We start from the raw sequence: 72,089 nt of genomic DNA, 5'->3' as shown, positions 1-72,089 counted from the left end.
AGATCAGGTCCGAAAACGAAACCTTGCTTTCGTGAAAAGGATTGATCAAATCAAGGGGAGGATTATGGGTAACCAAATTGGGGTTAATTGTTAGGTTTCGTATCACCCTTGGTTGTGGGAGTGTTAGGTTTGAAATTCGGACTGTGATCATCCAAAAATCGGATCGAAATCGAATGATCAGAACTAGTGGCGGTCGCTCAACCTAAGCGACCAGCTGGTTCCAGTGAACAAGTAACTTTTGGATTTTGTCCGATTTGATTCATTCGACTTACATATTATTGTAACCTTGTTTATAGGTGTCCTCTGTTTCCAATAAAAGTCTAATAAATTGTTTCTGGTTTGCAATATAGAGGATTTCTACTTATTTACAGGTAAGGACATACAACCTCATCTTTATGAAATGACTTGAACATGCTAGTCCAGTGTCTTTCAATACTGTTCTTTCATTTTATATACTGCTGTAACCATGAATACCTTGCTGTTTGTATTGTCTTTACATATGCTTTATCAATTATGACTGTGGTATGATGATGATGATGATGGTTTGTGGTTCTGATGGATAGGGCATTCCATTGGGATATCTTGGCTTGAGATATCAGAGGGCTGTGGTATGGGACACATGCTTGCTGATGTTTCCAGCACTGTCATAACTATTGGATGACATACCTAGGTAGAGTCTAGAGTTCCATGGCTAAGTACCCCACATACTACTACCCTTTCGGTAGGGGAATTGAAGCCGGATGACCCGTGACCATAGTGATATGACTTTGTTTCATCCTACAGCGGTAACCAGTCCGTGCGGAGACTCAGTTGTCCATTGTTGGTCATATAATGGTAGGTTTGCATATGTTAGGGTTGGGCTCATGGACGTCTAAGGAGCGGACTGGGTGTCGTGAGGAGTCATGAGAGCTTTCTGCCCCAACAATATGTGGATAACCATAGGGTTATGGAATGGAGTCCAATAGCGGTAACTAGTCCGTGAGGGTTTTCATACCTAGGTCGCGAAGGATACTGAACCGAGTTGGTTGGTGCCATAGGGGATGTATCTGGACTTCATGTAGTATGTTATCATTATGACCTGCATTGGATTAGAAACCCCGACATGCTCCAGTACTCATGCCAATGGTCGTGGTGAGAGAGTGTTGACTTAACCCCAGCCATGGTTTGAAAGCTAGGTGTGGACTTACCCTTTTTCCCAGGATCCCTACAGAGGTAGCCAGTCCTTGCCAGAGCAAAGTGACTAGACCTACCCAAAGGAGGGCTGGTGTATATCTTAAAGCATGTCAACTGTTAGAGACTTACATAGTTAGATCTTAGCGGTATTCATACTTGCATTTCATACATATCATATATTCATTTATGATGGTGTTGACATATGGATGAGAATTATTATTGTTCTTATTGAGTTCGTCAGAACTCATTCCTTTATTTTTCTATGTTATATTAGCCTGTTCAGATGGAGGATATACGCTGGAAGTTGGATTGGTGTCCCATGAAGGAGCCTTCTCTTATGAAGAGGATGTGGCACCAGCAGTGGGAAATGGAGATAGCCTATGCGGGAGCTCTTGTGAGTGCATGGAATGCACTTATAGCACCCATTGATGGGCGGAGGAGACAAGTGGCCAAGCAGTTTGCCCATCGTATGGAGAAGAATTGGAGAACCCCTTTTCTTGAAAAACATGAGAAACATTTTCTAGCTTTAGAGAAAGAAACTGGAAAGAAGATCATTTAATTCTTTTTGATTGCTTCCGCTGAACTCATTATTCTTTTGATCATTTATTTCTTTCCTTGATTGTTTTATTGGAGTATTTGGACTCCTGTAATCCGTTTATTTAATTATTGAACTTATTCCTGCTCATGATTATCTTTACTTGCATTTATTATTATTGATGGGTAAGACCGTGGATCCTGTGACGGATCACTCCCACGGGTTGTCGGGTGGGTAACCAAGATCGGTGGGTGGGGTGTGACAACAGGAGTCCAAATACTCCAATAAAAGAATCAAACAAAGAATCAACGTTCAAAAGTAAAATCAAGTTCAGCGGAAGTAATCAAAATAAACTAATCTTCTTTCCAGTTTCTTTATTTAAAGCTAAATAGTGCTCTTCATGAATAACAAGAAAGGGGGTTCTCTAGTTCTTCTCCATACAATCCTCAAAATATCTGGCAATCTGCCACCTTTGGCCATCAATGGGTGCTATAAGCGCACTCCAAGCATCCACAGGAGGCTTCATGGAAGCTATCTCCATTTTCCACTGACGGTGCCACATCTTCTTCATACGAGAGGGTTCGGTCATACGAATTATCTCCAATTTTCGAGGATGTATAACCATTTGTACAGTTAATATAACATACAAAGAAAGGAATGAGTTCTAAATAATTCAATAAGGATAACACATTTCTCATACATATGTCAACACAATCAACAATGCATATATGTAGTCAATGATATGCAATATTATGAATGCTACTAAGATCTAACTATGCAAGTCTCTGAATAGTTGACATGCTTTAAGATATAACACCAGCCCTCCTCTGGGTAGGTCTAGTCACTCTGATCCCTCACGAATTGATTACCTCTATTGGGATCCTAGGTAAAGGGGTAAATTCCTCATTAGGCATCCATGGCTAGTGTTTAAGTCAACACTCTCTTACCACAACCATTGGCAATGAGTATTGGTGCATGTCGGGGTTTTTAATCCAATGCAAGGTCATACTGGTAACACACTATATGAAGTCCAGATACTTCCTCTATGGCACCAACCAAGTCGATTACGTATCCTTCGCAACCTAGGAATGAGAACCCTCACAGACTGACTACCGATGTTGGACTCCACTCCCTAACCCTATGGTCATCCACATATTAATGGGGCGGAATGCTCTGATACCTCCTCACGACACTCGGGCCACTCTTTGGACATCCATGAGCCCAACCCTAACATATGCAACCCTACCATTGCATGAGCAATAGTGGACCACTTGGTCTCCGCACGGATTGGTTACTGCTGTAGGATGAAACAGAGTCACGTCACCATTGTCACGGATCATTCGGCTTCAATTCCCCTTCTGAAAGGGTAATAGCATGTAGGGTACCTAGCCATGCAATGACTCCCTAGGTATGTCATCCAGCAGTCATGATAGTGCTAGAGGCATCAGTGAGCATGTCTCCCATACCACAACCCTTTGATACCTCAAGCAAAGATACCCAATTGGATACCCTTTCCATCAAAATTACACCACATCATTCACCATCATACAATAATCAGTTGTTCAATATCATAAAGTGATAAAGTATATCAAAACATCACAAACAACATGTATACAACCGTATTATAATGAATTATATAGCCACAGCAAGTTACATGATCGATACATAATGATAGAATAACTGATTCATCATATAGCATCTCATTACATATAAACAAGATAGTGTGTCCTTACCTATAACTAAGTAAAAGCTCAAAAGAATGCAACCAAACCACAACTACAAGACCTTCAGTAGACTCAGAGAACACCTAAACATAGGGTTACAAGAATACACAAGAGTCATGAGTCATGAGTCAAATCAAAGTAACACAAATCACACACAGCCACTGTGACCTAGCCGGTCGCTTGGGCAGGTCGGTTAGGTCAAGCGACCACCTCAAGTAGCTGCCCCTGTTACAAACAGTGTTACAACTCTGAAATTTAGACTTTATCTTAATCTGAATTTCAGTCTTAACAAATCTATAATAAAGGTACAAAATAGTAACCTAGAATTGACAAAGATCTATCACCCATTAGATCCATCCTTTATTCGAATGCAGGGATTCGTTTTCGGACAGGATCTCCTCAAGAACATTGATTAGGGAATAAAACTAATCACAACTAGGTTACCCCCACATAAAGGAGATAGATATACACCATTCCAAAGCTGAAGGAAGAGGAAGGAGTGAAGGGGATTCACTTACCTCAACTAGATTTGCAAACAGACGAGGGAAAAAGATCCATATCACAATCCACGCTTTCCTCACCTTCTAGCACGTGTCTTCTGCCTCCGTAACCGTTCTCCCTTGATATATGAATGATTATGATATTATGCTCCTAACTCTATCATGAAGTCTCTATGGTAGACATGCATTAAGTCATACACCAGTCTTCTTTGGGCGGTCTCAGTCACTCTTACCTCACGACACTCAAGCACGTCTGTTGGGTTCTCCGCGGTTTTTGGGTAAAGTCCTGCCAAGCCATGGTTGGGGATTAGGTCACCACTCTTTCACATCACCATTGGAATAAGATATGGCGCGTGCAAGGATAAACTTAAGCCCTGTGCAAAGTCATACGGTCTCATACTACATATGGTCTAGATATCTCCCCTAACGCCTAGTGCTCTGTTGGTTCAATACTTTCCCACCTATGAATGGAATCCACAATGGGAGGCATCTATTGGATCCCATTCTTTAACCCAATGGTCATCCACATATAATGGACATGATGATCTCCATGTCCTCTCATGGGTTGGTTACCGGTCTTGAGTGCCCATGAGCCCTTATCTATTATATGCAACCCTACCTCTCTATGATGATAGTGGGTCTGCTTACCACACATGACCCAACTACTAACATCACGGGTTAACCGGCTTCAATACCCCTGCCGAAAGGGTAATAGTACTCATGAGGTCACCTAACCAAACATTTCTAGACATGCCCTAGGTATGTCAACCAATAATCAGGGAAAGCGCCAAGGGCACCATAGGAATGCATCCCATACCACATCCACTGGTGTCCCAATAACATAAATACCAAAAGGGCATTCCCCATTCCCCAGTCACAACCTAAGTAATCATATAAGGTCACTAGGGCAATGGGTGAACCCACAACCCTAGTAAACAACATAAAATAAAAGGAGTAATTTAATTCAATATCATCCATATATTTTTCATATCAATAATTTAAGATTTAAAAAATAAAAAAAATAAAAATTCAATCCATCCAATCTCATCCATCTCATACATTCTCATATCAGTATTTTAAGGATATTGAAAAATAGAAGACATAATCACAAGATAATACCAAAGCAAGTCAAGATATCAACAATAAAAATTAACTAACATCATTATGCATATAATATAAGGTTAAGTGTCACATCCTCCCACCGACCCTATCCATACCGAGAGTGTGATCCACCCCAAATCGGTTCGGTAATCAACCTCCCACATAAACAATAACATAATCATGAACAATCATAATAAAGTGCGAAGATAAACCATAGATCCATAAGGAAAGAATGAATCATAAATAAATCGATACTATATATCGAGTGTCACGATAGTAAGTGAGGTAAATCCCCTCTACACCGCGGAAAGTAGCTCTAAAAGATAATAAACTGACAAATCTAATCCCGTGGTCATGGGTAACTATCGTTCTCCACTTTTCACATCCTTATAGTGTATCTCTTGGCACGCGCTTCCCTCTTCGGACTGCATCGTCCTCCACTCGCGTCTTCGTGTTTGTGTCCCTCACCTTCCGGGATTGCCTCTTCGCCTTGCGCTTCTTCTGGCCATCTGTATTCCTGATGTCTACCATTGTCTGTGTTTCAAGCTCGCTTTCCATTATCATTGCAAGATTTCGCGACATATGCAATATGATATGACAGCATGATATATCTAACTCTATGTTGCTGGTCTCTTTGGTGCTCTTTGCCATGCACCGTCTTCTTTAGAGGTCTCAATCACTCATCATCGGTTGGTTGGGTCCGGCATCCCTCGGCATTCCATGGCTGGGGTTAGTCACCACTCTCTCACATCACCATTGGTCTGTCCGGCGCATGTCGGGTAACCTGCCTGCAAGTCTTCTACTTAGTTACATCGTCGATCCGGATCGTCCATTCCTCGTCCCCGCGTCCTTTCCGGTATCCTTCACACTAGAGTCCTCATAGTCCCCGACTACGGACTCATCAACCCTATTGATCATCCACATATGGTAACGGGAAGCTCTCACGTCCTCTCACGGGTTGGTTACCGGTCTTAAGCGCCCGTGAGCCCAAGTCTAGCCATATGCAACCCTACCAATAGATGGCCCGCACAATGTGATTCCTGTCCTCTCACGGGTTGGTTACCGGTCTTGAGCGCCCATGAATCCCCATTGCTACCACGGGTCGTTCGGTCTCAATACCCCTCCGAATAGGGTCCACATAACAGGACATCCTAGCCAAACACTACTAGACAATCCTAGATATGTCATCCAACAGTTTAGGAAGGTGTCCATAGGGCATCTCCGGAAACATCCCATAATATTCCCGTAGTAGTCCAGGACGGTGTCAAGGACACCTCTCCTTTCCAAACCATACTTAAGCATACACAAGCATCAATTCATATCATCACATATATGGTAACTTCATATATGGAAAGAAATCAATAATTGCAATCAACTTGTATATAATTGGTAAGTAAATTATACATGAATCAATTTAAGCAATGCTACTGTAATCAGGTTATGCAACAGTAGTATATCATTGTAAGAATCTAATTAAGGAAACATATCAATGACATTCAAATATAGAAACTAGATTCATGCTATCTATGTAATTAAGGAAATAACCATCCTTACCTTTTATAACTCGCAAAGGAATCCTAAGAAATCAAGTAAGATCTTGGCAAACTTGAGAGAAGGTCCTAAACAAGTGTATACAACATATTAGGAAAGATCCCTAACGGAAAGATACCAAAACATCCAACACGCCATTCGGGTTCTGTACTCATTGGTCGGTGGATTGGTCGACTGGTCCATCGACCAATCATCACCAATGCGCGTAGCCTAAAAAACGGTTTTAAGATAGGAAATCCATTTGGTGGTTCGGGTACTAATCAAGGGGTAACTCATCGTAGTATTCTAACATATAGGGGATCTCAAAACATTAATCCAAACAAGACATCAAGATCCAAATTAGGAAACAAAGTTACCATAATTAGATCAACCATGGATCTTGATGATTGGAAATAGAAATCAAAGACAAGAACAATAGGAGGATGGATCATTGCTTCGTCGGTATCATGAAAACATACTTAGATCTTCAAGGTAATAGGCTTTTAGCATAAATCTAAATAAGGAAACAAAACCTACCATATATGTAACTATCATGATTCATGAAGAGAACATGGTATGGTAGAAGAGAAACAACTAGAGATTGATAAATCATGGATCATGAAAAGAAAACACAGCAATTGACTACTAACATGATCAATATAGAAGATCCAAGGAGATCGATTCAAATCGGTTTAACGTTAGATCTGGTTTGATCATGATTCCTTCAGCTTGCAATGATCTGGTTAAGATCATTGTTCTAGCCTCTAATCCTTAGGATGATCATAAGAGACAAGTCCGGTGTTTGCCGAGATGTAGCATCTCCTCTCGTCTCAACTCAAAGGAAGAAAATCGAGTGGAGGAGAAGAGGAGTATAGACATACCTTTTGATGCAAGGAGAGTTTCGCAGTCCGTCGAAAATCACCAGGATGCAAGGAGATGCTTGCGAGGTCTTGGTTCGTTCCGAGTTTGGAGGCGCGTCGGTGGACTCGAGATTGGACTTAATGAGCAAGAAAACCTAATTGCCAAGCCACTCTTGGTCGGTGGATTGTCGCTGGTCCCGCCATCGCGCCAATCCCAAATCCAAACGATTGAGACCCGTCAAATCCAATCCTAGGGTTTTGCCACATATCAGTGACTTACCTAATAGGTAGAAATCCTTCAAACCATGATAGAGAGCCTCCGTCCATCACTAATCCGTCTTCATCAAGATTCGTTTCCATAAATAAAACTTCATCATCAACTTTCATGGATTCAAAGCCGCCCGTCCTCTCCGGGTGGCCCAAGCTGACTTCTTACTTTACTCCGTCTCGACCTCATCGGTTCTCGTCTTTGCGTGTGGTTTGGTTAAGTATACTCCTCACATTCCAACTAGATTCTTTTCTCCAAAGATCAATAATTCCATCCCACAAGAAAGTAACAAAAGGATATAAACCTAATCATCATGCAAGAGAAATAATTATCACAAATTAGAGTTAATTTGGATTTCAAAGGATATTCCAAAATCTTCCCACGAAAACCCGAATCTGAAAACTAGGTTAAAAAGGGTAGTTTTCCACTTCACTAGTGAATGGTCTCTAATTCACCATCGATTCAAAGTCTAATCAAAACAAAAGTTTGGGAAAGTCTAATTGGTAGTAAAAGATCCAGTGGGTACCTTCAATTTGATCCAATTTGACCAAGATCAAAAACCCCCCAAATTGGCTCTCTTAAATTACCCATGAGCGACTCGGAGAGTTAAAATGCAAAATCTTTCGTAAGGGGATGAACCATTACTCTCATACAAAAGAATAACATCAACAAGAGAATTCAAAAATGAGCAATGAACCTAACATGCTTCCCTTTCAAGATCCTTCCAAAGAAGATAAGAGAAAATACTCACAAAACTGTCTAAGAGAAGGATTAGAGAAATCAAACATTTCCTAATGTTTTCGCGAAGATTCGAATCATAAAACACCTTCGGAAGGATGGGAACCACTCTTCTTCTTGGTTTCTCCTCTTCCCGCAGCCTTAAACTCGTTCTTGCATAAAGAAATGCGGTTATGGGTGAGTTACAACATAAGATAGGGCTTAAGAACCCAGAATTCCTTTTTTGCTCCTAAACAGAAAACGGGGTGGGACCAACTGGCCCAACCGACCGGTCCATGCTTGGACCCCCAAATGGACTCCTAATTTGGTTATTTTTGGCTTTTTGGAAAGGTCTTTCGACGATCTTCGGTTTGATACCTTATTCACAGCAATTTGATTCTCCATCGCAGATCTACGGATGTTCCAAAGTCACTCTTTTTATACATCATGATTAATCTTCTCTCTTCACTTAAACTCTAGGAGAGTTGTTGAGTCACAAGGGTCATCTACCAACATTGGTTCCAATCCTTCGGGCTCGACTTGAATGGCCCACAGTTGTCGCAGGGCTTGAGGACAGGGTTCTCGGTCTTGAAACCACGGGTTAAAGGGGTAGAAATTCAGGGGATTTCACAGATATGCCCTATCTTCACAAGACTATCACCCTTCGTTGAAGCTTGGCACACTTAGTTTGCTTAGCTATAGAATATCCTTTGCCATACTCAAACACAATTAAAAACATCAACTAGAAGACATAGAACAATCAACTTAATGAAACAAGCAATGGTTCATCTACATCCCAAAGAAAAGGAACTAACTATTCATTATAACAAAGCTCATATAACAAATAAAGATGAAATTTAGGGAGAGAGTTGTGGTATTCTTCTTGAGCAATGAGAGAGAGATGAGAGCCAAGATCCATGTTCACCATGTCCTCCTCTTGTTCTCTGTGGCTAGCTTCTCCTTTTATCCTGCAGAAAATGAATTCTTCTTCTTTACCCATCAATTTGACCTTTATTTGTTCGGATTTTGGAAAAACTAAAAACTAGATAGTTGTATATATTTTTGTTATCTTCCCATAACATCTTAAACACTGCAATAGTTCATACGAGAGAGATATGCCCAAAATACTCAAGGTGGGTCTGTTTACCCGATTTTCAAATCTTATTACTAATTTTGTTCCTTGGACCTCCACTTGTTTCCAATTTGGCTCAGATTAGTGCTCTCCTTGCATTAATTAAGTTGGATCTCAGCATTCATGATTTATTGGGTAGCAAGATTGAATCCTATGATTTTATTTTAATTAAGATCCTCTAATATATTTGCCAACTTTGCTCCACATTATATGTAATAACCAAAATCACATTATTCCTAAAAAAGATGCAAAATTACTCAATAAGTGTCTTTTAATTAACTAAGTATGGAAAATTAAATCAAATAAATAATGATAAATGCATGCTTATCAATGGGAAGCATTCATTTCTATTGTTGAAGATAAACAAGGTATGTGCAAGTCAGAGGATCAAGAATGGGAAGAACTCTTACTCCCTGAATCAAAACCTTATGAATCAAAAGATTATTGTAGCACTCTTAGTAGTCGATGAAAAAGTTACAAGTGGCTTGGCAGTAGCAACTAAGATACAAAGTTCAACAAACTCCAAAGAATGGATCATTGACTCTGGTTGCTCAAACCATATGACTAGCGATGAAAGAAAGTTTATGAACAAAGATTATTACAAAGGAAAAAGGGTGGTTGTCACTGCACACAATGCCAAGCTTCCAATAGCTCATATTAGTAATTAAAACTACACACCTACTTCATGTAATGAAGGACTAGTACTCAATGATGTGTATCATGTCCCTGAAATGAAGAAAAATTTACTCTCAGTCTCCCAACTAACCAAATCTGGAGGTTATGTTGTGTTTGGACCAGATGATGTGAAGGTATATGAAAATGTGCAAATTGTAGGTGATCCTTACGCAGGGGAAGAAGTGTGATTCTGTTTATGTCATGACAGCTTAAGAAGTATATGTGGATAGAACTGGAAACCATGAAACAACCAATCTATGGCTTGCAAGGCTTGCTCATATAAGCTTCACCAAGCTCAAGGTCATGATGCAAAGGAAGCTGATAAGAGGTGTGAAATCCCCCGGATTTCTAACCCTTTAACCCAAGGTTAAAAAATCGCGAACTCGAAACTCGAGTCAAAGACAATTGAGGGCCATTCAAATCAAGCCCGAAGGTTCGGAAATGGACCCAATGATTGTGGATGACCCTTGTGATGACTCAACAACTCTCCTAGAGTTTAAGAGAAGAGGGAAGATTAATCACGATGGTGTAAAAAGGGTAATTTTGGAACGTCCATAGATCGACGATGGAGAATCCGATTGATGCAAATAAGGTATCAAATCTAAGATCGTCGAAATACCTTTCCAACAAGCCAAAAATCACTGGAGTAGGACCTTGGTTGGCCCCTCAACCAGGGCTGGTCGATTGGGCTTGTTAACTGGCCAGTCGATCGCCCCCGCCCAATTAGGGGCCAGAATCGAGTTTTTCCTCTTTAAAACCCTATTTTGAATTCTTATTCTCTCATACTCTCATTTTAGAAGGCTAGTACAAGGCTGAGGCTAAAGGAGGAGGAGAAACCAAGGGAGAGGAAGGTTTCTAACCATTTGGAAAAGTGTCGGCACCCTAATCATTGCGAAATCGTTAGAAAAGGTAAGAATCCTTAAACCCTTTTCTTTGAGCTTGGTTTTATGAGATGTTCTTCGCAATAAATGATGGATTTGGGTAGTTGTTACATGTTAGGCCTATTGAATGCTTGCAAATAGTTTTATTTATATTTCTCTTGAATTTGTGAGTGGTTTGTGCGAATCATTGCAAACGATTTTGCATTTTGATTCTTAGAGGCACTCGCGAGAGCCATTTAGGGCTTTTTGATCCAGAACAAATTGGATCAAATTGAAGGTACCCTTAGGACCCTATTTCTGCCAATTAGACATTCCCAAACTTTTATTTCGATTCGACTTCGAATCGATGGCGAAATATTGATTTTTGCCGAAACTAGGTTAAGAATGGCGGGTTCGAACCTAGTTGGCAGATTAGGCTTTTGTTGGGTGATGTTGGGAACTCTTTTAAAACCCAATTGATTTCTAATTTATGTCTATTGATCTTCTTATATGATTAGGTTTATTTTGATTATAATCACCAACTCGTAAGTGTGACTTTGGAGAGCTTATGCTAAGTAGAAAGGTGAGGAATATACTTAACCTTATCTTGCATGTTTAATTATGTTAATTAAATTTCATTATTGATTTCTTGCCTTGCTTTAGTATTTATTATCTTGTGATTATGTGTGGGACTTCACACGAATGAAAGGTAAGAAAATATGTTTTCTTCCGTTTTTAATATTCTTTGAAATAGTGATATGAGAATATATGAGTTGGATGAGATTGGATGGATTGAGTTTTTCTTTTATATTTTAAATCTTAAATTATTGATATGAGCATATATGGATGATGTTGACATATTACTCCTTTTATTTTATGTTGTTAACTAGGGTTATGGGTTCGCCCATTGCCTTAGTGACCTTATGTGATTGTCTAGATTGTGATCAGGGAATGGGGAATGTCATTTTGGTGTTTCTGTCATTGGACACTAGAGGATATTGTATGGGACACATTCCTATGGTGTCCATTGGCGTTTTCCCTGATTACTGGTTGGCATACCTAGAGAAGTGTTTGGCTATGTGATCTCATGAGTACTACTACCGTTCTGACAGGGATATTGAAGCTGGTTAACCCATGATGTTAGTGGCTGGGTTTCGAGTGTCAAGTAGGCCCACTATCATCATAGAGAGGTAGGGTTGCGTATAATAGATAAGGGCTCCTGAGCACTCAAGACTAGTAACCAACCCGTAAGTGGACATGGAGAGCATTCTGTCCATTATATGTGGATGACTGCTGGGTTAAGGAATGGGGTCCAATAGATGCCTCCTGTTGAGGATTCCATCATAGGTGGAAAGGTATCGAACCAAAAGGGCACTAGGCATGAGGGGAGATATCCATACCATATGTAGTATGAGACCGTATGACTTTGCACTGGGCTAGGATTATCCTTTGACATGCGCCAAATCTCATACCAAAAGGTGATGTGAGAGAGTGGTGACCTATACCCCAACCATGGCTTCACAAGACTTTACCCAACAACCGCAGAGAACCCAATAGACGTCTCTTGTTGAGGGAGAGTGACTACGACCACCCAAAGGAGATTGGTGTACAAACTTAATGCGTGTCTACCATAGAGACCTCATGATAGAGTTAAGAGCATAATATCATAATCATTCATATATTATATCATTATCATTAATTATATTATTGATATTCATGCTATATGTGTGGTGTGGAATTTTGTGAATGAATGCATGACATGATGTGAAATCTTGTGAATGAATGCATGATATGATGTTGAGTTGACCTCACTGAGTTCTCTTGAACTCATTCATTTTTATATGTCTGTTTCTATTAGAATATTCAGCAGGTTATGACGACTCCTTCCAAGTGGAGGATTTGTCGCCGACAGACTTTGTTGAAGGAGTGACTGAAGAAGATGTAGATTCGTATGGAGCTTCATGCTTGTGCAATGATTGTTCTTATGGGGTTGGATTCCATTAGGGGACCAGTTTAATTTAAATTCCACTGCAACAATCTATTCTTCCTTCAAACTATCCATTTTGATTAATTTTAGATAATGGATGATTGCAATCTGATTATAATTCAGATTTGATAACTTTATATTTGAATTTGATTTATTCTTGTCCTTTTAATTATGCTATATCATGTGTTGTATGGAATTCTCAATGAACCTAGGTCTTGCGGTGTATCACCCCCAAGGTTATTCGGGTATGACCGAATCCGGCTGGGTGGGTGTGACAAGAGGACTCCCAAATCTAGAGGTATGTACTAATACAATATGCTCAGGTTGTCAATATGGTAAAGCACATCAACTACCCTATGCTGAATTAAAGTTTCAAGCAGCAAAGCCTTTGGAGTTGGTTCACTCAGATGTGTTTGAAAGGATCAAAACAAAATTTGTTGGAGGTAAATCATACATGGTAATATTTATTGATGATTTCTCCAGGTATGTTTGGGCATACTTTAAAAGAGAAAAGTCAAAAGTCTTTCAAACATTTGTAAAATTCCATAATAAAATAGAAGTTGATCTCAAGTGTAAAATAAAATGTTTGAGATCAGACAATGGAGGTGAATACTCTTCTATTGAGTTCTCATCATATTTGGATAAATATGGAATTTCTAGGCAGCTTACTTGCCCCAATACACCTCAACAAAACGGGGTGGCTGGAAGAAATAATCAACATCTTGCTGAGGTTGCTAGGAGGATGTTGCATTATAAGAATGTCCCAACTAAATTTTGTGAAGAGTGTATGAGCACTGCTTTTTATGTCACAAATCGGCTACCTCAACCAAGACTTGGGCTGATTTCACCATATGAAAAATTGTTCAATCATAAACCAAGTGTAAATCATTTTCAAGTTTTTGTACAATTTGTTATGTGTTGTGCTTGATCAGTTTCGTAGAAAATTTGACAAGAAAGATATCAGATGCATATTCACAGGATATGATCAAGAAAGAAAGGGCTGGAGGTGCATTGATCTGAATACTAGACGAGCATATGTATCAAGAAAGATGGTTTTCGATGAGTCAACTTCATGGTGGTCACCCAACCAACCCCCTGTACCAAAAAATGAACCACTTGAGGTTGAGGCTTTAGATGAAACAAATGTTTTCACTAAACCTATATCTACTCATGAAGATGTTTGATGAGGAAATTGATTCCAGATCATATCAACCTAGAAGCCCTCAAGAAGGAAATAATGAAGATGAAGGACTACGGAGGTCTAAGCATGTGCCAAAACCAAATCCAAGGTATGCAAATTTGAATGTCGCAACAACATTCATAGCAGCAACAAGAGATGCATAACCAACTTCATGTGAAGCCTGCACAGACAATAAAGAGTGGAGGACAACAATGGAGGAAGAAATTGCTGCATTAAGGTTGAATGAGACGTGGGAACTCATGGCACCACCATTTGGTGTAAAGCCTATTTTATGTAACTGGGTTTATAAGATCAAAACAAAAGTTAATGGTGATATAGAAAGGTACAAGGCATGGCTGATAGCTCGAGGTTTTTCTCAATAGTATGGGTATGATTACGATGAAACATTTAGTCCTATGGCTAAAATCACAATAGTTTGAGTTCTCATTGCACTTGCTACAAGTTCAAATTGGAAGCTATGGCAACTAGATGTAAAGAACGGATTTTTACATGGTGAACTGGATCAAGAAATCTTTATGCAGCTACACCCACATTATGTATGTAAGTTGAGAAAAGCCATTTATGGACTTAAATAGGCTCCAAGAGCTTGGTTTAGAAAAATTGTAGAATTTCTTCAAGCTACTGGGTACTTGTTGACTTCTGTAGATTCTAGCTTATTTGTGAAATTCACAAATGGACAGAACTCTATTGTTCTGATATATGTTGATGATTTAATTATAACAGGTGATGATAAGGAAGAAAACCACAATTCAAGTAAATCTAGGAGTGTGGTTCCACATAAAGAAACTTGGAGAGCTACATCACTTTCTCAAGCTTGATGTTGACCAAAGTGAGGAAGGGATGTTTCTATGTCAACAGAAATATGCAAAAGATTTACTTGTTCGGTTTGGGATGTTTGAGAGTAACGTTTGTGCAACTCCAATGGATGTTAATGCCAAACTTTGCATAGACGATGAGGAGGAAGATATCAAGGATCCAACAAAATACAGGAAGTTGGTTGAAAGTCTTATATATTTGACACTAACTAGGCCTGATATTGCTCAAGCAGTTGGTGTAGTTAGCAGATTCATGCAAGCTCCAAAGAAGTCCCACCTTGAAGCAACTCGAAGAATATTAAAATATATACAAGGTACCATTGATTTTGGTATACTGTATAAAAAGGGAGGTGGTTGTAAGTTGAGTGGATTCTGTTAATTATATTGGAGATCAATCTACAAGGAGATCCACAACATATTATATATTTAGCCTTGGTATGGGAGTAGTCTCATGGTGCAACAAAAGACAATCAATTGCGTCTCTATCAACAACAGAAGTTGAGTATAGGGCAACAACAATGGCTGCACAAGAAAGCACATGGCTGGTAAGGCTACTAGAAGAACTTCATCAATTTGTGGACTATCTAGTTAGTTTATACTGTGATAGTGAAAAATGCAATTAAGCTTGCAAAAGATCCTATGTTTCATGATAGAACAAAACATGTTAAAGTGCAATACCGTTTCATAAGGGAGAAAGTCCTAAAGAGAGAAATCAAGATTGTGCCAGTTAGAACAGATGATCAGGTAGTAGATATACTAACTAAAGCACTCTGTTACAACAAGTTTTCAAGGTTTAATTAGAGAGCTATTGGGATTGAGATGCATCGCCAACCATATGCTGCCATTGAGGAGATCCGTTGAAGACCAGAATTTTAGGAACTGCTAGATGTGGTTTTGATTGAGTCCAAATAAGAAAGGGTCATTTAGAGACCTGAGTTGTAGGGAGCTGCTAGATTGTTGTTGCTGGTTTTAGGGAGTCATCTGGGTTGCTTAGGAGTCCATAAAAACTACATTTCAGTTTCAGTTTCAAAATTTTTTTCCAAGTTAAAAAGAACATAGTTTTGTAAACATATTGGTTATTCAGTTCAGCAGTGAGAAGTTCTACTCTCTACCCTGTTTTCTGCTCTGTTTTCTTAACATATAACTTCGGCCACGACATGATCCAATGGCTTAGGAAAGATAGAAGGAAGGAAGAAAAGAGGAGAATGAATGGAAGCAGAGGATGACTTAGGGAGAGAGAAGATTTGTGGGATTCAATTGCATTTTTTTAAGTTAATATGAAAAAAATATAATGGTTATTAATGTGTTAGTTTCTATTTTAGTTAATCACCTATGATAAAGGATCTTATTTTAAATTTTAACACGTGTCATTAACCTTGTCATTTGAATTGGAAAAAAATTTCTCCACGTAAATGGCGGATTCAAGTTTACTTCCAGGATAAGTAGCAACATAGGAGAAGCCACTCAATTATATGGTTAGGGTATCAAAAACAAACCAAGATCATTTTAATAACATATCATTCATGTAAACAGAATAAGATCCTTTTGAAATTTGAATAAATGATTAAGAAATACAATAAAACTACACAACTTAAATAAATAATCATAAATAATCATAATGAAGCATATACTAGTAATTAATTTAATATTAGGTTCACACCTATAAAATAAAAACTAAACATATAAACAATAATAAAACTTATAATTGTATCCAATATTATGTTTATAATTTTTCTAAAAGAAGATATATTAAAATTTTTAAAAATAATCATTTAAAATTAGGTAAAACCATTTAAAGCCATTATAGAAAGTATATATATATATATATATATATATATATATATATATATATATATATATATATATATATATATATATATACACACACATTTTGTCACTGGAATAAGCATGATTATTAGTCCATAATGTGGTTCAAGATGCAACGAATGATTCTTTTTAAAATAAATATAGATAATCATTATTATATTACCTTTGATGGAAGCATGTCTTTAGCCTAATCAACTCTCAAATTAGGGTTAAATACAAGATCAGATTGAGGCAAGTGGATCTCATGCCGATCACTAAAACTAAGTCAAATCTTGTCTCTAAATAAGGTTAGAATATTTCAATTCTATTCCATCATTAGGTTTAGCTCAAGGTTTCAGGTATTGGTATTGAGTATCGTATCATTTAAGTAATTTTGGTGCAATCTAATATGTGTTTTTTAAGAAGAAAAAAAATATATTTGTATATATTGAATATGAATATGTTACCACAAGTATTAGATTACATCATAGGAGACTTTATTGGGTTCATTTCCCATACAAAACGAGAGACTACAATAAGAAAATAATAAAATTTCTTCTTTCACAAACAAAATCAAAGATGGATCGATGGATAGAACAATACAAACTCATCGTATTAATTAGTAGGGACTACAACCATAAATGTAGTATGAATAATAAATAATGTATGCATGCAATATGGTTTTATCATTCATGCAATGAACTTCCAAACTAGTTATGTCCACCAATTCCACCACCACCTCCTTCTCCATCACCACCACCACCAATACCTCCAAAGCCACCATCAAATCCTCCAAAACCACCACCTATCCCAAATCCTCCACCATTTCCAAACCCTCCCCCTGTGCCACCTCCAAAACCTCCACCCTTACCAATTCCACCTCCAATTCCACCACCTTTCCCAATTCCTCCACCAAATCCACCAAATCCACTCCTTTTCCAATGCCACCTCCAAATCCTCCACCCTTACCAATTCCACCACCTTTTCCGATTCCTCCACCAAATCCACCACCCACTCCTTTTCCAATGCCACCTCCAAATCCTACTCCCTTACCAATTTGGCCTCCAATTCCACCACCTTTTCCGATGCCACCTGCAAATCCTCCACCCTTACCTATTCCTTCTCCAATCTCACCACCTTTACCAATCCCTCCACCATCACCTCCTTTTCCAATGCCACCTCCAACTCCACCACCAATGCTGCCACCCTTCCCAATTCCACCACCCATACCATGACCCTTGCCAAATCCACCTCCAGCTCCGCCACCCTTCCCGATTCCACCACCAATCCCATGACCATGACCCTTATCAATCCCTCCACCAATTCCTCCTCCCTTACCAAATCCTCCACCGAGCCCACCTCCCTTACCTATTCCACCCCCAATTCCACCACCCTTTCCAAACCCTCCACCCGCACCACCACCAAAACCGCCTCCTTTACCAATGCCACCACCAATTCCGCCACCTTTGCCAAATTCTCCGCCAACTCCACCGCCAAAACCGCCACCGATTCCACCACCTTTGCCGAATCCACCGCCAAAACCAGCCCCGAACCCACCACCCTTTCCAAATGATAGAAATTTCTCGTCCTCGTCCCTGATCACTCTGGTAACATCTCTAGCAAGAACCCCCACAACAAGAACGTTAGAACAAAAAAGACCCAGAAATGCAAACCCCCAAGCTGAGGGTGTCATCTTAGTTGCTGCGTGCAGGTCTGACTTCACAGTGTGTTCGAGAATCGAAGAGAATGAACCCCTTTATATAGGAATGGAATAAGTGCTTCGACTGCAGCTACTACTCACTTGCGTTGATTTCAGGGTTATCCAAGATCAAGTGGGACTTACTGGATTACAGATTTACGTTGGAGTTGGTGGTGGGACTCATTAAATGATCTCAACTAATAAGAATTAAATGAAATCACTGTACGCCTTGTTTCTGTTGGAGATCGATCTGACAATCTTCAATGGCGATGGCCACCGCCAGTGTGTAATCCTCCGTATTCTTATTATTTCTAGCTATCGTAGAGTTCTACGTTAGTTATTAATCTTATATCAAAATGGAATTCAGTTTCCACAGCAAATCCATCTCTCCTACACATCAAACTGTAACGATCGATCTTCTTCACTCACATGGTTACATGCTCCAGACCTAAGAGTAGGAGAAAATAGTGATGGTGAGTAAATGGGAACATTTAAAAGAGATGGTTACATAGCATGTGAAGGGTGGCTGAAGAATTTATTGAGGCTCAAAGTCTTTCTTTCTTCCTTCCTTCAATTCATTCTCGACTTGTTCAGCAGCTTTAATTTGGAGGTGTTCTTCACTGGTAATGGCATGCATGCAGTAATCATGATGAGGTGCATCAGCCATGCATGCAGTGGTGAGATCTCTCGTGGGTTTCATTCAATTTTAAGTGTCATGAACAGTGGCTCTTGTTCTATTCCCTTTATTAGTTTATTACACCTTGATCGATGTATCTATCATGATTTCATCTGTACAGGCATAGGAAATTTAAGCGTTTAGTGTTACCATGTGGCTTACATTACCAGGAAATTACTCTCTGTTGCAAGTTAGTGAATCAACACTTAGCAACACACCCTCTTCAGTCACAAACGAAAACCATCAGCCCTTCAAGAAGAAGTCCTCTCTATGGATATTGACAGATCCAAGTAATCTCTATGACACACGTTCCATTCATTTGTTCTAGGGCTCAAATGGAACCAAGCCCACATAACAATTTATAGTAAACTTGCTTAATTCCATGAAAGAAATAAAATGTCATGCAACGAAAACGAAGGAAGGCCCAGCCCATATATCCCTTACCTGCTAGAGGCATGAGTGCCCCCATTATAGGCCCAACATGGAATCCTGATGAACATGGACCGAACCATATTTTCAAAATATGTGTTTTTGTTCATTTTCAATTTTGTGATCTGACAGGTTCATTCCTATGGGCCTATTCTGTCCAATCAGGTAGTCAATGTATCTCAGTATTCCCAGACTAATGTCATGTCCATTTCTTATAGATGTGTGACATGTGTCACAACATCATATCAAATGGTTAAAGTCCATTTATAAGTTAAATCAATCAACTGATTGATGTTAAGACATGTCACATCTATAAAGAAATAGATGATCCATTTCTTTCAAGGAAATAGACTAGATAAATTTTCATTATTCCCTTACTCAAAATCAACCCAACCTAGCAGAACCGGCTAAGGTTGACTACCAAAAGCTAGCCCGGTTAGGCTCTTCCGCTAGATAGGCGATCTTGGAGCGAAGTCCTAGCCTGTTAGACACTTGACCTAATTCGAGGTTTGGTTCATGGTAGAAGATATAGACCTTCACGCTTTTCTACCACACATTTAGGTATTTATTAGATATTGTCGCTTATATGGGTTTTAATTGTGACCGTTTGATAATTTAATGCCACATATTACAATTCTAATGATTAATTGTAAGAAATTGCAAGATTGCAAATTGTAGAGGATGTGAATGCCTCGGTGAGGGGGCATAAGGTGGACCCCTTGTCTTCTTGGTGGAAGGTTATCCTCTACCTCGTGGGTTGGGTTGGTAGAGGAACCCCACTTTCTACCCTAATGCTATAACTTGTAAATTTTCTAAGTGTAAGCTTGGTCCCACCCTTTATTGACCCAAAAGTCTGTTTTTTATGAATTTGGGCTGGGCTATTGCTATTTGAAAGGTATTTTATAACTAGGCTTTTCAAATGTCCAATATCTCAATTTATTTCATAATTCATGGAAGGTAAAATACTTAAATACCTAAGAAAATCAACCTAAAAAAAAAGGGGTCAATTGCTTTTAGGTCAATGCAATAGATTAAGTTAGAATACCCTTAATTTTATGCCAAGATTATGTAATATATAATAGTTATTAGAACAAATTGCATTGGCATTCCAAAATAGAGGCCTTAAAAGCATTGACATCCCACTTTATGTTTTAAAAGCACAGAGACCTCAAAATTGAATTTTCATTAGGATATATTTGTCAAATTTGTCACTAAAAACAATTAAGTTATAGTTTATTTTCAAAAATACTCATTTAATAAACAGTGTCGAAAAGGTTTTCAATGAAAAATTGGACAAATATATCCAATGAAAATTCAATTTTGGGTCTCTGTATTTTTTAAACATAAAGTGGGGTGTCAGTGCTTTAAAGCCTCCATTTTGGGGTGCCAATGCAATTTTCTCTAGTTATTATTATTATTATTATTATTATTATTATTATTATTATTATTATTATTATTATTATTATTATTATTGTTTGACTTGTTCCTTTTATATTAAACTCTTTTGTATGTGTATACTAGGAAGTTTTTTGGGATTATTTTCAATGAGATTTACTTTCCAATTTTTGAAAAAATAATAATTTATACGACTTCATCTGTAGGGGGCAATTATATAGCTATTTAAATATATGATGGGGGGGGGGTAGGGGGTGGGTGGGTTTGCCCCTGACTTCAAGAAGATTCAAACTTTCAACCTCATACTATAAAGCATCATATTTTATAAAAAAATTCACGTGGAGGCATTTTTAAAGAGGCCTAAACTAATGTTGGGTCCTCATTAGTATAATAAATTACGTCTAGGTTCCAAACTAACTAATATCATCTCCAACCATTAACCCAATTCAAATTTCAAATCACCAAAATAACCCTCAGATTGTTTAATACATATGGTATTACCAAAACTCCCTATACACTATTGTTATCAACCATATATGTCCTTTGCTACTCTGCGGACCCAACCCTAGAAACCACCCCACATTTGAGTTCAAATGTATTCAATTGACAACCCTAAAAATCTTTATCTTGAGTAGTGAATTGGTTCACTAGACCCCAGTCGTTATACCTAAAATAAAAATAAAATAAAAAATAAAAGAAGAAGAATAAGAAGAAGTGTGAATCAAACTATTGAAACGTTGTTGAGGAATCTACAAATACATTTGATCTTACAATTCTTCTAGAGAGCTAAAACGTATCAAAGGTACTTTTTTTAAGGTATTTAGACATCCCAATTTGTGCAATACGGGTTCTACAGTGTCTTCACCCCAAGATCAGTCAGCTCAACCTTTAAGGTTGCACCCCAAAAAGGTTACTTAAGGTGTATCAGGTAATGTTCACTGCTTGATAGAACAACAATACGAGAGAGAGAGAAAGAAAGAGGATGAGGAAATTCAGTACTTAGAATGAACTCGAAAATGGGTTTATATAGAGCCCCAAAGGCTGTGGGTGAAAGGGTAAGGTCACCTCTCTTTGTGAGGGTACCTTTCAACTCAACTCCCTTTAGAAAGGTACCTATCCAGCTAACCTCCCTGCAGGAGAGTGCCTCTCTAATGGATATGTGTTTATGCTAGGTAGAGGAGCAATCTCATGGAAGTCAATTAAGCAATCATGTGGAACATCTTCTACAATGGAAGCATAATTTGTAGCTTTGGAAAAGGCTGGAAATGATGTTGAATGGCTTAGAAACATGATTGCAGATATACCTCTATGGCCCAAACCAATGCTACCTATATCACTGCACTGTGACAGTAAAGCATCTATAGGAAGAGCCAAGAATCGGATGTATAATGGCAAAAGAAGACACATACGTCTTTGACATAATCTTGTAATGCAATATATTGATGAAGGAACAATTGCAATTGATTACGTGAAATTATAAGAGAATTTAGCTGATATGTTCACTAAAGCTATGCCTTCAAGAGCTTTTAATGAAGCACTTATGGGAATGGGATCAAGACCTGTGATATAGGTCATGTGACGGACACTCAACCTATGTGAAGAGGTTAAATCTTGAATTAGGTTCAAAGGGTAAGTAACAAAGTCACTAGATGACCTGTTGGTACTACTATACCCATTCTGAATAAATATAGTAAAGTAGCACCACCATATCGTTGATAGGATGAGTGACCGAGTCTTAATCAAGCGTAGCTCACTAAATGTGGGGGTGTGTCAGATGTGGTGCACACCTAATGCTGACCTAAACAGATATAGAGGGTGAGGCCGCCTTCAGTTGGAAAGTTACACAGGCAAACTTCCTTAACTATCTGTGAGACCAAGATTCGAGACAAGGCCGATAAGATGTCTATTTCTCTTTATAAAGGAGTTGTAGGAAGGTCGACTAATTGGATATGAATGGTGGAGTAGCCAACTACACTGAAGATGATAGGTTCAAGAAGTCAGACTTCACCGGTACATTGTAGCGTGCTTTATCAGATCTAGTGTAGATTCAAGTCCGAAAGACATTTACAACGAAGTGTCCTATTGTGTGTTCACTGTTGCTTGAGTCTTCAGCCTTTGTATTTAAAGTTTTAACCATTGTGGGGGATTGTTGTAAATATATTTAAAACTTATTAATGTTATTTTATATAAATATCTGTTTTAATTGTATATTTTATCCATGGTTTTATTTAGTCCCACATCGGGTTGAGAGGATCTGATTATATGGTTTATATATAGTAAGGGCCCATGTATATTAATTTGGGCGACATGATTAAAACATATATTTATATAAAATAACATTAATGTTTTAAACATATTTCCCACCCCGCCTCCGTTTGGCCTTTGTGTCGTATCTCGCCTCCGTTTAGGCTCTTTTTGGTGTCGATTATCATTCTCAATTATGAGAATTTTTTATTATTTTAAATTGTTTGGCATTTATTATCAGCTTTAGTTTTATTTAAAATAATAGAAAACCCTCCAAAATCCATAATAGACTCTTCATTTATGCTGCAAGTTTGCTTAAAACTTTATAACCAAGATGAGGGTAAAATAGTTAATACACATTCTCTTACAAAACCACCATACTTTTCTATTTTCTCATTTGTTTACTATCATTTTCTAACAATTTTTTATTTTGACACCAAATTTATCTTTAACAAAATTCATCAAATCATTTTTCATTATTGACCAATAATGAGTTCTTGTCCTTATTTCTTTTAAATAGGCATAATTGAGAATGATAATTAGTACCAAAAAAAGCTTTAGTAAAGATGGTTTGATTATTTTTTTACTAGAAAACCCAACATTAGTTTACTTGTCTTTAAGAAGACCCAGACGTATATTTTTCTATTTAATACTATAGAAATTTGATTTGGTTGATAGTGCTTGTGTCACTTGATGGGTATGTTCTCTTCACTTTGATAACAAACTAGCAATTGTTGTTGGTGAGCTTTGATGCACCCAATTAATAAGCCAATGTTCACCAAGAGGTCTCAAGTGAGTGGGTTGTTGTTACCTTCTCCCCTTCCTTTACCTATGCCTTCCTGGCAGAAGTGACATAGGGTTGTGTTTTTTTTCTGAAGGGATCCTGTGTATCATCAGTTCCACGTGTTCATGCCAAGATCTTCTCTTATTCAAAACAACATGTGAAAGTCAATAAGATGTGATCATCTAACTCTCTTACCCAAAAAAAAAAAAAATCATCTAACTTGAATCCATTATTTTAATCATATTATATTTTTAGGGTAAATATCACTTACCTCCCCTCTTAGCTTGACAAATAGCACTTACACCCCCTTTTAGTTGGATAATATCACTTACCTCCCCTCTGTTAACTTTCTCGGTTAAATTTAACTTTTACCGTTAAATATTTTTCTAAAACCCCAAACTACCCTTGGCTAAAAATATTTTTTTATTTTAAACCCTAAATTACCGTAATCACCCTATAGTTAATACTGTCACCTTCAATTAAAATTATTGTTAAAAATCAAAACTCTATAGTTAAAATCAAATTATCTTTAATTATTAAAAGCCCGCTTTTTTTTTATTTGATCAAACAATTAAAAAAACTCAAAATAGTAATACGTGTTTAATTTTATCAATACACTCTTGTTTTCTTTAATTGCATTTTTTATATTATTTGATAATAGTACGTGTTTTTTTAATTGTTTGATAAATTTTAAAATAAAAAAAAGGTATGTTGGGCTTTTAATAATTAAACATAATTTAGGTTTTAACTATGGTGTTTTGGTTTTTAATAATTATTTTAATTGAGGGTAATTTAGTTGTTTAACTGTTACGGTGATTACGATAATTTAGGGTTTAAAATAAAAAAGAAATTTAGCCAAAGGTAGTTTGGGGTTTTACAAAATATTTAACGGTAAAAGTTAAGTTTAACCGAGAAAGTTACCAGAGGGGAGGTGTTTGATATATTTGCTAGGTAAGAGGGGAGGTAAGTGATATTATCCAACTAAGAGGGGGTGCAAGTGTTATTTGTCCAGCTAAGAAGGGAGGTAAGTGATATTTACCCTATTTTTTATTATAAAAATACAAAAACTAAAAAGAAATGGCTACATTTTCTTGCTTAAAAAAATGTTTATTCATTCAGAATACACATGATTAAATGATGTCTAAAAATGTAATTTTACATTATACATTTAATAAGTATGAATTATATTAACTATATTTCTTTTTGTAAATCATAATTAATACTTTCAATTCATAATTAACTAATAAATTTTAATAACTAAATAATATTAATATATTCATTTTGCAAAACACCAATATCTCTTCATTTTCCTTAATCTTTGTACCCTTTTTTTTATTTAGTTAATAATAATTATATAAACATACTCTTTAGTTTCTAAAAAAATAGTTGTCATCTTAACTCCCTTCTTTCTCTCCAATCAATTCTTAACAATTTTAACTCTTTGTATTTTGAAAGAAACATTTTATCTTAAACCCAAGGTTTTTTTTCTCCTTTTTTTAAGATTCTCTCTTTACCAATGTATGATTACTCCATTGGTAAGACCAATACTTCTTAGTGAAGAGGTCGTGAATTCAACACTTGCTGCATATGTAATATCTCCATCCCATATATATAAAAAACCTCTCACCTACCCAAAAATAAAAAAAAAAAAAAATCTTTAATTTGAGGAAAAAATGAAAATATTTAGATATAAATGTCTTTGTCTTCCAAAATTTTCATGTTTTGCTTTTCTTTCTCAGTTGATAGTTTGCCAGTTTTCTTTTCTCCCATCTAAAAAAGGAAAAAAAGTGTAATTCTCTAAATTCTATCATTTATCTTTTCCTTAGGATGAAGAACATCACAATATGCTTTTGCCACTGTTAGACTAAAATCTTCTTCCACTAAGAACGATCAAAATTTACTGACAACGATGATCGTGGTGTGTTTACAAGTGTTGTCTATCTCATGTGAGACAAATCTGTAGTTTAATTCTCTTGATATTAGTGGTCATTCTACTATTAGCCCTAGTAGCATATTTAGGTCTTTATTGTCAACTTTACAAAGAGAAGCCTTGAAATGTCAGTAGTTCCATCATTTAACTTTATCATGGAAGAATAGTGGAAGCTAGCCGTCACTGAACTTCCCCACAAACTCATCTAGACCACATGAAAAAGAGATGAAGTTATTTTCAAAGCGTCCAAGTTCAAGCAATCCATGGGTGGAGTTGGAGAAAAAGCTCATAACTTCACATCTACTACTATAGTCTTGAAATTAGATCTTTAGGTATGCTTCTCATATTTTATTTTTAAAGCACAAAAAATTAATGTATAAGACCTATTAGTAAGGGTGTCGATTTGATATGATACGGTACAATATTGAATTTGAAAACCTCATTACCAAAATCGTATTGTACCGAATTCATACGGTATTTTAGAAAATGGTACGGTATAAAAACAGTATTAAAAAACGGCACGGTTCGGTATACGGTTCGGTTTTGTTACAGTATGAAAGTATGAAACCCATTCTTTTTGTCATTAAATAGAGATCCATCCTACGGGAAGTGGTCATGTGCTGATATTCCATGACATCAAGTCTCATTGTTTCTTTTTGTGATTCAACAGATTGATCATTTGATCCATTCGATGGGAGGTAGTGATCAGTTGCTCACGTTCCATGTATGACATCAAGGGATTCAAGGCTTGTGCTTTATGTTTTGTAATTAAAGAATAAATACAAATTTGAAAAGAAACTTGTATATCATATAAACAATACTTGGAAGAGCATGGTTGCAAGCAATTTGCAACGGAGTAAATTGTGTTGATTAGGCAGCTTGTTGGGAACTTGATCTGATCGATGGATGCATCTGTGTTATCGTGTTATTTTTTGTGCCTCCGTGCTTGATCTTAATCGGTAACTTGATGAGCAACCTTTAGAGTTTAGATGGGTCAAGATAAAACGATACTACAGCAAGTTTCAATCAAATCCTTGAAGTTGTTCAACCAACCCAGATTCACCTTTGAAATTCGAATTCCTTGGAGCTAGCTCCTTCCTGTTGTGCATGATGTAGAAGACATACAAAAGGTCAAAGGGTTGGACAAAGAGAAGTAACCTAGTGTCTTGTCATATGTTTACTATAATAATTTACTAGGGTTTAAACTTTAAAATAAAATTACCAAACTAACCTTCAAAATGGTACAAAAATGGTATTTGGTACCGTATCGGTATTCGGTATGGTATAAGATATATACCAATTCTACATCATTTAAAACCAAAACCAAAACCAAAACCAAAACCGTACCGTACCGAATTCCAAAAAAGTACAAGTACATATAGTATAACACGTCAAAGATGCCCTCATAATTATGGGTGAACAAGGTTTTGGGGGAAAACTGGAGAAAATAAGGTATGTGTTTTTTGTCCACCTCCGCGTCTCTGATTGAGATTGGTTGATGCAATCACATGACTCTTCAATAGAAAATGGGATTATTTCATTCTCCATCCATATAAGCGATAGAATCGTTTCTTGTACTTTTCCTTCCTTTCCTCATTGCGTGGGACCTGCAACAACCAACGAGAAAGATAGCCCATAACTTATGTGGTGGGCCCTGCAGAGGATATATATATATATACTACACAACAAAAATACTGTAATTTTCACTATGAATTAATCTTTCTTTGAAGATTAATATAAAGATGTTCATGACAAATCCACTATGCTATGGGTCTCATTGTAAGTTCCATGTGATTGATTATAAGAATATCATGCATGTTTTGTACACAAATAATCTGGACTTTGCTCCTCTCAGTCGAATGCCAAAAAAACTTGCATTCGAGAAAGAGATTATGGAGGGGTTTCTCTATAAGTTTTTATTACATATTTATCATTCGTTCTTCTAATTTCAAATTCATTCATTAAAAAACTAAACCTCTTGAAATTTTAACACTTTAAAGTGGGGGCCTCACTTTCCAACTTAACCCATTATAACCGGCCCGGATTGAGACTTAATGGGCCGTGTTTGGGTTAAGAGTCCTCAGCTTGAATGGTTTCGAGCTGGACCAGACTAGTCCGTGAGCCTGAACCAACTTGAAACCAAACCACTACCTGTTAACCTATTAGTATAAATTGAAGTAAATACTTAAATGAATCATTGAACCCTAATAACCCTTACAGTTTCACTATTTAAAATTTCATTTCATTTTAACTGTTTCACTATTTCACAAAATCAGGGTTTCACTTTCACTGTCTTGCGTTTCACTTTCATAGTTTCATTTTTACCTTCTCTCCTATTCATCTTCTCGGCAACTGCGACTCCACCAGCAGCAAGCAAGCAGCCCGTTCCTTTTTTTTTTCTCTCCTTATCAAACGGTTCCCACTTCCCATTTATGAAAATGAAAAATACACCCATTTTTGTCTCCGTCTCCATCTGTTGGGTCAAACTTCATGCAGAGCATAGGTACCCAGTTCTTTTTTTTTTGGTAGGAAGCTAAAAAACTTCATTCATGAACTTAAAAGGAAATACAAACACATCAAAAGAAAGACAGAAATACAAAAGATAAATGCGTGAAAACACAAGGTTTGATCCGAACCAAGGAATGGAAATTGACCAGATGTCATACATGCAATAGACAAGATCATCCTAACTAAGGAATGGGTCGAGCCCAAGTCCTTAGAATAATGGTTGCTCCACAACAACAATCAAGCACAAGGAATACGACATACATATCCTCTATCACAAACGCCCAAAGAGGCAACACGCCACAAGGGCGGATATAGACACGCCACAAGGGCCAAAACAACAGCCACGGCGAAAACACACCGACAACGACCAATAACATGAGACTCTTGCACCAGCAAAGCTTCCAGATCCACGGGAGATACTTCCAGCTCTGGCGTAAAACCTTTAGACCTGTGGAATGCACTATCAAATCTCGCATCTACCTAAATTTTTTTTTGCTTCTCAAATAACCGGAAACCCTCCATCGATTGGGGAAAAAGAGGAAACAGAGAGAGACGGAGAGAATGAGAAACTAAGTGTGGGAGATGGAAGAGATGAAGAGATAGAGGGGCGGAGAGAGGTGGTGAACCGCAGAAGTGGGGAACCGAAAAAGCTAGCCACAGCTTCTTCTTTTTTTTTGGTAGTCGGGCTTCCATATTTTTGTTGTGTAGCCCCGGTTCTTTTAAGACTTATTTTTTCTAGTTTTCTATTTGATTTCATATGGTTAATGACATATGAGATTGGGTAAAATGAGCCCTGGAATGATTGCTGCAACAAGTGCTTTAGTCAGTCTTCAACGTCTTCTTCCTCTCTCTTTTGTGTGTAAACTAAGACTTGGAGTTGAGGAAAAATAAAAATAAATTTCAATATTGATTTTAATTTAGTATAAATTGTTAGCCCAAACCAAATCCAAACCATTAGTCAATCCGAACCCAAACCGAAACTGTTATCTTTTAAATGAGTTGTGCTTGGGCTAGGGGTTTCAGCCTGAAACTGCTCCAAACCGCACCGTTGACACCCCTACTTAAAGCATGATCACGTAATTTTAACATCACTTGTGGCTGTACAACCCTTACAAAGGATAAATAGAATTTAGGGTTTTTTACTTGGTACTCACTATTATTGGGGTAAAACTAGTGACCATCCACTATTATGCTGTAAATTAGATGGCACTCACTTACAAAATTACAAGTTATCCACAGTTAAGTTCAACTATTAAGTGATGGGTGAAATTACTTAAATGCTCTTATCCCATTTAATTTATTTAAAATTCAAATTACCTAAATACCCTTAGGTGGGTGAAGGAATTCTTTCCCTTCACCCATCTTCTTCCTATCCCTTGTCAAAAACTGTCCACCATTGCCGACGACCACCACACCCTCTCTCCTATCGGTGACCACCCCCACCTTTCCCCTTCCTACAAGAAATCACCCATCAATGTGACCTAAACCTTAATAATCTATTTTTCTCACTTTTCTTCTTTCGGAAAAGTCTAGAATCCCCTGCAACTACAAAGAGAAAAATGTCTGCGTGTGATGATTTATGCAGTATACAGATGGAGCAAAAGTTGACAATACAAAGAGTTGCTAAGGAAGAAGCACAAGACCAAGGCACTAAGATTGAAGATGATTGTGATTCTAAAGTAACTTCAATTTTAATGAACTGTTTGGGACTAAGAAACTTCGATTTGACCACCTAAGATTATAGTCTCTCATTATACTTCTTATGAATAAGATTCTTCAACGTTTTCAGAAACACCTAATGGCTTAAGAGATAGGAGGGACAATCTAAAACTCTTCCGTCTTCTCCCTCTTCGGCTCTGGTAGTTTCAGAATCAAAGTGGTTTGAGAATGAGAGGAAGAAAAAGACACACCTAGTCACCATTGTTATCTTCTAGTAAACAATCCGTTGGAAACGAAAATTGCATTTCTTTATCTTTTGCAACCGATTTCGAGAGCGTCGTTTGACTCTTTGTGAGAGAAAGAGTTGCAGATAAGCGATTATTGGAACGGATATTGATTCAAGGTCTTGATTTTTTAGTAGGACAAATCTTCATTTTCAATTAATGGATCTATCTAAATGGACAACATGATACTTAAATTTATCATTCCACAAAGGAGAGGATAGAGTGTTACCTGATACACTAATCCCAAATAGAAAATGTAGCAGAAGGAAAAGAAAGGATCCCATAGTTGTTCCGCCACACAATCTGTCACCGGTAAATCCTCAATCTCATGGAAAGATAATACAGTCCGCAACCCAAAATACCTTTGTGGATGGATGGTCAAAAATATGAAATCAAGCAAGATCAAGAAGAGGAGTCAAATCTACGTCTCTTTCCTTCGGTTTCCTTCTTTCATTTCTTGGAGAGAGAGAGAGAAAGTCTAATGAATCCAACATCACAAATGAGAGTGGGATAGACGGATACCAATATATCCTCATGTATTGTAATATGTAACCGCCTAATTATGCAATTCTTTAATTGCCCTTGGGCATAATTAAAATTCCCAACATTTCCCACTTGCACAAGGGCAAGTATCGATCTTTCTATCATAGTGTGTCCTAGACACACATGTACATCCTATACATACACATTTTAATCTCTCTACTGTGTGTCCCAAATACATGGACCACTTGTGTCCCAGACACCAACATCCACAAATTATACTGATAAATGGGTCGTGCGATAGGTGATATACCTGCACTCATGAGCCCCAAGCTAGAAACCTTCCAAGAAGGCCGGAATGTAGCATCACTCAAAGAAACACATCAAGTAAGCATCAATATATCACAATGTCCTAGGTTATTTAAACTCACCAAAGGTATCTTGATTCCTCCGAGAGATCAACTTCTTTTCCTTAAAATGTCTGCTATTGTAACTAATACAGCTGATGCCAGCAAACACTCTTAAGGTGCAGTTGAATGAAAGCATTCCTTTGCCCCAGACCATCATTACACTCGAGATTGACTTCTTTCCTAGTGATGTCCATTTAGGTCGAATCTGTAACAACCCCCGTATTTCTAACCCGAGAATCTGTATTGCAGGTCCGAGAACCCGAAGGTCTAGTCGGGTAGGTTTGTGGAGTGTCCAGATAGAGGTTCATGATCCATACCCTGAACCCATGGATCTGGATCCTTTGTCTGAAGAGCCTACCTTGCTTGGTAGTTGGTCTTCTAGAAGACAAGTGTTGTTCGGAGATGTCTGGAATGAAGATTAGATCTCCCCCATCTCTTCTTTAGGGCTAGGTTGTACTTGGATATCAACCCCCTAGCAAAAGCACCCTTGTATGGCAAATTACATGGGGGCGGTTGCTAGTGGCGGTCGATCAAACCAAGCGACCGCTTGGAGCGACTGCCAGTCTGTTTTCGGAGTTTTTGCCCTATTTTACCCCTTGACTTCTATAAAAGGTAACCCTCGTCCAAGTCACGAATATTTTATTCGTGGTTGCTAATTTTGGAGGCTAGACGGCTGCGGGGAAGTTTCGAAAGTGGATCTGAAGTTCTGGCAGTGATCTGGAGATCAATCCTTCCCTTTTTCTGGTGTTCTGAAGTGGGGTAATGAATTCACCCTTCATTCTTTATCTTCTTTGTCTTTTAATTTAGTGTTAACCCATCCCCTCATCATGGTGGTTACCCTCTTTGATCATTGTGACTCTCTTTCCAATCTACTTGAGGTGATTCATCCAAAAACGAAACCCTGCTTTTGTGAAAAGGATAATCCAATCAAGGGGAGAGTTTTGGGTAACCCAATGATGGTAATTGTTAGGATTTCCTTCACCCTTTGGCTTTGGGAGTATTTGTGAAACCCAGCCCTAACCTTGACCCGGAAACCCTGTTGTTTGTAGGTCCAGCAACCCGAAGTAAGGCAATAAGTCATCTTTGGGCCATTTCTGTAGAAGACTTGATGGCTGGATTGGAATCCTTGAGTGTGGATGTCAGTGTTCCATTTATGGAAATTGCACACTGATGAAGCTTGGATTAGTTGATGGATTTGGAGTGCTCTCTGTATTGGTTTGAAGGCATTTCTACCTACTAGGTATGTCACTTTAGGTGTGTGCAAAACCCCTTGATGTTTGGATTTGATCTGAGCCTTCAATTCCCTGTGTTGAAGTTGTTGTCTTGATTGGTCGACTCATTGGTCGACTGGACTAGTCGACCAATCAATCAACCAATTGATTCTTGTTTTTGAAAATTAGATCGTGGCTATTCTATTTAAGTTTAGTCTCAGGAATACTCCACCTCATCTACCTCCTAAGCCTCTAGAACGAGTTAGAACCCCTTTCTAATCAATTCCCTTGCATCTTTGGTTGATATCTCGCAAGAACTGAAGTAATCTTCATCCTCCTGCATCAAAGGTAAGTTTATGATCTCTTTCCTCTCTATCTCTGATTTTCTTTTCTTTATTCTGTTCTTGGTTGAGATCAGGAAGAAGATGCTGCACCCTTGCAACCATCTATTCCATGATCTCATCATGTTCTTTGAGATCTATGATCATCATCATGATCTTAACCCTAGCCAGTTGAATCCTGGAAACCCTAACCTTGTGTGGTCATCCGAAGAACCTTTGGTAACCTCCCATGTGAGGGAAACCTCATGGGTAATGTTTAGGTTGATCTAAATTTAATATTCTTTAGTTTTTCTTGTTGTTATTGGCAAATCATTAATTCCCTCCCTCCTGTGATCTCAACCTTTTTCATGGGAGCCAAAAAGGGTGAAACCCTAATTTCTTGGATATATGTTATTGACCCTGTTAACAGCCAATCAATGTGTTTTCTTTACTAGAATAATAACCTATCATCCTCTAGTTCATTATCCTTGATCCATACTATATTCCCTTCATGATCTATGATTTAACCTAATTAGGTTAACCTTCTGGTTCCTAAATTGTAACCTGAAAACTTGAATTGATTAATGGTTTGATGTCCTCTATAGACTTGGATGCTTCCATTGAAGTTTCCCCCTTATTTTGTACCCTTTTGAACCACCAAATTCGGATTCATATTCTAAAATTTCTGATTCTTGAAGGCTACTGTCTTTGTTGGTCGACTCGGGCAGTAAACCAATCAGTCGACCAATGGGTACAGCAACCCCATTCTTGGTCTGTTTTGATTGATTTAAGATCTTTCCTTCCATGTATCTTTCCTAACATATTGTATACACTTGTTTAAGACTTTCTTCTCAAGTTTAGTCAAGGTCTTACTTGATTCTCTAAGTTCCTTTACGAGTTAGAAGGTAAGGACTGTTATCTCCTTAACTACATAGATCACATACTCTCTGGTTTCTATCTTTATGAAACTATGAGTGTAATTACTATTTGTATACTTTTACTTCTGATTTACTACTGTGAGAACAGTAACACTTGTTTAGGTAATCTTTTTCATTATTCATACTTATATGAATTGGTTATTATCATGTTGTTAATGATTAGATCATGACTTTATATTCTCTTTTGTATATGATGAACTGTTGACTGTGTATGTCATGACTGATCTGGGATTGTATCTAATTAGGTATGATTTGGGATTGAGTGGTGTCCTTTTGACACTTCTGTCCTTGGACATTATTGGAAATAGTATGGGATGTTTCCGGGGTTGTCCATCGACGTTTTCCCGAATTATTGATTGTCATACCTAGGGCTGTCTAGCAGTGTTTGGCTAGGATGTCCCCGTTATATCAGACCCAAATCGGAAGGGTATTGAGACCGAACGACCCGTGGCAGCAATGGGGATTCACGGGCGCTTAAGACCGGTAACCAACCCGTGAGAGGACAGGAATCACATTGTGGGGGCCATTTATTGGAGGGTTGCATATGGCTAGACTTGGGCTCATGGGCGCTCAAGACCGGTGAAATGATCCGTGAGGGGACATGAGAGCTTCCCGTTTACCATATGTGGATAACCAGTAGGGTTGATGAGTCTGTAGTCCAAGACTATTAGGACTCTAGTGAAAAGGATACCGGAAAGGATCGCCCGGGGTGAAGAATGGTGGTATCTGGATATGAGTTGATGTAACTGAGTAGATGACTTGCATTGGGCTAGGCTTTACCCTGACATGTGCCGGTACTTATACCAAATGGTTATGTGAGAGAGTGTTGACTTAACCCCCAACCATGGTTTGTCCCGAGGGATGCCGGACCCACTACCAATAGGAGCCGTATGCGTGACCTACCTAAAGAAGTACGGTGCTATGACTTAAAGCATGTCTGCCAATAGAGACCAGCATACATAGAGTTTAGATGCATACATACATTATTTGTTTCATATTGCATTGCATCTTTTTATGGTTTGCTTTCATGTTATTTATGTTGTTATGGATTAACTACCTTACTAAGTTTCTTCAAAACTCATTCCTTTTGTACATTGTTTTGTTAGACTATTCTACAGGTACTGATTACTATGGCAAACAGTACGATGAAGCGCAAGCCGATGAAGCGTACTACACGCAAGGTGTTGGCAACAATCAATATTACTCTGATGATCCCTCAGTTGATCAAGTTGCATACCACGATTAAAGGCAACGTGTATTTGGAACGTCTCAAATGGATTGATGAAGTCCACTATTTTGAAGATGTCATCTATAGGATAGAAAACTCTTATGTTTAATTATCTTTCTTAGTTCCTTTGATTTAGTTGTTATTTCTTTTTGAGTTACATACTGCGTTCCGTTGTATTTTGTGGAGTGAGTTTCCGCCTCTCTCTACTTCTTTTGATATCTTTGGATATCTGGTATCATTTTCCACACTCTGATTATATTGTTTATTCACTTCTTGTTTTGAACCTTATTTATAATATTAAACCTTGATTATTTCCTATTTATGATTATGTTATTGTATATGTGGGAGGATGATTTCCTCGATACTTGATCTTCGGGGCTGTGGATCACACTCTAGGGTATGCTAGTTAGGGTACCGGCTGGGAGGATGTGACAGTATTAGATTTGAGACTTAGGCCATGATCACTCGAAATCCGGATTGAAAACGGGTGATCAGAAGCCTGAGTTTTGGATTGAAATTCTCTGTTTTTGGGGCGGTCACCAGTGGCGGTCGCTCAACTTAAGCGACCAGCCCGAGCGACCGGCTGATAAACATTGACCAAATGGCTTTTGGTTCTGATTCACTTTGATTCAATTAACTCATATAATATTGTAACATTGTGTTTAGGTATACTCTGTTTGAAAAGAAAGACTTGTAATAGTTAACGGATCTCTTTTTACAGGACAGCTTACTTATATGCAAGTAAGGACATTCAATCCTATCTTTTGAATAGACTTGAACATGCTAGTCCAGTGTCAGTTAGAATTAGTATTTCTTTATATATATGCTGCTGTATTCATGTCTTATATACTAATCTTGTTATACTACTGTTGTTTGTCTTGATTACATATATACTTTGTTGATTATGAATGTTATATATTGTTAACGATTAGTATATGGTTCTGATGGATGAGGTATTCTTTTGGGATATCTTAGCTTGGGATATCAGAAGGCTGTGGAATGGGACACATGCCTGCTGATGTCTCCAGCATTGTCATGACTGTTTGATGACATTATTGGGTAGAGTCTAGAAGTGCATGGCTAGGTACCCCACATGCTACTACCCTTTCGGTAGGGGGATTGAAACCGAGTGACCCGTGATGACAGTGATGTGACGTTGGTCCACTATTAGTCATATAAATGGTAGGGTTGCATATGTTAGGGTTGGGTTCATGGACATCCAAGGAATGGACCGGGTGTCGTGAGGAGTCATGAGAGCTTCCGGCCCAATAATATATAGATGACCATAGGGTTAAGGAGTGGAGTCCAATAGCGGTAGCCAGTCCGTGAGGATTCTCATTCCTAGGTTGCGAAGGATACTGAACCGAGTTGGTTGGTGCCATAGGGGATGTATCTGGATTTCATGTAGACATGTTACCAGTATGACCTTGCATTGGATTAGAAACCCCGACATGCGCCAGTACTCATTACCAATGGTCGTGGTGAGAGAGTGTTGACTTAACCCCAGCCATGGTTTGAGAGCCAGGTGTGGACTTTCCCTTTTGCCTAGGATCCCTACAGAGGTAACTAGTCCTTGCTAGATCAGTGCGACTAGACCTACCCAAAGGAGGGCTGGTGTATATCTTAAAGCATGTCAACTGTTAGAGACCTGCATAGTTAGAAATCATAGTATCATTCATACCTTGCACTCATTCATATCATTTATGTATTTATGCTTTGTTGGATAATTGATGGGATTTGTGATTGTTTCTTATTGAGTTCTTTAGAACTCACGCCTTTATTTTGTATATGTTTATTAGCCTGCACTAAATAAGGAATTGTACAGGAAGATGGACTGGTTTCCTATGAAGGAACCATCCCGTATGAAGAGGATGTGGCACCATCAGTGGGAAATGGAGATAGCCTGTACGGGAGCTCCTGCGAGTGCATGGAGTGCGCTTATCGCACCTATTGATGGTCAGAGACGGAAGGTGGTTAGAAAGTTCGCTCAGCGAATGGAGAAGAATTGGAGGACACCCTATCTTGAGATTCATGAAAAACACTATTTAACCTTAGAAAAGGAAACTGGAAAGAAATTGATATAACTCTTTTGTGTACTTCTGCTCAACTCATATTCATTTTATTTATTATTCTTTCCTTTTATTATTGTTATTGGAGTATTTGGACTTCTGTAATTCCTTTAATTCATTTATTGAACATTTATTGCTCTTGATTATCTTTAATTGTATTTAATATTGTTGATAGACTAAAACCGTGGATCCTATGATGGATCACTCCCATGGGTTGTCGGGCGGGTGGGGTGTGACAAAGTGGTATCAGAGCCATGGTTTTACGAAGTCAATAATATTTGATACAAGTGTTAGATGAGCAATCTGAGTCATAGATCTAGAAGTGACTCAAAAGAACTAGAGTGAATAATAGAACATCTTTCATTAGAAACAAACTAAGAAAGTAAGTGAACCTTTTGCATAACTTACTATAAGTCAACTGAAACATATTCTCACATGTTAATTATCAAGAAAGTGCATAAGAGACAATAATATAAATGCAACAAACATAACTGTACTTCATTAATGAGATAAAGCTTTACATAATTTGGAGCGTACTCTACGCTTTACAAAATGATAGGAAATGAACATGTGCTGAATAAAAACTACAATAAACATATCTAAACCCTAAGTCAGTACTTAATCAAAATGGATCAGAGTCTAAGTCTATCTACTGCTGTGGTGGAGGTGGTGGTGCTAGTCTCATCTGGCGGAGCATATCAAGGCACTTTGCTATCTGGCCCCTCATCTCTACCTGCCCTTGCTCGAATTGGTCCATCCGAGTGAACAGACCTCTAGTCCAAGGTGGTGCGACCTTCGAAGTATCCTGAGTCCCGGATGTGCCTCTTGTCTCGAAATGAGAAGGTGGTGGCGAGTCTACATGATCCTCATCATCAGCCTCTACATCCATGTCCTCCGGCTCGGCTGGCATCTCTGGTGAGTTTGGTTCGGCCAGTAAGTGCATCTGAGCGACCAATCTGTGACCTATCGTGCAGCCATGCCCAACCGGAATAGCCTCCTCTCCCTTTAGGTCGACCCCAAAGTGCTCTAAGATCCGTGTCAGAAGTCGCCCGTATCCAAGGTTTGCTCCCCTCGGATAAGCCACTCGATAGATCATGGCATTCTGGATTATGTAAGCCAAGTCTATCTAGTAGCGGGTGTACACAGAGAAGGTCATCATAGCCTACATGAGTGAAATCTCACTCTGATGACCTGCCTTAGGCAGTAGGTTCCGTGATATGATCCGTGAGATAATCCTGCATGAGGGAAGCAGCTCGGTCACTGACTCTACCCCGCTGCACTCCCGTGGGCAAATGCTCGAGTAGACGAGAGCTCTCTCCTCCCGTGGATGACATCGTCTGACTCAGCCCCCAACTCGAACCATCTCTTGTCGTTGTGAATGTATGGCACGTCTAGGATGTGAGCCAGCTCCTCTGTGGTGAAGTGTATGTCTGTAGTCTTCACTCGACTCTTTATCACCAGCCTAGTGTCATGCTCTCTCACCCTCTCTCTGTGGAAGGTCAAGTTGCTGTAGCATAACCTAACTAGCTTTGGATAGGCATCCTTGTTCAAGAACAAGGTACCTCTCCAGCCCACTGCCGCAAATCTACTCTTGATCTGGAACTGCTCGACCTCTGAAGTCACTACCGGTCGACCATACTTGATCTGGCGCTGACTGAAGTGGCCGAAGTATAGCTCTTGTGCCTCCGGTGACCTGAAGTAGTTTGGATGGATTGGGTCATGTGCGTCACCTCTACCTGGACCACGACCTCGGCCATGAATTGGTACTCTCCTACCTCCGCGTGCAGCCATCTAGCGAGAAAATCTGTTTTTAGGCAAAAAAAGATGCAAAATGAGAGCCATAAGATGTCCAGTAATTACCTATTAGCGTAAAAATGCATAGTGAATAGTAGATCTATGCCTAGACATGTTATGGGAAGTGAAAGAAACATTTTGCACCAAAGAAAACCTAGAAATAGTTACACATTGTAGTTTCTTACATGCAAACCATGGAAATGAAGGGTTTTGCGAGAAGATTACCTGTGTAGTGTGTAAGCGTCGCGTGGGAAGTAGACCCAAAGTCAACGGAGTCTCCAAAATGCTTTCCTAACCATTAGCACGAAATCCCCAAAGCCCTAGCACTGTTTTGAGAAGTGTAGAAGTGCAAATGAGGCCCAAAACCGTATTTGAAGTGTTGCTGTCGCGTGTATTTTGGGGGCGGTCAATTGATTTGAGCAACCGGCCCAGTTACTTTTTGCCAGATTTTTGGATTTTGGCTCTATTTTAATTCTTTTTGGACTTTGTGCCTGTTGTTGCTTATGTTTGTGAATGTTGGCCATGTTGTGGAGTTACTTTGACTTGAGGAATCTTTTTCCGGACTTGATCATATAGTGTTGCTAATTTCTGGAATTCTTTTCGCAGAATTGTTCAATTAAGGAATCGTACTTTTAATGGTGAAGAAGTTGGAGAAGATCAGAACCGTGTTGAGATACCTGTCGTAAACACTGGAATTGAGCCTCCCCGAGTTGAAATTCCTTCCACTGGCGAAAATCCTCCGTGTGCACCGCAAGTAGTTTCTATACAGGATGTGATGAATATTCTGGGAAACATGATGCATCAACAGCAGAATCACTTTACTACTATGATGCAAGGTTTCGCGACTACTCAGCAGAATGCCCAGGCAGCTCTTAACCCTAATGGAGCTAGTACTTCTATAGCTGGTACTTTTGTGGACGGTTTTGCCCATGGTCCGCATGCAAGGTTGATGGAACATTTCTTGAAGCTTCAGATCCCTGCTTTTACTGGTATTTCATCGGATGCATTGTTCCCTAACAAGTGGATCCAAGAGATGGAAAAAGCTTTTCGCAACCTCCGTTGCAGTGAAGCTCAGAAGATTCTATGTGCAGAATAAAGACTGCAGCATGAAGCTGATGCGTGGTGGAATGCTACCAAACCTATTTTGGAAGCTTCACACCCGGTTCTTACTTGGGAAATTTTCAAGGATGCATTTTGTAAGAATTATTTTCCTGAGTCTATGAGAGATGCTAAAGAAGCTGAGTTTATGGCACTCACGCAAGGACCTAGTACTGTTCTGGAGTACTAGAAGAAGTTTGAAGAATTGTTTTACTTTGCCCCGGCCGCTTTCAAAGGTGATCGTGAGAAGGCAAAGAAGTTCTTCAAAGGTTTGAGGCCATCACTAAAGACTTACCTGGCGATTCATCCGATTGTGGATTATGCTGAGATGGTACAGAATGCAAAGAAGGTAGAAGATAATGAGAGAGAGAATTATCTGCTCCAGCATTTTGTTGCGAACAAGAATCATTTGGTGGACCGTAACCGGAGATTCTCTAGGCCTGCTCCTTATTCTGCCCCTTCGTTTCAGCCTAGAGGAGCTAGTTCCAGTTTTAGCTCTACCTCGAGCTATGGTTCTAGTAGTGCACCGGTGCGTCCTGTTGCAGGTAGTCAGGGTACTGGACCGATTTATGCTAACCCTCGTCTAGTGGTTAATGACCAGAGACCTGCATATCCTTCTTCAGCAGCTCTTGTGAGTGGTAGGGATTTGATCTGCTTTAACTATGGGAAGCCGGATCATTATTCTCGTAACTGCACTCAGAAGCCGAATTCTCAGGTGTTAGCTTTGAAGTCTGCTTCAAATGTTCCCACTGGAAAAGTGTTCAGTGTTGTTGGTTCAGAATCTGAGACAGATCACGATGTTGTGACAGGTATTATTTCAGTATCATCTACCTCTGCTTTCGTACTATTTGATACTGGTGCATCTCATTCATTCATAGCATCTTCTTTTGTGAGTCGTATTCCTGTTACACTTGCAAAGTTGGAAAGAGGACTAGTTATTAATACTCCTACCAGATCTGTTGTTAGATTAGATGAAGTGGTTGAATCTTGTTCAATTGTTATTGCTAGTAGAACCCTAGAAGCCCGTTTGATCAAGTTGGATATGTTTGATTTTGATGTGATACTTGGAATGGATTGGTTATCTAAGTATGGCGCAATTATCCTTTGCTCAAAAAGGAAGGTACTGTTTCATCCTAAGGATGATAGTTCATTTGAGTATCAAGGTAGTCAAGGGAAGTTGAGCAAGAAGATTGTGGCTGCGACTGTGAAAGTCAGGCAATGGACTAAGGATGTTGGACTTCTTTCCTCTTCTGTGGATGTCTTGGAAGGTGTGAAACAATTGTCAGGGACTTTCCTGGTGTTTTCCCTGATGATTTATCTGGTTTGCCTCCAGAGAGGGAGTTAGAGTTTTCAATTGATCTAATTCCTAGAGCAGCTCCCGTGTCAAAAGCTCCGTATCGGATGGCTCCAACTGAGTTGAAGGAACTTCATACTAAGTTAAATGATTTGTCAAGCAAAGGGTTTATTCAACCCAATGTTTCGCCTTGGGGAGCCCCGATGTTGTTTGTGAAGAAGAAGGACGGTAGTATGCGAATGTGCATAGACTATCGGGAATTGAACAAGTTGACAATTAAAAATAAATATCCTCTTCCTAGGATTGACGACTTGTTTGATCAGTTGAAAGGTGCCTCTGTGTTCTCGAAGATCGATCTGAGATCTGGGTATCATCAGTTAAGAGTAAAGTCCAGTGATGTCTAGACCACATTTAGGACTAGATATGGGCATTATGAATTCCGAGTTATGCCTTTTGGTCTTACTAATGCTCCGGCAGCATTCATGGATCTGATGAACCGAGTATTTCAGGATGTCTTAGATAAGTTTATCATTGTATTTATTGATGACATTCTGATTTATTCAAAGAGTGAAGAAGAACATGTTGTGCATTTGAGTTTTGCTCTGCAACGTTTGAGAGAGAAGAAGTTGTTTGCCAAGTTCAGTAAATGTGACTTTTGGTTACCTAAAGTTATGTTCTTAGGTCACATTGTTTCTACTGACGGTATTAAGGTTGACCCTACAAAGGTCCAAGCTGTTGCCGATTGGGACCGACCTAAGTCAGTCACTGAGATTCGAAGTTTTCTTGGTATGGTAGGATATTATAGGCGCTTCATTGAGAATTTCTCTAGACTCTCAGCACCTATGACAAAGCTTACCAGAAAAGGAATCAAGTTTGAGTGGAATGAAGCCTATGAAAAGAGTTTCCAAGAACTCAAGAAAAGGTTGACTAACGCTCCTGTGTTGACAATACCAGATGACTCTGGAGGTTTGACAGTGTATACCGATGCCTCTAAAAATGGTTTGGGTTGCGTTTTGATGCAGCATGGGAAGGTTGTAGCTTATGCTTCTAGGCAGTTGAAGAACTACGAGCATAACTATCCTACTCATGACTTGGAATTGGCAGCTTGTGGTTTTTGCTCTGAAGATCTAGTGTCACTATCTTTATGGTGAAAAGATATCGATTTTCACTGACCACAAGAGTCTCAAGTATTTCTTTACTCAAAAGGAGTTGAATATGAGACAGAGAAGATGGCTAGAACTGGTCAAGGACTATGATTGTGATATTCAGTATCATCCAGAAAAGCTAATGTTGTGCGACCGGTGATATACCTGCACGCGTAAGCCCCAAACTAGAAACCTTCCCGAAGGTCCAGAATGGCACATCACTCAAAGAAACATATCAAATAAGTATTAGTATACCACAATGTCCTAGGTTTATTCAAACTCACCAGACTAAAGGTATCTTGATCCCTTTGAGAGATCACTTTCTTGTCCTTAAAATGTTCACTACTGTAACACATACAGTTGGCGCCAGCAAACACTTTTAGGGTGCAGTTGAATCAAACCTTTACCTTTCCTTTTGCCCCAGACCATCACTACACTTAGGATTGACTCCTTTCCCGGTAGTGCCCCTTTAGGTCGAATCTATCATGATCATAGGTAACACCCCAAAGTAGCCACATCAATCCTTCATTTCATGATGTCGTCGAAAGTCACTAAGAACATTAATGGACCATAAAGTCCAGGACTCACACAATGAGAGGAGCAGGGATCCATCCTCTCATTTCCAATGATCGCTAAGCACACATAGTATGATATACGTGCTATGGTGGAGCATTCTATATACAATAGAACATATGTCCATCTCAACACCATACAGGTTTTAGTCTAGTCACAACCTCTTGCGCCTAACCCGAGTTGCTTTATTGTCGCCACCCTAGCGCCACATAAAGTACTCGCACCTAGCTCTTATAGGCAACATGAATAGTGGGAACATTCATGTCGATTCTCTTCACAATAGAGAAACTCATCTTGATTCCAAATCAAGGCGACATCATGATTATGAATTGACCTACACAAAGTCATTCACAATCTGTCTCATCTCTGCTCGCCTCCAAGGCGCTAGAGGCAAATGCTCGTGTGAGTGAGCCATTCTTTTGCCTATTGACATATCTTGTTTTATGCTAGAAGAAACACAATCACACAAAAAGTGAATAAAATAAATGCTGGAATGAACTCATATTATTCATTAATAAGAAAGTCTCAGTACAAAAGTAAGTCACAATCTACGCAAGCCCAAAGATTTTACATGAGAAATAAAAACATCCTTGGCTATAGGTTTGGTTAGAGGGTCAGCTACCATCTGACTAGTAGATATGTGCTTAAGTACAACTTTCTTCATTGATGTAATGTCTCTAACAAAGTGATATCTCAATTGTATATGTTTGGTCTTCCCATGATACTTGGGGTCCTTGACACAGCTAAAAGCTGCCGTACTATCACAGTAGACAAGGGTAGCCTCTTTGGATGTCATCACAATCCCAGTATGTCGAAGGAATCTCCTCAACCAAACAGCCTCTTGAACCGCAGTTGAGCATGCCACATACTCTGCTTCCATGGTCGAGAGGGTTATACAAGTCTACTTCTTGCTACACCATGAAATGGCCCCACCATTCAGTAAGAAAGCATATCCAGAGGTTGATTTGCGCTCATCAATGTCTTCAGCCCAGTCGGCGTCGCTATAGCAAACTAACCGCAAATCCGATCCTTGGTAACACAGCATGTAGTTACTCGTTCCTTTGAGATATCTCAATATCCTCTTGACTGCTTTCTAGTGCTCTATGCCTGGGTCTGATTGGTACCGACTAACCAAACCCACTGCATAACAAATATCCGGCCTAGTACACATCATAGCATACATAAGGCTACCTACCATGGTAAAAAATTCAAGGGAAACTCAAGTTTTGACCGGGTAAAAATGGGAAACTTAGGTGGAAACTTGGGAAATTTCGAGGAAACCGAGGACTTTTTCGCACAAGTTTCGACAGGTTTTAGAGACTATTTTGGGGTGGGATTCTGTATTTAAGCTAATTAGTGTATAAAGAACACATTGGCACATGCATTTTAGTAAAAAAATCAATGTAAATATGTCTTTTAAATTACATAACATTAATGTAAAGATGACCGAGAAGTACACAATAAAGTTAACTATACTTAAGCAAATAAGCATAACATTCAACATGAACATATTAACTTCTAAGCTCTAACTTCTAACTTTTAAGTTCAATTCGAAATATCAAATAAACTCTTAAACATCAGATACAATGTAACTAGTAATAAAAATAAAATGGGAAGTACAACTCACTAAGTCAGTGCCAATAGGAGTGCCTCGGCGGATCCATCCCGTGACTTGAGTAGTCGTGCTTGTGACATCCTCTCCTCTGACCAACGGACATAGACATCCCATGACATGTGATGCCTATGGTTGTCGAGGTAATCACAACTGCAGCTCTATAGGTCTGGTCATCAACATGCATAAGATATCCGATCTCGAGGGAATGCACAATAAGGATAGGGAAGTCCTTCTTGATGAATCTGGGGGTATGGGTTGGGGTTGCACCCAAGATCTGCTCCACAAACATCTCGTGCCCCCGAATCAGCATTCGTATAAGTTGCACCCCTATGCACATATACCGTCCTCCCATCAGACGCTGGATAATACATCCTACCCTGTTCCACTTCCACTACTTTATGTCCTCCATAATCCTGAGGAAACCCCGACCATAAGATGCACTACTATAAGCCCCGGAGAAGATGCAGCACCGCTCTCGTCGAGTGGGGATCAGCTGTTGCCGGTATCCGGTATCCGACGGTGGAGCCTCTTGACTCATCTAGACTCATAGATCCTATGGAGCCTGCCAAGCTATTCACTTCAATGGGATTGTAAGACCCGTACGATGAAGTGTCATCCTCATACCCATGTCCATGGTGCTTCCCTTTCCCTTTCCCCTTCCGTCGCAAGTGGAACTACGACCTGCACCGTGGTCGACATCCCGGGTAGCATGGGTGAATTGACTCTCCCCGTGAACCTTAATGGCCCTCCATGTCCCCGACTCTCAATCGCTGGCTCGTGGTGGTGGTGGTGGTCTCTCCGTGGTTCGCTGAATCTCGATCAGCTGGCCCGTCACCACCATCATCATCATCACCACCACCACCATCATTATCATCATCATCATCATCACTCCCACTGTCATTCCCACTAGGGCCACTACCAAGTCCATCATCATCATCATCGCCGCATCATCCCGTGCCCGACTAGCGGGTGGTGAGTAATATCATCATCATCATCTCGACCATATAATATTATCCTCACCGACACTTTGGATGCACCGGGGTGTGGTACAAGGACGGTTAGGCTCGGTGTGCACTCTCCCTCTCGTGGCCAAGAACTCATTCACATCAGCCCCCATCTCTCGTGCAATTTGATGTGGGTCGACCTCCCGCCTCATCCAATAATGGCTCTCTCGACCCACTCAAATAGGGGGTACTCCTCCTCATCATCATCTATGGCAAAGATGTCACCAACTCAATCTTGTCCCCATTACCTTGCTCTTGACCTAACCTAATGTGCTCCTCTCTCAACCTCATATTATAATGAACATATACAAGATCCTCCAGCCGCTTCACCCCCAAACGGTTCCGCCTCTTAGAATGTATCGATTGAATGTGCTCCGATTACGCTCGCAGCCGGTGGCAGAAGATGTCTGGGAGAGCACTCTAACTGCAATCTTAATCAAGTACTCCGAGTCTAACCCGTATTGCAGCCACCACTCAGCTGCAAGAAACATAACCAACCTAATTAATAATAGTAAAAATAAATTGTGTCAAAAACTCAAATTGAGCATCTAAGACTTAGACTAACTGACTAAGTGACTAACCGGAGTGGTGTTCTCCCTAGCTCTGAATAGCGATCGAGCGACCGTAGCTACCAGTAGCATCTCTAAAAGCCTTTAACTGCGATAAATAATTACAAAGTTAGTAATAAGAAACAAGTATTTAGCCTAATTCTTAAGTACTAGACTACTAGTCATCTCACAAGTCACAACTCACAGTCTTACCTCATTATTAATTAATGCTTGTTTTGTCGCATCTGGTTCCAACCTTTCCACTACATCATGGACTGCCCGGATCAAATCTGTCCTCATCCCAAGTTCTTTACTGTAGTGGTACATGGGGTTCAAATAATAGGCTATCAAACAAGCCAACAAATGAGATGGTAAGAAACTATAAAACTACATAATAAGTATTACGTTATTAACAATTAAGTATTTAAGTAATAACTTGAAAATTTTAATAACTTTCAACTCACCAGCCAAATGCAATGGATGTTTCAATTGCCTTTCCCACCTTTCTTGGATGATGTTAAGGAATTTCTGGTTGCCCCTAGGATAGACTTTCTTAACCATCTCCTTCATCATCTCAACTGCAGCCCATATATGTGGTAAAGTTGGTTTCCTTTGTTGATCTACCAACTTCAAGACTGTCACCACAGGGTCTAGAAGCTTGATAACAACTCTTAGATTTGCCCAGAAGCTATCACTGGATATGGTAGCCCGTGCTGCTCTCCCGCCGGTGATTCCGATTGGGGCCAAGCAAACCAGTCTTCAGATGCAAACATAGCACGTAGTTGGGCTTTCTTCTTCTGAAAACTCTTCAAGGAAATCCAATTTGTAGCAAATCTTGTGACCCCAGGCCTCACCAAATCACCACCATATGTCCTCCTCAACATATCCAAAGCAAGTCCATGGTTATATACGAATGTGGTCACATTTCGAGCCCGTTGAACCACATTCTTCACAAATTTGACTTCCCCCATGTCTTTTAGCATCAAATCAATACAATGTGCTGCACAAGGAGTTCAAAAGAGCCTATACCTGGGATCCTCCATCAACTTCATCCCAGCCTTCTTGAAATTGGCGCCATTATCGGTCACAACTTGCACCACGTGCTCGACTCCAACCTCTTTCACCACATTCTTCAACAACCCATATATGTATTTTGCATCCTTCTTGTGACCGGATGCATCAACAGACTTGAGGAACACCGTCCTCCCATCACAATTCAACATAAAATTGATGATAGTCTGTCTAGTGGGACCAGTCCAACCATCACACATCACTGTCACCCCATAGTGCATCCACATTGGCTTAAGGCCATCAATGTGGCTTTCAACTCTTCCTTATGCCGTGGGAGATATACATTATATATCTCATATGGGGTTGGCCCAACCACCCCACGTCCGCCACCGATCTCATCCACCATCGCCGTATAATAAGGCCCCCGTGCGCATTTGCCGAACACCGTGATATAATGCCCACTTAGAAAAGGCCATCCCCACCTTGTCCTTCACATTACCCCACATATGCTTTAATTTCTTCTGTTTTGCTGGCCTGAAAACAAGTCGGGATCGGTCGTGTATCTGCACATCGGATCGGCCTCAATGGGTCTAGAAGCGGTAGATGTGGCACTAGGTCGTGATCGTGGGGCCCATGGTAATGGACCGACTCTCCGGTACTCGGCTCCTCCTCATCCGGAGCTGCCTCCACTTGCCCTCCCAACATCCGGATCTCCGGATGACCCCGCCCCCGGCTCTCGTGTCCTCCGATCTCATTGGTCTATAAGACTCCCTACTCATCCCGAGTACTCTCTCCATCTCTGCCTCGATGATGCATCGCTGGTCCGGATCCCATTTGTCTCTCCCACCTCCCCTCCTCTATGCTCGCCTCACCGCCCTCTTTGCTTTCTTTTGTGCCCTCTTCTCTTGCCCTCCTTTCACATACTTTCCATTGCCACTTTAACTTCATAAGGGCATTGGGGCATCCAACCACATTGCGTCCCCTCCCGCTAGATGGATCTTTAGTCTGTGGCCCCACCGATCCAATCTTTTCAAACAATATTTACACTCGACTTTTTCCTATCATCCGCGAGGCTTCCATCTGCCAGCTATGTCGGCATTGTGTTTCTATCTGAATCTCCAACTCAAAACTCAAAAGCTTGTGCCGAATCATTCCCGATACAAACATACATAATATTTAATAATCACCGTTAAAAGCTTAAAATAGAAACCCAACAGTCCAACACTTAAATTTTAATCAAAGCATTAATACTTTAACCGTTTAACATCTAAATACAAAAACTAAGAAAAATTCTTCAATTTAGCTTGCACTATAATGGAACAAGTGAACAACAATAGAAGAGAGAACAAGATAATGGCATATTTCATTAACAAGTTATGTACCAAAATTTCGATCAAAATTCGGACATCCAACATTGAACATTCCAACTTGAACATATTCTCGTAAGTCTCTATTAAGCATGCTACCTAAAGATTTAATTTTTTAAAGCGTAAATGGAATACATCTATTAAGCATGCTAACCTAAAGATTTAATTTTTTAAAGCTGTTGGAATACATCTATTAAGCATGCTAAACAACTAAAGATTTAATTTTTTAAGCTGAATGGAATACATGAGCCAACTTGCGCAAGACTCGTGCTGAACACAAATTTCAAGGGGAAGAGGAGCAAGGGAAAGAAGAGAGCGGAAATGAGCTAAAACCCAAGGAAATGAAGCTAAAAGCAAGGAAACTCTCCAACCATTCAAGCTGGTTCCTTCTAATAGAGCTTCAAACTTTGAAATAATCCACCAACAAGTGCCGTTTCCCAAGGGTGCTTGAATCTCTTGAATCATGCAAAACCATGAAAAGGTCAATGGTCGAAATGGTCGAAACCTCGTGTCGAAACTCTCGCCTCCGCTCGTTCCCGTCGACTTTGGTTCCCGGTTTCGTCGTCCTTTTTACATTGCCCTGTCGCCTTCCTAAACAAAACCAGTTTCGGTTTGTCGATTCGGGTTTCATCGAACCCCGTTTCCGTTTCCCCCGTTCGCGGCTCACCCATATTCGCCCGGGGAAATTTCGGGTTTCGCCACCAATGATTTTTTCGTCCCCGGTCGTTTCGCATTTTTTCCATGCTACCTACTACACTAGAATATGGAACTCTTTCCATCTTGATTTTCTCCTCTGGAGTCTTAGGACCCATATCAAGGCTCAAATGCAAACCCTTCTCCACTGGAATATCAATTGGTTTGCAGTTGTGCATCTGGTATCTCGTCAAGACATTGTCAATATAGGTCTCTTGAGATAAACCTAGTAATCTCTTTTGCCTATTTTTGACAATCTTGACACCAAGCACATAGCTTGCTTCACCCATGTCCTTCATATCAAATACGGAGGACAACCATTTCTTAATGGTTTCCAATAGCTCCTTCCAATAGCTCCTTGCTATTGCTAGCCATAAGTATGTCATCTACGTACAATTGTCGAATGACATAATTACCATTAGATCTCTTGGTGTAAACACAGTGGTCTTCCTCAAGCATGGAAAACTCATTTTCCATCATAGCTTGGTGGAAGCGCACATTCCACTATCTAGATGCTTGCTTTAAGCCATATATGGACTTCTTAAGCTTGCACACTTTGCGCTCAAGTCCATTAGCTTCTAAGCCTTGAGGTTGATCCATATAGATCTCTTCCTTAAGTTCTCCATTGAGAAAAGCAGTTTTTACATCCATCTAATAAAGCTCCAAGTCCAACTGAGCAACATTGGCTAGAATGAGGCGAATTGAGGCAAACCTAACCACAGGCGAAAAAATTTCCTCATAATCAACGCCCTCTCATTGGGTGTAGCCCTTAGCCACTAAAAGAGCCTTGAATCTCTCAATAGATCCATCCGCCTTTCTCTTGATCATGAGAACCCACTTGTTCCCATTGCCTTTCGGCCCGACGGCAAGTCAACCATGTCCCAGACATGATTAATTTTCATCGACTCAAACTCTTCCTCTATTGCTTTCAACCATTCCTTTGAGCTTGACCCCGCAAGAGCTTCCTGCACACTCTTTGGTTCATGCTCATCGAAAGAAGTCATCTCATAGTCGATCTCTTCAGGAATTACCATGTAGGCTTCATCCTTTATGTCGAAACGTCGACGAGGAACTAGCTTGCGCCCACTAAGCGCGCAAATGCATGTCAGATTGCTCACCCACTGAGGTAGCTATCATATCTGCACTCCCACTCCCACTAAGATCTTCTGGATGAACCCCAGGTTCATTAATCCAGAATCTGAATCCCTGGAGTGACAAGACCACCATCTTGTATCTCAAAGATTTCTAATGATTCTTTGTTAACTCCTGAAAGAGATGGAAAATCATTCTCCAAGAATGTTGCATCCCTAGACTCAAGTTCCATTCTCCTCTCACTCTCATCTAGTCCAATGAAGACATGGCCCTTTGAGGGTTTAGAATATCTCACAAAGATAGACTTTCTTCCTCTGGGTCCAAGCTTTCCATATTGGTGAAAAGTAGAGTGAACTTATGCTGCACATCCCCACGCGCGCAAGTAACTCAAATCTGACTTCCTTCTGATCCACAACTCATATGGTGTGGAAGGAACCGATTTGGTTGGAACTCTATTGAGGATATAGGCAGCAGTTAGCAAAGCATCTCCCCAATAAGAGATGGGTAGATTTGCTTGCGCCATCATGGATCTCACCATGTCTAGCAAGGTTTTATTCCTCCTCTCAACAACCCCATTTTGCTGTGGAGTCCCTGGAATAGTAAGTTGTCTAGATATCCCCTTTTCATCACACAACCCTTTGAACATATCGGAGAGATACTCTCTACCTCTATCCGTTCTAAGAGTTTTAATCCTTTTATGTAACTGATTATCAACTAAGCTCATGAATTTCTTAAAACATTCTAGAACTTCTAACTTATGAGAAATTAGATAAATGTGACCATACCGTGTATAATCATCTATGAATGTGATGAAATAAGCCTGTCCTTTTCTAGTATGCACATTCATGGGTCCACACACATCTGAATGGATAAGTTCTAAAGGAAAAGAGGCTCTCAAAGCCTTTTTAAATGGTTTTCTAGTTGCTTTTTCTGCTAGACATGACTCACAGGTTGGCAAATCAGATAGTGAACCTTGGCCTAAGAGACCTTCTCTTGCCAACCTACTCATCCTATCTAAGCCAATATGTCCTAGTCTAGCATGCTACAAATTAGAATCAATACACACAATATTTTGGCAAACAAAAGCACTACTAGAATTAAATGAATAATCAATTGTATCCAATACATTGAAACCATTATTAAGAAAACCATAACCATAAACTGTATCACCCAGATACAAAACCAAATAATTGTTTTCAAATACAACTCTAAAAACATGTCTCAAAAGATAAATGACAGAAACAGATTCCGCCGAATGTTTGGAGCATACAACACATCATGGAGTAACAACGTCCGGCCACCTTGCAAAACTAATTTGCATGTGCCTATGCCATGAACCTCCACACTTGAACTGTTCCCCATCATTATTCCCATGCTTCCTCTTGGAATATGACGATATTCCACGAAGCTCGATCGTTCCTTTGTTAGTTCAGCAAGCATAGTAGAACTTGTTACATAACAAGATGAGGTATAACACACAGTACATACCTCCTGCTCAGTGCAATCACGAGCAAAATGACTAGGCTTTCGGCCCTTGAAGCAAATCAAAGCTGATTTCTTCTTGCCAGCACTAATCCCCCTTGAACGCTTGGGGCCACTCTTGTTTTTGTTCCCACCCTGGTTACTTTGCTTGGATTGCTGAGGTTAAGCTTTCTCTCTCTTGCGCTTGAAGCTTGCACCCTTACTAGTGCTAGCTTCAGCAGTAAATACTTCAGTTTGAGGGGCATCGGCCAACATCCGATCCTCATCTAGCCCAAGGTGCTTGGCAGCTTGATCAAAAGTCTTGACTTCATCAGCATGAGTCAAGAAGATCTTCATATGCTCCCAAGTCTTTGGCAATGACCTAATGACTGCGGAGACTTGCTCCTCATCAGTCTTTTGGTGCCCACATGTGCTTAACTCACTAATCATGTTAGACATAATGGTTATATGCTGCCTCATGGTGTGACCTTGGCGCATCTTATAACCGCCAAAGGTGAGTCCAAGTTGGCGGCCTCTTATGGTGGAAGTCCCTCCGTACTAGAACTTCACAGCCTCCCACAAAGACTTTGCAGTCCTATGCTTCTCAAAACGAAGCATCAGATCATCCCTCATAGAGCTCAGGATTGTAATCCTAGCTACCCGGTCTTTCCTCTTCCAAGCATTGTATGTCTTAAGGTCCCTGCGATGCTATGCAGTGGTACCTTCCTCAGGTGGGTTCATGGTCTAATTTATGGTTTCTAGCATATCCTACTCTTCCAGGAGTTATTGCACCTTTCGGTGCCAGAGGTCATAGTTCCTCTCATTCAACTTATCACCTTTAGTAAGGTCAGCAACTATGCTTTTTGTAGTAGCCATTTATTCTAGAGACATTACATACAAGGATGAGTTCAACTATTCTAGCATAAAACACAACTCAAGCAACATCAAATCACACTAGCATAGTCAACCTATGGGGTAAGCATTTAAACCAAAAGATATGCTAACAAACATTCAATCAAATTCTCATGCAAACCCACATAGACTTATACACTAGTTTCATTTTGTGCAAGAAAAACATGATTGATAGACCCATAATTAAAAAAAACAGTTTTATTAAAATAAAACATGCAATCATGTTAATGCTATGAGGTGGTTCACACAGAACACTTCTACCTCATAGCTCCCACTAGGCCCCATTAGGCCCTCAATGCTCAAACATCACATTGATTGTGAGCCATTGATGTCCAGTAAATAGAAACACATTCAAAACTGGACAAAAAATCAGACGGATTTTGAGACGGCTCTCCGTCTGGGAATCCGTCTGGATTTCTGCTATAAAATCCGGCCTTATCCTAACCCTGACCAGGCCCATATTTTATACTGTTGCAGGTCCGAAGACCCGAAGTGGAGGTAGAAGAGACTTGTGGGCCCTCTTAGTTAAAGATTCGATGCTTGATCCAGAGCCTATGGACATTGACAATGATGCCCCTTACTTGAGCACATTGTCAGTGTTTAGTGAAAATCTGCGCATCGAAGAAGATTGAATTAGTTGAAGCACCTATTGAACCCCGTGCTCAATCCGAAGGTATTTCTTGAAACTAGACTTGTTGATTGACTTGTAGGAGAAAATCCAACTCAATTCGGATCTGTCTGGCCTTCCAATTCCCTGTTCTAAGTTGCTGTCAAGCCTTGTCGACTGCTTGGTCGACGACAATTGACCAGCCAGTCGACCAGCAGTTATGAATTTCAAAAATTCACAAAATCACTTCCCATTTTGACCCTACCTTTTTGGAACTCGTGAATGAGGGCCTAAACTAATCATTGGCACTCCAGAGAACGAGGTTTGACACTCTCTTGGGCTTTTCTTGGTGTTTGTGAAGATCCTTGACTCCAATCATTAGTTTTACACTTCAATCATCAACTCAAGGTATGATTCCTCTTATTCTTCTTCTAAGCTACTCATTATTCTATCAATTTATGATCTTAAGACCATGGTTGAAGTGCTGCAACCTTGCAAACACTTAACCATGAGTTCCCCCTTTCAATTCCATGATTATCACCCCACTCTTGCTATGTTATACTCCCATTAAGATTGCTTACATTGCATTGCTTTGATTCCCTTCATTTCAACCTATTCTTTAGTTCAAATTGAAGTGTAGATGTATGCTAAATTGAATTACTATTGAATCATGATCCTAATTCAATTCTTATCATCCCCTTAATTGATTCCCCATCAATTCTTACCATTGCAATCAATTCCAACTCAATATGTGATGTTTAGCATATAAAACATAGGGTTTTGATTTGGGTATTCACAATTGAACCGTTGGATCGTGAGAATTTTTGGTGTGTAGTGTCCCCATATTGCCATAATCATGCCCTCCAAATTTTGTGTCGATCAGAGCATCGGAAGATCAGTTTCGGGCCAAATCTTCAATTCTGCCCATTACTAACAAGCTTTGGTCGACTGACAGTCGACTAGCTAGTCGACCAAGATATGACAGCATCCTTGTTTGTGCCAAAATGCTTCGTTTGACCTCCGATTCGATTGCTTTCTTTTCTAATGTTGTTTATATGTTGTCTAGGGTACAACACTGACTTTTGGGGCTATTTTTGGTGATTCTTAATTCTATTTGCCGACTCGATTAAGGTAAGGGCAGTCGCCACCTCAAGTTTGTTGATTATGCAAACATGCTTATACTTTGGAAACTTAGTAGATATACTTCCTATGTGTACTCCTTAACCATGCATGACTATTGTATGCATTTTTATCAGTAATTGTATGTTATATGGCATTCGGAATATAATGCTTAATTCTCCTTTATGATTATGTATATGAATAATCATGTTATGATATGCCTTTGTTTATATGATGAATTATTGATTATGTATGATATGATGAGATTGAGCTTGTGAATGACTACGTATGACTTGGGATTGGGAAGTGTCCTTCCGACACTTCTGTCCTTGGACATCGGAGGGAATAGTATGGGATATTCTCCGAAGGTGTCCATCGACACTTTCCCGGGTTATTGGATGACATACATAGGATTGTCTAGGTGTATGGTTAGGATTATCCTTGTTGTATCAAACCCAAATCGGAAGGGTATTGAGACCAAACGACCCGTGGTAGAGTATGGTTGATGGGAGCTCAAGACCGGTAACCACTCCATGAGAGAACTTAAACCATACTGCGGATACCCGAAAGGGGCCATTTATTGGTAGGGTTGCAAATGGATAGACTTGGGCTCACATGCGCTCAAGACCGGTAACCAACCCGTGAGATGACGTGAGAGCTTCCCGTTTACCATTTGTGGATGACCAATAGTGTTGATGAGTCCGTAGTCGGAGTTGGTGGGAACCATAGGATACACTGACTCTAGTGTGAAGGATACGGAACTGAGTTGGTCGGTGCCATAGGGAAAGTATCCGGATCTGACATGATACGACTAAGTAGATGACTTGCATTGGGCTAGGCTTCGCCGTGACATGCGCCAATACTTATACCAATGGTGATGTGAGAGAGTGGTGACTTAATCCCCAACCATGGTTTTGATGAGGACTTTACCCAATTACCCCGGCAGACCCAAGATATCATGTATGATTGAGAGGGAGTGACAGACAACCTAAAGAAGTATGGTGCTATGGCTTAAAGCATGTCTACCTTAGAGACTAGCATACTTAGGGTTAGAATCATCTATCATCATTGTCTCATATCATCTTGCATCATATCGTGACTTGTATCGTATGAGTTATATGTTATGAAACGACTTGCCTTGCTGAGTTCTTTTGAACTCATTCCTTTCGTGCAATTTGTTAGATTATCCTGCATGTGTAGAAGACTCTGATGGCACACTCTACGACATGAGCTATGATCCCGCATACTACCCTTCGGGTGATGGCTACGATGAGAGTCAGGATTATGGTTCATGTACCAGGGTTAGCCCCACCATGGTGAGGGAGCGGCCACGCTGGTTTCACTTCTTCCACACTTATGAAGAAACAATCATAAAAATAGAAGAAACCTTTGCGTAGTGCCCCATTTCCCTGGATTACTATTAAACACCTGGATATGTTGTCTTTAACTCTTATGGATTTATTCTTGATATTGGCTGTAACTAAGATTGATTAACCACTTTCCGCTATATTTGAAGGAGTGACTCCTGATCACTCTTTCCCTTTTGAGATTCTTTATGTGTAATTGATACTTGATAAATTCCGCACTCTAATTGATTATCTTTTCTTATTCACTTGATCTATTTATTACTTACTTTGAACATTGATTATATTGTTCATGATTACGTTATCGTGTATGTGGGAGGCATGGCCGCTCGATCTTGATCTTCGGGCTGTGGATCACATCCCGGGTATGCTAGATAGGATACCGGCTGGGTGGATGTGACATTTGCAACCAGACGGATGACCGTCTCCCAGAAGGAAAATCCGTCTGGGCCACTGTGTACTGTCTGACAGTAGACAGACGGTCGGTCGTCCGTTTGGTCCACAATGACCAAAAAACAGCGTTTTTCTAATTTTTTTCTTGAAGAATTTTTTTTCAAAAAAACAAAACATCACATTTTTTTTCACCCAAAAATCATCCAAAAAAAAAAACACATTAAAAAAAAATCCAACAATCATTATTAAACAAAAATAATTATCATGGATAATCAATTCATGCAAAAATTCATAAGGGAAATTTACAAGGATCCTTTCATTCGGATCCGAACCCAAAACATAAGGGTTTCCAAAAACCCTATGAATTCTCCCATGGGTTTCATATTAAATCTCGAATTCTCCATGGGTTTCCATAAACCCTTGATCCTCCCATTGGATCCATACAATGAAATTAAACAATGGGGAGGAATTGAGAATCGTGGGAACCTGGCTCTAATACCAATGTTGGTAATACTCAAAATAGTTCAATTCAATTAATTGACAAGGGAAAGATCCTTACTTGAATTCGCTTTCCCAAATATGAAGTATACGCAGCGGAAGTAAATCTGGATCCATGTTCTCGTTCCACCACCAAAGATCTACCGAGGAGACTCCACAATCACTAGGATAGGGAATAATTTCCACAACCCAAATGCCGTGTGGAAAAATGATGGATGAGTGATCTAAAGCAAAGGGAAGAAAAAATCTTCCTACGTTTCTTGGAGAAAGGGAGAGAGAGATGGAGTCGCCTCTTTTTCTGGCAGAATTCTCGTATGAATTAATCACACAATATCAAGTGATGCGGTGGTTACAAATATATAACCTATATTCTGTAACAACCCTAATTGTGAGTTTCTAGATTTGCCCTTGGGCATCTTATTTATTAATTATATTAATAAATTCCAACAACACACAAAATCCTTCCTCTTGGATCAATCAAATAATATATAGTTTTCCATCTAGGGTTCCAATAAAACCTTGGATCCTCCCTATTGGATGTAATCCAAGATATCAACAATAAAATTTAGAAGGAAACAAACAACGTGGGAAGCTTGGGCTTTGATGCCAATGATGGTTCTATCTAAATGGACAACATGATACTTAGATTCATCATTCCCCAAAAGGAGAGGATAGAGTCTTACCTGATACGCTAATCCCAAATAGAAAATGCAGTGGAAGAAAAAGAAAGGATCGACATAATTGTTCCTCCACACAATCCGTCACCAATAAATCCGCAATCTAGTGGAAAGAGAATCCAGTTCACAAACCTAAATACCTTTGTAGATGGATGGTCAAAAATATGAGATCAAGAAGAGGAGCCAAATCTGCGCCTCTTCCCTTCAATTTACTTCTTACATTTTGTGGAGAAAGAGAGAAAGTCCAATGAATCTCGTATCACTAATGAGGGTGGGATGACAGTTACCAATATATCCTCATGTATTGTTATTGCCCAATTATGCAATTTTGTAATTGTCAAAGCCCCAACTTCTTACGTTGTTTGTTTCCTTCTAAATTTTATTGTTGATATCTTAGATGACATCAAAGAGGGAGGATCCATGGTTTTATTGGAACCCTAGATGGAAAACTATATATTATTTGACTGATCCAAGAGGAAGGATAGAGTCTTACCTAATACGCTAATCCCAAATAGAAAATGCAAGTGGAAGAAAAAGAAAGGATCCACGTAGTCGTTCCTCCACACAATCCGTCACCAATAAATCTGCAATCTAGTGGAAAGAGAATCTAGTCCACAAACTTAAATACCTTTGTAGATGGATGGTCAAAAATATGAGATCAAGAAGAGGAGCCAAATCTGCTCCTCTTCCCGTCGGTTTACTTCTTACATTTTGTGGAGAAAGAGAGAAAGTCCAACGAATCCAGTATCACTAATGAGAGTGGAATGACAGTTCTTTATATCTCCTCATGTATTATAACTGCCCAATTATGCAATTCTATAATTGCCCTTGGGCATAATTAAAATTCTCAACACAAAGGAACTACTTCTCTCGAAGAATCTTAGTTTTTGTCTTTGGCTTGTCTTCTTGATTATGAGTTTGCAAAATAATTCTGTTGTTTTTGGTCCCTAGTACTGGGTGCTCAACTTCTTACTAGTAGGTGAATTGATTAGCGGCTGAATTCTCTGGGTTTTCTCTGCCTGAAATTTTATGCTTTTTAGCTTCTCTTATTTCTCAACTAAATTAAAACACTTTCTAGTTCAGGCATCAAGGTCGTCGTCGATTTGCCAAACAAAAGGCTCTACCTAGCTGCATAGAGACCTTCCTTTTCCAACATATGGGTTAAGAAGAACATTGCTGCTTACTATCCAAACACCCATATCCATGCCATTGCCATTGGTGACGAGATTTTTGTCAACCCAAATGGATAGGAAGAAGATGGGTGAAGGGAGAATCCCTTCACTTACTTAAGGGTCTTTGGGGAATTGAAGTTTGGCCTAGGATAGCTTAATTATGCGAACCTTGACTACACCTTCTTTTTTTCTTTTTCTTTTTTTGGTTGGGGGGAGTGACTATTACATATAATTTAAATATAAGGGAATTTGAACTTTGACGTTCTACTTGGAGGTGTTGATTTTTAACCAACTGAGCCACCCGTTGGGGTTGAGAAATTTTGGAGCCTAGAAGAACTCTTAGTTTACAAAATAATAGAACACCTACTATCATTTGAATGCGAAAAACTTATTGTATTTTACTCAATCAATAACACTTGAATAATCAGAGAGTTGAGATCTCGGATTCATCACAATCTACATATTAGCAAGAACAAAACATTGAACAAAGTAAATAAAATCCCAAATTAATTGTGGCAAAGGAAGAAAATTAGAAATCAAAAGAGTAAAAAAAAATGAAGATACGAAAACCCTTGCTCATACCTTCGCAGCTTTGCAGGTTCAATCAAGGATACTGAAGCCAAGACAACCTTCATAGGTCCACAGAAGAAAGGTCAAGGGAGACGATGACCTTCGTGGGAGAAATAGCAAGAAGTGGATGAAGAGTGAAAGGCATACTATCGGGAGGTTATCTTTTGATGTCAAAAAGACAAAAATACCCACATTGGAAGACGACCTTTTTTCCACCTTTTCAAGAGAAACGCAAAACTTACATGTCTCAAAGTGGGCTCAAAACTGGGCCAAAACCCCGGTTCGTTTAAAACCTGAGTTACTGTCTAACTTCATCTTTGTCACCAAGAAAACAACTGTTTTGATCAATATATCTTGGTTATCTCACGAAAATTTTCCTTATAGCATGATTAGAATCTCCAAACAACTTCGAACTACTAATTTCCAACAGAGTAGCTTAATTATCTAATGATATCTTAAATCCAAAAAAGACTAAATTTTCTTTACTTGATGTTTTGATTGAAGCTGGTAAGTGATTTCTCAAAGAAAAAACTTAAGCTAATACGTTCAATTGGGCATTCTATGGTAACGTTCTTGTTTCTTGTCCTTTTTGTGCAATTTTACAATTTTTTAAACGCAAAAAGGCCCGAACCAGATGTGTAATCTGATTTGTTTCTTATTTATTTTCTTTTTCAATTTTTAAACGAATTGATGCTTCAGCATAGTTTTGAGTACGCTATGAGCAACACCACTAATTTTGCAATTTTTGGAACACAAACAGCCCAAACCAGATGTGTAATCTACTTCTTCTTTTTTCCAATTTTTTAAAAGAATTGATGCTTTTCACACACATAAACCCCAGGGTTTTTACCTGCGATTCAGGTTCTACGTTTCCCTACGATTCGGGTTCTGCTCTTTGAAATCTGGGATTTCTTCCTTCTGCAACGAGCTGTTGCTTTTGATTAACCATTTTGAGGTTTAATGTATTACCTCCGATGTGAGGTTTGTTGATGTTTTTCTTCTATAGAGCTTCAATTTTGCATTCTGGTGCTTCTATACTCTTGGAGGCTTCCTCTTGCGATTTTGGTCGCTGACGAAGGGCTTTCTCTTCCTCATCTATTCTGAGTGACGGTTCACCATTTCTTCCATCTTTGGTGTTGTAAAATCTGTTGGAAGAAGATCTCTAGGGGGGGTGTTCATTGTAGATGGTAAGTTCTCGTTGCTGATGGTAAGTTAGTAAGACTTCATTCTAGCCTGCAGTCGATTTCAGGTATTCATCCATACTGGTTCGTTAATAGAGCTCTCTGTTTCATACTATTCCATTTCAACATCTGGCTGTTTGCAAGCTGTCTTTTATTTCTCTTTTTGATTAGTTCTCGTTTCCTTTTATCATTTGTGATTAGCTTATATTTTGATCTGCTGGTTATTATTGGATAAAACATGGTATTTTTCAAGAAAATTTTTGATCAATAGGTGACTCTGTAAATGTGTTTTGCTCTGCTTGAGGTTGTGATAGCTGATTATAAACAGTCATCAGAGAAAAAAATGAGGGCCTTTTGTCTCAACTGTCGAGGGCTTGGTCACCCCTCGACTCAGAAGGAAATTAAAGCTAATCTTAGAAAATTTAGACCATCTTTTGTGTTCCTATCCGAAGTCAAAAGCACTATTTTATGTCCTAGAATTATTTGTAGACAGTTTGGATTTGATCACTTTTTCTTTGTTCCTCCTTCCTCTGATTGTAGTGGTCTTCTTTTGTGTTGGGAATCTACCATCTCTTTAGATGTCATTTGGTCTTCAAACTGGTGTATACATTCTCTTGTGTGCAATAACTTGATGAAATGGAATATGACTTTTGTTTACATGAGTCCATATTTCCACTTGAAGAAAATACAATGGCACACACTTCACAGTCTTGCAAACTTCATTGGGGACTGGAATTCTTATCTTTCTTCACAAGACAAGGTAGGGGGATTAACACTAAGAAATAATAGATTATTTGATTTTTAAAACTTCACAAATAACTCAAATCTGATCCCCATTCAAGCTCATGGTTCTAAAACCACTTGGTGTAACAAACAAAGAGGAAGAAGGAGAGTGGAAGGCCTTATAGACAGGTTTCTAGCCAATCCCTCATGGATCTCCCAATTTCCCAAAGCTTTTGTTCAACATATCATCTTCACTAAATCTGATCATCATGCCCTGCTCCTTCATTTTGATCCTCCTGAAACAAAATTCAAGAAACCTTTCAGATTTGAAAATTTTGGTTACTTGAGCCCACTTTCTTTGATCTTGTCAATCAACTTTGGAATATTCAGCTGAGAGGCTCTCCCTCATTTCGGTTAGTCACAAAACTTCATACACTCAAACAGAAATTACAAATATGGAACAAATCTACTGTTGGGGACTTACATAAAAGAGAATCTCAAATTAGATTGGATATTGAAGCCCTTATGAAATATCCTCCTAATTTAAGAGATACATCGTGGGAAATTAGAGAAAATCATCTTTTGGCTGCTCTCCGATTAACTCTTAATCAAATCAGCACCAAATGGCAACAAAAATCAAGAATTCAATGGAACCTCTATGGTGATAGAAATACTCATTTCTTTCACCTCACAACTATGAAAAGAAGAGCTAGAAACAGAATCAAATGTCTCAATTATCAAGGAAGCTCTTTGCATGATCAGAATGAAATTGAAGAAGCCTTTATAAATCATTTCAAAGAAGTCTACTCTTCATCCAATCCTGTATTTGAAGACTCTTACTTTGAACCGATTCAAAACAGAATCACCTCAGATCACATTCAGCTCCTGTCCAAACCTTTCACTGAAAGTGAAATATTTGAAGCCCTCAACAGCATCTCTAGTCTAAAATCACCTGGCCCTGATGGCTTCTCCAGTGGCTTCTTTCAATCCACTTGGAACTTGTGCAAATATGATCTTATTGAGCATGTAAATCATTTCTTTGAAACAACTTCCTTCTCAGCACAAATCAATCACACCTTCATTTCTCTTATCCCCAAAGTTGATGTTCCAACTTCTGTCAATGAATTCAGACCCATTAGCTTATGTAATGTTACATATAAAATCATCTCTAAGCTAATGGTAAGCAGAATCAAACTAATCCTGCCCCAACTCATTTCTTTCAATCAAAATGGTTTCATAAAAGGCCGGCATATTCAAGACAACATATTGATTGGCCATGAAATCATGCACAAGATCAATCAAAGGAAAAAAGGGAAGAAAGGTTTAATGGCTATCAAGCTTGACATGAGTAAAGCCTTTGATAGAATGGAATGGTCATTTGTGGAGAGAGTTCTTAAAGCTTATGGATTTCCTTTAGAATTGATTAAGTGGATCATGTTCTGCATAACCACTCCTCAATTCTCCATCCTTATCAATGGTAAACCATCCAGATTCTTCCACCCCTCTCGAGGTCTTAGACAAGGAGACCCTTTGTCTTCTTATCTTTTTGTTCTATGTGCTGTGCTACTCTCAAGTCACTTAGAAAAAGCCAGATTAAGCAGGAAGATCAGAGGTATTAAACTTTGTAATGGAGGAGAAAGCATCTCACACTTAGCATTTGCTGATGACCTCATTCTTTTTGGTCAAGCAACTGTCTCTGAAGCTAACCAATTTCTGAAGATCATAGATAGATACTGTCTAGCGGTCAGCAACTGAACCGGCAGAAAACCAAAGCTCACTACAGCAAGAGCACCCCAAACCAAACTAGAAATCTTCTTGCTGAAAAGTTCAACATCATTCCTACTTCTGATCTTGACATCTATCTTGGCATCCCATTGTTTAGTGGAAAGATCAAGCAAGATCATGTCAGAATTTAATTCAAAGAGTGAATCTCAGACTTCAGGGTTGGAAAGCAAAACTTTTAAGCTCAGCTGGAAAAACAGTTCTTATTCAATCAGTCACACAAGCTCTTCCCTCTCACTATATGTCATGCTTCATCTTACCAAAAAAAAACCTCAATGAGTTGGACTCTTCTAATAGAAATTTCTTTTGGTCAAATGGGGAAAAATCTCACTTTCACACCATTAACTAGAAAACAATTTGTAATCCTAAGAGGTTGGGAGGTCTTAACATCAAAAATATGGAAATGTGGAATCTTGCACTAATAGCTAAAAGAGCTTGGGAACTTATTATTGGTAAGCAGTCAATTTGGTACAAATTAATGAAGGAAAAATACTTCAGAAATTGCAGCTTTCTGCAAGCCACTGCCCCTGTTAATGCATCATGGGGATGGAAATCCATCATCAAAGCAAAAGACTTGATGCTACCTGGCATTATTAATATGGTTGGCAATGGCAACAGTATCAATCCATGGATGGATAGATGGATCCCAGGTACTCCTGCTCTTCAAGCTCCACTACCACTTCAAGGTGAGTCTCCTAACTTAGTATCTTTCTTTATAAATACAGAAGCAGCTAAATGGGATGAGACCAAAGTTAGAGATTGGTGGCCAAATGATCTGGCAGAAAAAATTCTTAGCATCCCATTATCACTATCAAATTGTCAAGATAAAATTATATGGGAGAAAACATCCACTGGTATTTTCACAGTTGCTTCAGCTTATAGATTTTTTTCGGAAAATCATAATCAAAATTCTTCAATACCATGGCTTGTTTTATGGCACCTCCCATTGCCCCCCAAATGCATTCACTTTGTTTGGAAACTGCTGCATGGAAAGCTTCCCACACCTGTTCTTTTAGCTGAAAGAGGATGTAGAATTAGTGATACTTGCTCATTTTGTGCACAAGAAAGAGCAACTATTAATCATATCTTCCTCCATTGCCACTTTGCCAAACATGTATGGTCAAAGCTCAGAATTTGTTGGTGGAATCGATCCACAAATCTTATAGATCAGATTTCTCATTGGTTGAAATCAGCAAGAAGAAACAGCTCAGCATTAGAGGAACTCATATAACACTTACTTATGTTGTGGCACATCTGGTTAGCTTTCAATAATGTTGTTTACTCTAGACCAGTGAGTAATCCATACCATATATGGAGATCCGCTCGATCAATAGCAGCAGAGCACTTCGCCCTTCATCAACATAGCAGATCAAAAAAGGAGTTCAAAAGTATCAAATGGAGAGCTCCTTCATTGAATTTCATTAAAATCAATGTTGATGGAGCTGCAATCAGCAAGGGTTCCAACAACTTCCAGTCTGGATTTGGTGGTATTGCTCGTAATCACTTGGGTCACACTCTCTTCACTTTCTACTGTAAAGGAGGAAACTCAAAAGCCATTCAAATGGAAGCTGCTGCGATTCGAGAAGGAATGAAGCTAGCTATCTCCCTTAATTTAAAGAAAGTCATTATTGAAAGTGACAATGAAGCTGTTGTTAGTTTGATTAACAACAAATCAGAGACTCCACCTTGGATGATCAGCCATTACATACATGATATCTTCAATCTTTCCAATCAGTTTGATGTACTAATTGTGAATCATACACATAGAGAAGGAAACTTTGTAGCTGATAGATTAGCTTCTTATGCTGCAGCTTCTCAGGCTTCTTCTTTTTCTTTCTCTCCCCCCCCTTTTGTTCTTTGGCTGTTGCATTTTGATGTAATTGGTACTTTGTATTCCAGGGGCTTTTCTTTTAAATAATTTTATTTTCTTCACCAAAAAAAAACACACATAAACCCACATGCACAAACATACAAGCACGTGCAGAAAAAAAATGTTTTTCTCGGAAAGGTAAAGAATGATCGTCTTCCGATGGGGGTATTCTTGCCTTCTTGACATAAAAAACATAACCTCCTATTTGGAAATCTTAAAAAGTCAAAGTTTCTTCCCTTTTCATTCTTTTGTTTCTCTATTTTTATATTGTTAATTATAGAAACGTTTTCTTCCTTGTGTAACTATACATGATTCTAGCACTTAGAAATAGTCAAAATGCACAAAAACAAGAAAGATTATTTCTTACCTAAAAACAAGGAAATTGAACAGAAACATTATGGGAGGTTCTGCAGTATGGCGATTAATCTTTTATGAGTTGTTGTACCTTGGTGATGATATACCCTTTTTCATGTGTTGTCTGTTGTTGTATACATAGCTTAGGGGTGATTTCTCTTATTGAGCTCTAATACTCAAATCATCGCTATCGTACAATAGAGTATTGAGAATATATACACTTATAGCAGTTGGTATTTTCCTTCCATCCCCTATTATGAGGTGAGGCTACATTAGCTAGACCTTTCTTTAACTTTAACCTTTTAGGTGCCATTAAAGAGGTTATCATTATACCTCAAAGGGCCTATTAATCTTCCATTCCTTAATTCATTATAAGTCATTATGTCATTCCTATAGTGCACCATGGTTACATTCCTGTCGTAAACATTGGTATGTTCAGTCTATTATTCGAACATAATTAGGTCACAACCACGTCATTGTGATTCTATACATATGGCCTTGTCTTATCCATTCCGTTAACTAGGCATATCATTTATGTAAAATCCTCTAAAATCTATAACCCATCGTTTTAGGTCCGCAAACCCAAAGTACAAGTAGAAGGCAACTTTGGACCATTAGAGTTGAGACCAAAAGTTCGGGAATTGAACCCATGGACTGGAATGAACTAGGAGATAACCTGGTCACCTTGATTGATTTCAAGAGGAGAGATAAAGTTAGCCCGAAAGGCTTAAGAAGAAGATTTTGGCATGCATGAAAGCCTATGCTAGAGGACTCCAATGTCAAGATAAAGTATACCGTTGATTAAAGAATGTTAGAGGAGTCTACCTCTAAAGCCCATCAAAAATCACTTTCGCATGTGAAAGTTATAGGAACGGTTGATAGGGGCGGGTGGTCAATTTGACTGATTGCTCCCTACCCAAAAAAGGTAGTTTAGGGAATTTAAGTCAAGAAACCCTATTTTATTGTTTTCTAACCTCATAAATAAATTGTTTATGCTACTTGGAGGTTGAGAGCTTGGGAGAGGAGAAGAGCTTGGAGTTTGGAGGAATCCTTGCACGTGAGGCGATGCCGAAGTGCAGATTATGATGAAGTGCAGATTATGATGATAATTGTGTGTGAAGGTAAGAAGACCTAGAAACCCCTATTTTCAACATTTCCTTCATGGTATTTATGGTGGTTGTTTGCAATAATGATGAAGAGTGGTGGAAATTGGTATAAATTGAATGCTTATTCTTATTCCCCATTATGTTTCCCAACCCCTTTGAGCGATGAATCATGCTATCCTTTTCATTCTAGACCAATTCATCCTCTCAGAGACACTCATGGGTGACATTCTGAGAAACAAATTGAGCCTTTTTTATTTGGGATTAATTGGGATGTTTGGATGGTGTTTTTGGGATAATACTACTGTTCCATCGAAGACCCAACCCCCCCCCCCCCAATCATTGGATTTCAAATTAGACTTGAGATTGGAGTTTATAGTTGTAGCCGGGGGTGGTCGACCGACCCTGGTGAGCTTGAATTGCCGCACCCTTTACGAGTGCGTAAGTTGGGTCTGTTGATATTTGGTTTGGTTTCCTGACTTAAACCTAACTTAGTCCTTATGTTTTCTAAGGTTCTCGTGGATTGTTTGTGTCACACCCCACCCAGCCGGATCAGGTCATACCCGAATACCCATGGGATGATACACTACAGGACCACAGTTCAGTGACAAACCTATACAATTATATGATATAGTATAATCAAGGACAAGAATAAATCAAATTCAAATACTAAAGTTATAAAATCATAATTTATCAATATGTTACAATCATTTATTAACTAAAGTTAAATGTTAACTAATGTTGATCAAAATTGAATATCAGGGTTTGCAGGAAAGAATGGTTTGGTTTACAGTGCAAATAAACTAAATGTCTTGGTAGAAGATGCCCTCTCCCTTCTCAAAAAATATGAGGGTATAAATGTAAAATAGTGCCATGAAGGACACTATCGAACCCCAAAGCAATGCTAGCTCCGTACTAAAACCAAGCTCCATAGGAATAGTCCTTGCACGGGCACGAAGCTCCATGAGAGTCCACCTCCTCGCAAGTCGCTCCTTAATAATAGTCTTCTGGAGACGGATCCTCCATTTGAATGGAGTCCTCCTAACTTGCAGTATAATCTAAAAGAATATATGTATAAAATGAATGAGTTCAACAGAACTCCGTAAGGTCAACTCAACAACATATCATGTATTCATTCACAAATTTTCATATCACACATATAAGATTAATAATAGTAATATGAATAATGATAATAATATAACTAATGAATGAATATGATATTATGCTCTTAACTCTATCATGATGTCTCTATGGTAGACATGCATTAAGTCGTACACCAGTCTCCTCTGGGTGATTTCATTCACTCTCCCTCAACAAAAGATGTATATTGGGTTCTCCGCGATTGTTGGGTCAAGTCACATCAATCCATGGCTGGGGGTATAAGTCACCACTCTTTCACATCACCGTTTGGCATGAGAACTGGCACATGTCAAGGATTACTCTAGGCCCAATGGATAGTCATACGGTCTCATACTACATATGGTCTGGATATCATTCCTCAACTAGAGACATCTGTTGGTCCGATATCCTTATCCACCTGGAAATGGGATCCTCAACGGGAGGCATCTGTTGGATTACATTTCTCAACCCTATGGTCATCCACATATAATAGACATGATGCTCTCATGTCCTCTCATGGGTTGGTTACTGGTCTCGAGCGTCCATGAGCCATTATCTATTATATGCAACCCTACCATCTCATTATGGTAGTGGGCCTACTTGATGCTCACCGGACCCATCCACTGACATCACGGGTTAACTGGTTTCAATATCCCTACTAGAAGGGTAGTAGTACTTATGATGTTATCTAGCTAAACACTTTTGGACACCTAGCATTCATGTACTTTGATCTAAATACATTTTCATATAAGGTCACTAGGGTAATAGGTGAACCCACAACCCTAGTTGATAAATAGATACAAAAGAACTAAGTCTCAAAACCAATCCCACACATTCTCATATCATCATTCAAAAGATTTGAATAAAATAGAAACAAAGATATTTTCTAACATTTCATTCGCGCAAAGTCACACACCATAAATCACAACATATAAGATATCAAAAGTAATACAAAATATGAATATTGAAAGTTAAATAACACTATCAATCATACAAGATATGGTTAAGTATATTCCTCACCTTTCAAGTTAGTAAAGCTCTCCAATGTCCCGCAAAGTTCACCTATGAGTATGTAATTAGACCCAAAATAACCCTAGTTGCATAAGAGAAAGAGTAAGTAACAAATGGGAATCAATTTGGGTTTAAAAGAGATCCAAAACACACTTCCTGGATATGGTTAGTTGAATGGCCGGTTGCATAGGCTTACAAGGCTGGTTGAAAGGCCGGTCACCCACCATCAACCTAGTTTTGAGCAGAAATTCATATTTGATCTCCGATTTGAAATCGGATCAAAGCGGGACTTTGGGGCCTTCTAATTAACAGTAATGGGGGCCTAAAAGTACCGACAATTCATCCTAATTATACCTCAAAGGAAAAGCCCCAAATTCAGCTCTCGTGAATGCTCGTGGGCATCTCTCTGAGGTTCAAAACGATTTTAAATGCAAAGATTCGTATAATATCTCTCAAAAATATTGGGAGACATAAAGAGAAGAAAAGGGAAGCATTCATTTCAATCCAATAATCCCAACTACCAAAACCTAGCATTCAATGATGATGAAAACCATTAAACTAGGTTAAAGAGAGGAGTTTTCAAGAACACTCACATTTCTTGGCATTACCATGATGATTCAAGCTTTGATGCGATGCCGCGTGGAAAGAATTCACAATATTCCTTGGTTTTCTCTTCTCCCAAACCCTCAGCCCCACTTTAGGAATAAGAAATATGTTTTGTGATGAGTGGAAGGCATAAAATAGGGTTTTTAAACCCTTTTTTCCGTAACTACCCCGAACTGGGCAAGGGGCGATCTACCCAGGGCGGTCAACCAGCCCGATCGACCGGGCCTTGGTTGCTCCCCTCAATCGGGGTCCAATTCCGGTGATTTTTGGTTTGTTTGAAAGGTCTTTCAAGGGCCTACGTTTGGGTATATTTACCTCATCATTTGGATTTTTCTTCATTGGTTTCCAGACGTACCAAAATCTATTTTTAATACCTTCATGATTGACTTTCTCTCCTCCTAACTCTAAGAGAGTGGTTGAGTCATCAATAGGGTCACCACTACCATGGGGTCCATTTTCAAACCTTCAAGCTTGACTCGAATGGCCCATAGTTATCGTCTACTCAAGTTTCAAGTTCGCGGTCCTAAAACCATGGGTTAAAGAGTTAGAAATCCAAGGGATTTTATAGTTTGTACTCTTAAATTTGTGTATTTCTTGGACATTGGAGATCATTTTTGTCATTGATAGGTGAGGAATACATTATCATGTATTGTGTTTTTTACTTGATTCTCTTTCTTATTGTCACACCCCACTTAGACAGATCCGACCATACCCGAATACCCGTGGGGGTGATACACTGCAGGACCTAGGTTCAGTGACAATTCCATACAACACATGATATAGCATAATTAAAAGGACAAGAATAATCAAGTTCAAGTATTAAAATCCAAAATCCAAAATATCGATTACAATCATCCAAGGTTTAGAATCCAAAGTCATAAACATCAGAGTTTAAAAGAAAAGTCAATAGTTTGTTCATAGTGGAAGCCTCTAAAGAAGATTCTAATGGAAATCGACTCCATAAGAACAATCTAGACAGGAGCATGATGCATCATGTGCATCCACCTCTTCCCCGATCACGCTCTCATGGAAATCTCCCACCCAAGGATCTTCCATAGGAGTGGGGTCCTCATAACCTGTAGAGAAGTCTAAAATATACACAAATAAAGGAGTGAGTTCATAGAACTCAATGAGGTTAACTAGCATCCATGCCATGCATTCATCCATCATTTCCACATCATAATTATTAGATAAGCATGTGATTAAAAATATAACCAAAATGATGTATGATTATGATATGATGTCCTAACTCTATCATGTAGTCTCTATGGTAGACACGCTTTAAGTATAAACACCAATCTCCTTTGGGCGGTCTCAGTCATTCTCCCTCAACAAGAGATGTCTATTGGGTTCTCCGCGATTATTGGGTAAAGTCCTGTCGAGCCGTAGTTGGGGTATAAGTCACCACTCTCTCACATCATTGTTTGGCATGAGATTTGGCGCATGTCAATGATAATCCTAGCCTAGTGCAAGGTCATACGGTCTCATACTACATATGGTCCGGATATCTCTCCCTCATGCCTAGTGCCCTTTTGGTTTGATACCTTCCCACCTATGAATAGAATCCTCAACGAGAGGCAGCTGTTGGACCCCATTCCTTAACCCAGTGGTTGTCCACATATAATATACAGGATGCTCTCCAAGTCCTCTCATGGATTGGTTACCGGTCTTGAGTGCCTAGGAGCCTTTATATATTATATGCAACTCTACCTCTCTATGATGATAGTGGGCTTGTTCGACATCCAGGACCCAACCACTAGCATCACGGGTTAACCGGCTTTAATACCCCTACTAGAAGGGTAGTAGTACTCATAGGATTCCTAGCCCAACACTTCTAGGCACCTATCATTTATGCAATTTAAATTTAGATACCATCACATGAGGTCACTAGGGTAATGGGCGAACCCACAACCCCAGTTGACAAGATCATTTAAGAAGAATAATCACATTCTACATCATCCATTACATATGTTCTCATATCGTATACACATCATCAATATAAAGTTTCAGATAAAGAATAACATTCAACATCAAGCTTACCTTTCTTTTGTGCAAAGTCACACACAAGCATATAATGGTAGATAACAATTTAGAGAGATCCGTATCACTAATAAAGTCCAAAATAACAACATTTAATAATACACAACATGGTTAGTCAATCCTCACCTTTCGATTTGGTTTCCTTCTTAAATTCCCAAATTTCGGTTCACAAGAGTCGGCGATTAACTCACAAAATTTCCTAATCACATAAGAAGATTAATGGACACATATTAGAGATCATATGGGTTTCAAAAGAGTTCCTAAGATTACCCAACAAAACACGGTTTGACGATTATGTTCAAACCCGCCATTTTAGACCTAATTTCAGCGAAAATTCAATATTTCATTACCGATTCGAAGTTGAATCGAAAGGAAACTTGGGAATGCCTAATTGGCAGAAATAGGGTTCTAATGGTACCTTGAATTTGGTTTAATTCCATCTCAATCAAAAAGCCCCAAATTTTGGCTCTCGCGAGTGCTCCCGGGTGAGTCTGAGAGCCAAAATGCAAAATCATTTGCAAAGATTCACACAAACCACTCACAAACAAAAGGGAAACATAATTAAACTATTTGCAAGCATTAAATACACCTATCATGTTACAACTACTCAAATCCAACATTTATTGTAAAGAACTACTTCTAAAACTAAGCCCGAAGAAGAGGGTTTGTGAATCTTACATTTCCTAACGATTCCACAAAGATCCGGGTGTCTGCATGCTTCCGAATGGTTAGGAACCTTCCTCTCCCTTGGTTTCTCCTCATCCTTGAGCCTCAACCTCGTACTAGTAATATAAAATGTGAGTATGAGTGAAAGAGGGCTTAAAAATAGGGTTTTAAAGAGTAAAACCAATTCTGCCCCGAACTGGGCTGGGGGAGGTCAACCGGCCGTTCAACCGGCTCAATCGACCAGCCCTGGTTGAAGGGTCAAACAAAGTCCAAATTGGGAGATCTTTGGCTTGCTAGAAAGGTCTTTCAAAGATCTAATCATGGGTGAAAATACCTTGTCATTTGGATTTTCCATCATCATTTTACGGACGTGCCAATATTGCCTTTTAAAACCTTCAAGATTAAACTTCTCTCTCCTCTTAAATTCTATAAGAGGTGTCAAGTCATCACTAGGGTCATCCATTTGCATTGGGTCCACT

At 39.1% G+C, this 72,089-nt stretch overlaps 1 protein-coding gene and 1 pseudogene across 1 annotated transcript; both read right to left on the bottom strand.

Annotated features, from left to right (window-relative positions):
* Positions 1–17,594: 17,594 nt before the first annotated feature.
* On the bottom strand, positions 17,595–18,577 carry LOC149022564 (uncharacterized; annotated as a pseudogene).
* Positions 18,578–45,997: 27,420 nt separating this feature from the next.
* LOC149022563 (uncharacterized) lies at positions 45,998–47,442 on the bottom strand. Its single transcript, XM_089147648.1, has 5 exons — positions 47,249–47,442; positions 46,684–46,976; positions 46,433–46,563; positions 46,304–46,328; positions 45,998–46,149 (listed from the first exon to the last, which is right to left on the bottom strand). The coding sequence occupies exons 1-5, from the start codon at positions 47,440–47,442 to the stop codon at positions 45,998–46,000; spliced, it is 795 nt and encodes a 264-aa protein (XP_089003774.1).
* Positions 47,443–72,089: the final 24,647 nt, after the last annotated feature.

The sequence above is a fragment of the Hakea prostrata genome, chromosome 3 (genome assembly GCF_041222555.1).
Source record: "Hakea prostrata isolate BN-2017 chromosome 3, UWA_Hpros_2, whole genome shotgun sequence".
Lineage (NCBI taxonomy): Eukaryota > Viridiplantae > Streptophyta > Magnoliopsida > Proteales > Proteaceae > Hakea > Hakea prostrata.
This window is presented reverse-complemented; position numbering and strand designations above follow the sequence as displayed.

Coding starts and splice junctions, on each gene's coding strand:
- LOC149022563 (XM_089147648.1), bottom strand. CDS start 47,442: ATGTTGAATTGTGATGGGAGGACGGTGTTCCTCAAGTCTGTTGATGCA. Junction 46,977..47,248: donor AAGTTGATGGAGGATCCCAG/GTATAGGCTCTT, acceptor TTGCATCTGAAG/ACTGGTTTGCTTGGCCCCAA. Junction 46,564..46,683: donor ACATCCATTGCATTTGGCTG/GTGAGTTGAAAG, acceptor CTTGTTTGATAG/CCTATTATTTGAACCCCATG.